The 72,089-nt window shown below is 38.7% G+C and overlaps 3 protein-coding genes and 1 non-coding gene across 4 annotated transcripts; 2 read left to right on the top strand and 2 right to left on the bottom strand.

Annotated features, from left to right (window-relative positions):
* Nucleotides 1-45,992: 45,992 nt before the first annotated feature.
* On the top strand, nucleotides 45,993-54,487 carry LOC107762350 (cystathionine gamma-synthase 1, chloroplastic-like). The gene is made up of 11 exons (XM_016580694.2): nucleotides 45,993-46,613; nucleotides 50,689-50,792; nucleotides 51,035-51,108; nucleotides 51,247-51,415; nucleotides 51,678-51,737; nucleotides 51,834-52,037; nucleotides 52,132-52,218; nucleotides 52,716-52,823; nucleotides 53,257-53,352; nucleotides 53,450-53,568; nucleotides 54,184-54,487. Exons 1-11 carry the CDS (start codon nucleotides 46,175-46,177, stop codon nucleotides 54,305-54,307), a joined length of 1,584 nt encoding a protein of 527 aa, XP_016436180.2. The 5' UTR covers nucleotides 45,993-46,174; the 3' UTR covers nucleotides 54,308-54,487.
* Nucleotides 54,488-57,921: 3,434 nt separating this feature from the next.
* Nucleotides 57,922-59,915, bottom strand: LOC107760179 (uncharacterized). Its single transcript, XM_016578195.2, has 2 exons — nucleotides 58,374-59,915; nucleotides 57,922-58,272 (listed from the first exon to the last, which is right to left on the bottom strand). Exons 1-2 carry the CDS (start codon nucleotides 59,814-59,816, stop codon nucleotides 58,192-58,194), a joined length of 1,524 nt encoding a protein of 507 aa, XP_016433681.2. The 5' UTR covers nucleotides 59,817-59,915; the 3' UTR covers nucleotides 57,922-58,191.
* Nucleotides 59,916-64,167: 4,252 nt separating this feature from the next.
* On the top strand, nucleotides 64,168-67,605 carry LOC107760177 (uncharacterized). The gene is made up of 5 exons (XM_016578192.2): nucleotides 64,168-64,500; nucleotides 64,780-64,866; nucleotides 66,642-66,791; nucleotides 66,887-67,084; nucleotides 67,310-67,605. Exons 1-5 carry the CDS (start codon nucleotides 64,294-64,296, stop codon nucleotides 67,409-67,411), a joined length of 744 nt encoding a protein of 247 aa, XP_016433678.2. The 5' UTR covers nucleotides 64,168-64,293; the 3' UTR covers nucleotides 67,412-67,605.
* An 85-nt stretch (nucleotides 67,606-67,690) lies between these two features.
* Nucleotides 67,691-67,763, bottom strand: TRNAA-UGC (transfer RNA alanine (anticodon UGC)). The gene has a single exon. It is a non-coding gene; the product is annotated as a tRNA-Ala (tRNA).
* Between the last annotated feature and the right edge of the window lie 4,326 nt (nucleotides 67,764-72,089).

Below are 72,089 nucleotides of genomic sequence, written 5' to 3'. Positions count from 1 at the left end.
ACAGCGGCGGCTCAACAGATCTCGGGACATAAGGCGAAATCATATTCGGAGGCCCTTAATCCCTGTATAATCTCACTAGTGGATCTGGGGAGGGTAGTTTGTACGCAGACCTTACTCTTACCCTGGAGTAGAGAAGCTGTTTCCGATAGACCCTCGACTTCCTCCCTCAAAGAACTCTCCACCTTGCTCTTGAGGTGACTCGAACTCACAACCTCTTGGTTGGAAGTGGAGGGTGCTCACCACTAGAGCAACCCACTCTTGTCAAATATACTAATTAATTGAGGAAGAAAATTATCATAATTTATAAATTTATTTTATAAAATAACCTCGATCAGGTAACAAAAAATATACTGTAATATTGTTTTTATTCTGATTATTTATATAAATTATATAATATATAATAGTAACAATAATAATAAGAATTTAAAATAAATTTGGGGGCCTTCAAAATTTGGGGGCCTAAGGCAATGGCCTCACTGCCCAAAGCCTTAGAGCCGCCCCTGGTTGTTAATGACATGTCCCTTTATTTTCAAAAGAGTTGACAAATTCTCTAGTGTAGTGTGTTAACCACTGTTTAAAATAAGTGCAAATTAAGTTGAGGGTTTTATCCATCTTGAGACGGCTACGTTAGCTCTATTGCGCCCCGTAAAATTTTCTTAATTATTAATGCATCTTAATGTTTGAGTAGCTTCATTTGATTATTGTAAGTTGAATGGAATAGTTCTTAATTTATTTCATAAGTGTATTTTCAGAACATGGCCATACATATTTTGACTTTCTCTTTTCTTCCTCCTTGCTCTGCTGGCTATGCGTGTGTGGTTGTTGTTTGAGAATTTCTTGACATAGTAAGGTAACGTCACTAATGAAGTTATTCATTGAAATTTGAAAAGGCAGGCCCGGTTGGCCACCCTTATTTTGAAAATTAGTTCAAGACCTTATGTTTCCAATTCAAACTTGTACCAATTAGAACCAGTTTAAGTATTGAAAAGGCAGGCGAGTTGGTGAGCCAAGAGGGAGAGGTGAGACGGCGAGAGGGAGAGGAGAGGCGAGAAGGTTGGCTGCTGGGTTTAGATGCTAGGGTTTCTAAAGTGTAAATGTTAATAGTTTAATACTGATTATTGGTCTCCGGTGGGGAAGAGACTCAATGGCCAATTAGATACTTCCAAGCAATCACTACAATTCACTTTGCACTTCGTACAATTGTCCAGAGCAGTAATATGGATAAAATAAATTTATATATATATATATATATATATTCTTAGCGGGTTAATAGATTATCCGTTAAGAAAATTGAATAACCCGCCCCCAAACCGATAAGTCGTTAATAAAAAAAATTCAATTTTTTCCCCATCCGTTAAACCGTTAAACCGTTAACCCGATACCAATAAACCATTAAGTTTCGATTTCGATTCGGTTTCGGTTTCGATTTCGATTCGGTTTTGAACACCCTAAGTAATAGACATGTGTGTAAATGGGATAGAGATGAGACTAGGAGATAATTAATAAGAAACCCGACTTATATGAAGGATTAAAGCGAGTAAATAAAATAGTTGTCACTTAACCACCACCAATTACCATCTAATCACCTCCACCACTAGTCACCACCGCACACCCATCACTTCTGTCCACCATCATTAGCCTCCTCTAATAACCACGACCACTCACATCCATTCACTTCTGTCCACCCAGAGGCGGATTCATGATTTAAATCCTATGGGTTCAATTTTAAGATTTTTAACATTGAACCCATTATATTTTTAAAGTTATGGGTTCATATCTACTATTTTGTAATTTTAATGAATTTTTACACACAAATTTTTACTCCGCGTCAAAAATTATGGGTTCAGTTGAACCCGTAGCTTATACGCTACATCCGCCTCTGTGTCCACCATCATTAGCCTCCTCCAATAACCACGACCACTCACATCCATTGTTTCAAGTTTCTATTTATGGGCAAAAAAAAAAATGAAAATTCAGCTTCAGATGAAAACGTCTTAAATATATGTAAAATATTAACTACGTACATTTTAGACACATACGTCTTAAATGCAGTTTTTGTCAAGTTTTTGCATGCATACTCTTAATTGCACTTAAGGTGCACTTAAAACGTATGCGTATGAAGTGCGATCAATTTTTTGTATGTACTTAAGATACTTTTTCTATAAAGTCATCAACTTTAGCCAAAATTTGTAACTTCATATGTAGATTGTGCTACTTCAATCAGGCACATATAAATTTCTTTTTGAGTTTGGGATATATATATATATATATATATATATATATATAACTTAAATTATAATGCTAACGTGATCCGAAATAGGGTATTTACGCTCTGCCCCAGTCAAATGTCTCGACCTATAGATAGAGAGTTTAACGCATGAGCAACTGCACAAATCGTCGATCTTTCTCAAATATCACAAGCCAGTCAAGAAATTTTAGGTCATGGAGTTTTTCGAATAAATCCATTTTAGTAAAAATTAATTTGAGTTAGTTGATTAAGATATGAAAATTTGTTTACCCTTAAAATTGGATAACAATTAAACTTATAATGCGGTTCTAAGGACACATGATTTCACTTAATACCAATTGATAAATATGAAGATTAATAACAGAAATAAACTATAAAGTAAAGCAAACCAGTGTTAGAATGGAACTCAGCCCTCAAGTTTGGATGCCCTCGAACTGGTTGATGTAAGAACAATCAAAATATAACAAACTAATGAACAATAGTATAAACGAGAAAGAGAATTATATAACTTTGATATATGTAAACAATGTGTCCTTACAAATGGTTAATACTCCCCTTTATATAGTAGAGGAATTCTACTTATGGTATAACTCTAATTACAGAAGGATATCCCATGATTAGCTAATTAACCGTTCCTAATTGGATCCGTTCCGAGATTTTCGCCATGATCTTCGACCAGTCACGGATATTTCGCCTTTCCGTTATTATGTTATTTTCGATCGTGCTCGATGCATGTCTTATTCGGTCTCGATCGTTGTTGGTCTCGATCTCAACAGGTACCTCAAATCCCGAACTTGGTACTTTGTCCTCGTACCTTGGTCTGATCCACTACGGGGCTGACCTTCGATGCAGCTCCCTGGTCCCGGTCAGATAGAAAAATTGGGTGGGCTCGATTTTAACCGTATACTGATAGTCCCCTCGTTTTTTGGTGTGTAATGACAAGAAACGAATTGAGCCTTCAATATTTACCTCGACCTGCCATGACGTCACCGTCGTGACGTAAGCGACAGGAGTGACCAAAACGTCCTGTCGGTACAGTTTTCCCAGTCATTAATGAGTGTTAGTTGGTGGTCGGCCACTAGTGCCTTTGAACCGTCGTCGTGAATCCAATAAATAGACCCCTTCCTCATTGATTCAAACTTTACTTTCACTTCCTTCTTATCTCCAAAGCTTTTACATCTCTTAAGTTCTTCCCTTTTACAAATCTTCAGGTTTTGTTGTTAATCCTTTCTCAAACACCAAGTCCTATTATATTCCTCTCCTTTAAACTTACACAAAAATGGCAAAAACATCGAAAACGGTACCACAAAAAGAAGCTGCTTCATCTTCTCAACCGGCCGACGGGAAAACATCGGTGGAACCCCGTCTTGAGGAATGCATTCCTGGGTGGTGCGCGCTAAACTCCGACTTCAAGATCGATAAAGCCTCGTCGATTCCTAGTCGATGTGAGCCAGTGTCGAGGTATATATGCTCGATAACTAAGGGATACCAAGGGCAAAGAGGTGATGATCCCGACCCCCGAAGAAGACATCACCACCCATGTGGAAGGGTTTCTAAGTTTTTACACTTACTCTTTCACACTGGGGCCCCTCGACCCCATCATCGTTGATTTTTACCGTCAATATCGAATAACCCTAGGCCAAATCCATCCTTCCTTTTTGGCAAATTATTATTCTGTTTCGATTCTTCGTGAGCAAAATTGAGGGGTCTCTTTTACCCTCGATCACCTTATCAGATTGTATAGCCCCCGCCTCTATCGAGGCGTGTTAATAAAACTTCAACGTCGGACGACTAAAGTTATGTTCTAGAGCATAGACGAGGACAAGGATCGAGGATATATGGGCCGGTTCGTTCGACTGAGGACTTCCAACCTAATCCCAGCCGAGAAAACGCCATTTCCTGAGAAATGGAACATGAATCGTAAGTACTGTCTCACTGTTAGCTTCCATGTATTATTTGTTCCTTTGTCTTTTCTCATCGATGTCTTTTTCCATGATATAGCAGTCGCTTAGATGCCCCATGAAATTCCCAACCTCGAGAGCTAGGTTCGGAACCTGGCCTCGACCTCTACATACGTCGAGCGCTCATGGCGTGATTTATCAAACGGCCGATGGGAGGCCGAGACTCATGGTAAGCCCAATTTTTGTGTATTTGATGATTCGATTAAGATGCCCTTCTTCTACTTATTCAATTTTCTCGTGTACGGGCTTGGTCAAGGATGCGGTCATGAGGCCCCTGTCTGGTGAGGAGGAGACTTCGATCCTGGCACCGAAACCCGCGAAGGACAAAAAGAGGAAAAAGACGTCAACCTCCAAGGATCCAGAATTTAATAAGAAGGTGGCTCGTAAGCCTAAGAAGAACATCATCCTTCTGACCGAAGACTCTGTTCGGCGTCTAAAGGATGAAGAGGAAGAAGACGACTCCGGGCTAGTGGCCCGAGTGGGAATGAGCACCGAGACCCCAAAGACCACTGAATCGGTGAAGGCTGCAGAGACTCTATCTCGAGATGAGTGGGTCTCGGGAAGAGATTTGGGGGAAGTCCCCGAGTCAACGAGGATTGAAGATGCCTCCCACCGTAATTAGCCAAAGGTGGGTACGGCTGTAGAGGCTGGTCTCAAGGCCCCTCGAGATGGAGAGAACGCCCCAAGTGATCCACTTGGGAAAATAGAAATTGGAGACTCCCCGTTGTTCCCCTCGTTTAGTGAGGAGATGATTCAAGAGACTCGGGCCTTGAAGACCCTCTCTATCGAAGGAGACCACGGAAGGGAGGACCCCTTCCATGATTACTTTACTGGGGTCGAAGATACTACCGGCCTGAGCGACTTGGAGGTCTTGAGGAAGGACTCGGGCGAGGCATCGAGCCTTTTCAACGAAGCGCAGCAAGCTATGAATCGGGTAAGCCTTAACTTCCTTTGTTGGTATTAGCCTTGTGTTCATTTTTCTCTTCATGTCTAACTTCTTTTCTTCTTTCTGCGTAGGCCTCAGCACTTCATCAGGAAGCATTTTCTCGGTCTCGAGCTGAGCTGAGTCGGTACGAGGCCGACATTCAAAGGCTTACCAAGGAGAGGAATGCCCTCAACCTTCTCAGTGGGCAAAAAGAATAAAAGATCAAGGACCTCCGATCCGAGTTGGCCACGACTCTCAAAGATCAAATCGACCAGATCGAGCAGGTAATGAAAATCTTAAAAGCTCATTGTCACGACCCAAATTTGACCTGTCGTGATGGCGCTTATCTCTATTATAGGCAAGCCGATAATATCAATAACTCCCGATTTTCCTTAAGTTTGAAAACATAATATTTAGATACAATACAAAACCCCACAAATACTGATACGAACACTCCCCAAAACCCGGTGTCACTGAGTACATGAGCATCTATTATGAATACAAGTCTGGAAAATACAGTCTATAATTGTCTGAGACCCATTACAGTAAACAAGGAGATAGGGAAGGAGAGACAAGATCTGCGAAACACGGGAGCTATCTCAGAATCTCCGAAAACCCAACTGTGTGAAAGAATCAACACCCGCTATATTTGGGAACACCTGAATATGCACACGGAGTGCAGGGTGTATTATGAGTACAACCAACTCAGCAAGTAACAATAATAAATGAGGAACTGAAGATAGTGACGAGATACACAGTTATAGTTCACTTTCAGTAATTCCAACAAAGAATAGACATGCTTTCAATTCCAGCAGTTTAAGTCAAATCAATTCTATACAGTTCAAGTTCATGTATTTCGGAGATAAAATATTTCAAAAAAATTCACAATAATGAAAAATAGCAACTAAGTGAAACAACAAATGAAAAACAAGTATAGCCTCCCAGGACAACCATCACTCACTGGGCTCCCAGTCCTCAGCACTCACACTCAATGGGTACCCGCGCTCACTATGGGTGTATAGACTCCGAAGGGGCTCCTACAGCCCAAACGCCATATTCTGTACGGACAACTCACGTGTTTCATGGATAACTCATGTGCTATAGTATCCTTACCTCACCGACAGGCCCTCGGCCTTACTCAATCCTCAACCTCTCTTGTCTCTCGGGCTCTCGAAAATCACAAAGATCAACCCAAACAAAGATAACATAGTGTATCAACAAATATCAAGAAATACTGAGGTATGATACGCAAGTAACATCATGACTGAGTACAAGACAACAATTAGCAAATAATTCAACAAGTACGCGACCTATGTGGGTCCCAACAGTACTATCACATAGACTAAGCATGATTTCTAATATGATTTATACTCAAATTTCTTCAACACATAGAGAGCATATAACTAACAACAAGTTATTCAACTTTACAGTTTCACATGACGGACCAAGTTATAATCCCCTCAGTGCACGCCCACATGCCCATCACCTAGCATGTGCACCACTTCCAAAATAATCACATGATACAAATGTGGGGTTTCATACCCTCAGGACCAGATTTATAACTCTTACTTACCTCAAGATTCTTATTCTGAAATGTCTTTTCCTCATGAATTGGCCTCCAAACGCCTCGAATCTAGCCATAAATAATTCGATTCAGTCAATAAAATTTATTGGAATTAATTCCTTAAGAATCCAAAATATAGCTCAAAAATCACATGTGGGGCCCACATCTCAGAACCCGGCAAAAGTTACAAAATATGAATGCTCATTCAACCACGAGTCCAACCATACAAATTTTACTCAAATCCGACATCAACTTGACCCTCAAATCTCCAAATTAAACCAGGAGGGTTTTCACAATTTCCAACTTAATTCACCAATTAAATGTTGAAAACAATCATGGATTCAAGTAATTTAATCAATATAGAGTTAAGAACACTTACCCCGTTGTTTTTCTTGAAAAACTCCCAAAAATCGCTTCTTCCCGAGCTCCAATCCGTCAAAAATGAAAAATGGGATGAAGTCCCATTTTCAGAACTTAAACTCTCTACCCAGTCATTTGCTCTACGCGATCGCGAACATCCCCACGCAATCGCGAAGAACAATTTTCCACTGCTCAGATTTAACCCCAAGTGATCGAAAACAATGCCACGCGATCGCGATGCACAACTTCACAGACCTACGCGATCACAAACACATTCACGCGATCGCGAAGCACAGGCTCCTAGAGCTACGCGATCGCATCCCTATTCACGCGATCGCGTAAAACAAATTCAGCAACCCCCCAGTTAACCTTACGCGATCGCGAATATCCCCACGCGGTCGTATAGAACAAAACTCCACTGCCCAATTAAGCCTACGCGATCGCGTACCAATCTTCACAATCGCGAAGAAGGCTTGAAACACCAGAAATTAGCAGTTACCAGCAGTGCAAAAATGAAGGAAAATAATCTGAATACCATCTGAAACACGCCGGAGCCCCTCGGAACTTCAACCAAATATACCAACAAGTCCTAAAACATCATACGAACTTAGTCGAACCCTCAAATCACCTCAAACAACGCTAAAACCATGAATTATACCCCAATTCAAACCTAATAAACTTTGAAATTTCAAATTTTCACAAACAACGCCGAAACCTATCAAATCACGTTCGATTGACTTCAAATTTTGCACACAAGTCATAAATGACATAATGGACCTATTAAAATTTTCAGAATCAGATTTCGACCCCGATATCAAGAAGTCAACCTCCCGGTCAAACTTTCCAAAATTTCGACTTTCGCCATTTTAAGCCTAATTCCACTACGGACCTCCAAATAATTTTTCTGACACGCTCTTAAATCCAAAATCACCATACAAAGCTATTGAATTATCAAAATTTGAATCAGAGGTCGTTTACACATAAGTCCACATCCGATAAACTTTTCTAACTTAAATTTTCAATTATGAGACTAAATATTTTGTTTCACTCTGAATTCCTTCTGGACCCGAACCAACTAACCCGGTAAGTCATAAAACAACTACAAAGCATATATTGAGCAGTAAATAGGGAAACAGGGTTATAATACTCAAAATGACCGGCCGGGTCGTTACACTCATGGGCTCGATTCGAGAACGGTGGCTAACATTTCAATCTCACAATTGCAGTAGAAGGTTGAGCGGATCGAGAAATTCCGCGAGGAGGTCGACATGATGAAGACAGCGACCTTAGGGTGGAAAGAAATTATAGACCGCTTTCTTGCTAAAAAAAAAGGTTGCTCAAGCCCAATGGTCATCGCTCGAAAGTAAGCTTCGAGGCACGAAGGAGAAGAGCTCACCTCAGGCAAAGAAAATAGAGGAGCTCGAGGCTCGGTTGGCTTCCGAACTTACAAAGGCCAAATTTGAAGCCGAAAAGGCAAAGGCCGAGGCAGCGGCGATCGTGGCCGCCTACCAGACTGATACTGAAGCCTCTCAAGTCCAAGCGATAAAGGCAGCCGAGGCCGCTTAAACTCGAGCACATTGGATTGCTGAACTCGCCAAATGCCAATCTCGGAGGGAAACCTTTGAGGAGATCCACGCTCGAGGTTTTGATCTTACCGACGAGATAATAAAGGCTAGAGAGCATGAAGCTGATGCTAGAGCATTGGCCTTTTCCGATGATGATGATGATGGAAGCAAAAGCGGGTCCGAGAATGGGGAGGACCTCGATGGAGAAGAAGATGCCCTCGTAAGAGGTCCTCAATTGATCATCCTCGACCCTGATCTTTGACTGGTACCGATTCTGTACATCGGCCCACGTTACCGCTGGATATTCAATTAAATTCTGCTTTAGTTGTCGTGATGCCACCGAACTTCATTCGTTCAAACCCTAAGTAAAGGCTTGAACAGCCCAATCGTCTGTGACCGATGGTAGTTCCATGTGTTCCATCTGGAACCGAGATACAAATTCCCTCAACATTTTGTTGTCTTTTTGTTTCACCTTGAAGAGTTCTGACTTCCTAGTTGCAACCTTTATTGCTCCGGCATGTACCTTTATGAAAAGGTCTGCAAGCATGGCGAAGGAATCGATAGAATTTGGCGACAAATTGTGGTACCATATCATTGCTCCTTTCGACAAGGTTTCTCCAAATTTCTTCAGTAAAACAAATTCAATCTCATCGTCTTCCAAGTCATTCCCTTTTATTGCGCATATATAAGAAATGGCATGCTCATTAGGGTCGGTGGTCCCATTATGCTTAGGAATTTTTGGCATTCGAAATTTTTTCGGAATGGGTTTCGGAACCGCACTTGGAGGGAAAGGCTTCTGTATGAATTTCTTTGAATTCATACCCTTTAGAATCGACGGTTTTTTCGATATTTGGTCAACCCAAGAGTTGTATGTCTCTATTTTCTTGTCATTTGCCTCGATTTTCTTTTCTCCCGATTCAATCCGTTTAGTGAGCTCCTCGAGCATTTTCATAATGGCGGGGTCAGTTCCCGATTCGTTGGTGTTCGACCTTTCCGGCACAGGCTCGGTCCTGTGGATGACTTTTGGTTCGATCCTACTCGGTGTTCGGTGCTGATTTTGTAGTTGTGCTATAGCGGCTTGTTGAGCCTGTAACATTTCGAATATCAATTGGAGGCTAACTCCACCATCTTCTTCGCTCGGAGTACCTCGACCACTTGATCGAACTTCCCTGCGTATGCTACCTTTGGGATCAACGCTCAAATTTGCATTTAAGGCAACATGTGAACTGACATCGATAGGATTTGCAATTGGTGCTCCCTCGAGGTCAGCCCGAGGCGCCTCGATCCATGGGGCAACTATATTGTCATTTTCCCCGTGAAATCCGTGGTCGTTGTCACCGTGTGTAGGCGCTGCTTGTGAGTTTGACATATTTATCCTGAAAATAAAGATTCTTACGAAAACAAGTGTAAATAAGTGTGTGTTATCAGAATTAGTATTAAGCAATCACTATTATCCTTAGCCCTATGGTGGGCGCCAAATTGTTTACCCTTAAAATTTAATAACAATTAAACTTATAATGTGGTTCTAAGGACACGTGATTTCACTTAATACCAATTGATAAATATGAAGATTAATAACAGAAATAAATTATAAAGTAAAGCAAACCAGTGTTAGAAGGAACTCAGCCCTCAAGTTTGGATGTCCTCGAACTGGTTGATGTAAGAACAATCAAAATATAACAAACTTATGCACAATAGTATAAACGAGAAAGAGAAATATATAACTTTGATATTTGTGAACAATGTGTCCTTACAAATGGTTAATACTCCCATTTATATAGTAGAAGAATTCTACTTATGGTATAACTCTAATTACAGAAGGAAATCTTATGATTAACTAATTAACCGTTCCTAATTTGATCAGTTCCGAGAATTCCGCTATGATCTTCGACCAGTCACGGATATTTCGCCTCTCTGTTATTATGTTATCTTCGATCTTGCTCGATGCATGTCTTATTCGGTCTCGATCGTTGGTAGCCTCGATCTCGACAGGTACCTCGAATCCCAAACTTGGTACTTTGTCCTCGTACCTTGGTCTGATCCACTACGGGGCCGACCTTCGATGCAGTTCCCTGGTCCCAGTCAGATAGAAAAATTGGGTAGGCTCGATTTTAACCGTATACAGAATTACATATAGATCGGTATATTTTGGAGGTTCTATAAGAGAATTTAGTATTTATTTATGACGGTAATGCAATTGAAAATAAAAACTTACATTCTAAACCTCATGAAAATGGGAGAAAAGAGATCCCAAGCTTTTTCTGCCTCTGCAATACACTTTGTAAAATCTCATTTGACTATGGTCAATATAGTAGCGATTTGTAATTGAAACTTAAACCATGTAGAAGTCGGTAATGAAATTAAAACCCTATATATACATCTCTGTTTTTTTTATTTAAAACTTGTGACCCCACAATTCTGGTACTTCTTGAATCTATTGAGTATTTAATTTACTCCTCTACGCCAATAAAGCTAAATCCCACCCATGACTAAGAACCCTAATTGCACTGTTTATATTAGAAATTTGGATGAGAGAGTAACCGATCGTGTATTATATGGCATTCTAATTCAAGCAGGGCGTGTTGTTGACTTGTACATTCCTCGTGACAAGGAAACTGACAATCCTAAAGGTTTTGCCTTCGTTAAATATGAGACGGAGGAGATTGCAACCTATGTTGTGAAGCTTTTGTCTAGTCTAGTGACACTCTACAGTACAACACTAAAATTTGCGGTTTCTGGGCAACACAAGCCCTCTAATAACTCGCCAATTGCGACACAGCCTACCTTAAATATATATCCCCCCCCCCCAAGACCCCAGACCAAGGCCTCATCCTATACCTTATAACTAGTTTATAAATAAATATTAATCTTATAAAATTATGATCTAATATATCATCATAGTATGCAGAAATATAACAAAATCTATACAATATCAAAGGATACATATCATATAGTAATCAAATAAATTATTTGATCCTTATTTATTCTTTATTAAATTAGCAAGTACTTAGTACTATACATTTACTAATGTGACTTTTTATTAACTTGACAATTTGCTTATTTTCATACTACTTCTCTTTTAATATAACATAGATATATGTTTTCTTACTCTGAAAATATTTTTATTTTTTTAAACTTATGTTATACTATTCAAAATTCTTCAATGGTCTAAATTTATCAATAATCTTTTGAGTGTTATTTGTTTTTATTTTATTTTTTAATTAATTCAAAATATAAATATCATAAAATTATCTATATCCTCCTCTTTTCGTACATTCTTTTCTACTGTAATATTTGATTAGTTTTTTCATTTGTATTTTACTAAAAATTTAAATAATGTAATATTTATTTACTAAACTATAATTTTAAATTCATCAAAAGTATAAAGATATAAGACTTTTTATTATTTTTATAAAAAAACTACCAATATTTTTAATAATTATTAATTTCTGTATATATATACTATGCTTATCTTATGCATAATATCCTAATAGTATCTTTATATTTTGTATTTTTCATTATGTAATTATGAGTTCTATTATTGACTAAAATTTCCTACATGAGAAATTTAATTAGTATATACATTTTTACGCAATCGCTTGAAATTCTTTTTATTTATTTATAATATTCTTCCTTTATAACTATTTTTAGTTATGTGCATATGTAATACTTTTCTCATCATAATTCTAATTATAAGTCTTATATTCTTATATTTTTCGACAAATTAATAGTTTATTTCTTTTTTATTCCTTGCTTATCTAATTGTATTATCCATTACTTAATATTATTAAATAATCATATGAATTTTAATAAATTACTAGTTTAATATAATACAATGAGTATAATTTTGTATTACTTTTGAAATTTAACTTGACTTTATCCTGTATGACTTTCTCATAATTATTTTTATATTTAAATTTATCAATAATATTTTCTAGTATTATTGATTTACTAAATTTTATCAAATAAATTTAAAGTGTGAATAGAATCACATTGTATCTATTCTTTTCTTTATACATTAGTTTTTGTTCTACAACATTTTGATTTTTTCATTTAGTATTTATCTATAATACGAATATAATTATTATAATATTTTTAAATGGATGGTGTTGAATTAGTTCAAAGGTTAAATAGAAAAGTTCTTTTAATATATGTCATAAATCTACTACTTATTATTATTATTATTATTATTATTATTATTATTATTATTATTATTATATATTTTTTAATAAGAAATTAAATTTAATTCTTCTTTCCATTTGTATGTAATATGAAAGTTTAATTTTTTTTATTAAGATTCTACATAAGAAGTAAAATTATATCTTTATATATTTTATTTATTTCTTGAAATTATTGTTTATGTTATTGTCTTTAGTTTTATCTTATCCATGTAGCATATAGCATGACCGTATGAATTATTATTCAAAAACTTTGTCATCTCAAAAAATAAATTAGTCTTATTATTTTATATATCTCTACATTGAAGTTATATATTTATATATATTTTTCTTTTTATAATAGTTTCCTTAAAAATATATAGATATTTAATTGTTTTAAATGCAAATTCAAAAAGAGTAACTAATTATTAACTAACCTAATTAGTTTTGTCCTAAAACTTGACACTTGTTGAATTTTTATTTTGACATTTGATATCATCACATTGATTTGCTTCTCTTATTCTATACGGATACAAACAGAAGATGATAACGGAATTTCACCAAATTTTGTGACATTCTCAACGTCATGCTAGTTTTTAGAGCGCCAAACTCACACACACAAGTTCCAGTTCCCCGACCTAGTGTTTCAGTAAACCGATATAGTGGGTATCGATCGCATTATGATAGCAACAACAATTATGATTACGATCAAGACTATTTGGGGAAGCTTTGGATAGTATAACACGCTCTAGGCGTTATAAAAAAAGTATAACACGCTCTAGGTTGTGTATACGGTTAAAACTGGGGCCATCCGATTTTACTATTTGATCGAGACCGGTAGGTTGCATCGAAGGATGGTCTCGTAATGGACCAGACTAAATCACGAGGATAAGGTACCGAGTTCATAATCGAAGTACATGTCGAGATCGAGGCTAGTAGCGATCGAAGCTAAATGAGACAGACATCGAGCAAGATCGAAGATTGCATAATAACAGAAAGGCGAGATATCCGTGACTGGTCGAGGATCATGGCGTAAATCTCGAAACGGATCAAATCAGGAACGGTTAATTAGCTAATCATGGGATTTCCTTATGTAATTAGAATTATACCATAAGTGGAATTCTTCTACTATTTAAAGAAGGGTTCTAATCATTTGTAAGACATATTGTTCACAGATATAAAAGCAATATAATTCTCTTTCTCATTTATACTATTATTCATCAGCTTGTTATATTTTAATTGTTCTTGCATCAACCAGTTCGAGGGTATCCAAACTCGAGGGCTGAGTTCCATTCTAGAACTGGTTTGCTTTACTTTATAGTTCATTTCTGTTATTAATCTTCATATTTATCAATTGGTATTAAGTGAAATCATATGTCCTTAGAACCTCATTATAAGTTAAATTGTTATCTAATTTTAAGGGTAAACAGTTTGGCGCCTACCGTGGGGCTAAGGATAATAGTGATTGCTTAATACTGATTGTGATAACACACACTGCTTTACACTTGTTCTCGTAAGAATCTTTATTTTTAGGATAAACATGTCAAACTCACAAGTAACGCCTACACATGGTGACAACGGACTCGAATTTCATAGGAAAAATGATAATATAGCCGCCCCAGGAATCGAGATGCCTCAGGCTGACCTCGAGGGAGCACCAATTGCAAATCCCGTTGATGTCAGTTCATATGTCGCCCTAAATGCAAATTTGGACGTTGATCCCGAAGGTAGCGTACGCAGGGAAGTTCGATCAGGTAGTCGAAGTATGCAGGGCAGAGAAGATGGTGGAGTAAGCCTCCAATTGATATTCGAAATATTACACGCTCAACAAGCCGCTATAGCACAACTACAAAATCAGCACCGAACACCGAGTAAGATCGAACCAGAAGTCGTCCACAGGATCGAACCTATGCCGGAAAGGTCAAACGCCAACGAATCGGGGACTGACCCCGCCGTTATGAAAATTCTCGAGAAGCTCACTAAACGGATTGAATCAGTACAAAAGAAAATTGAGGCAAATGACAAGAAAGTGGAGACATACAACTCCCGGGTTGACCAAAACCGGGGGTGCCGCCGATTCTAAAAGGTATGGATTCAAAGAAATTCGTACAGAAGCCTTTCCCTCCAAGTGCGGCTCCGAAACTCATTCCGAAGAAATTCCGAATGCCAGAAATTCCTAAGTATAATGGGACCATCGACCCTAATGAGCATGTCACTTCTTATACATGCGCAATAAAAGGGAATGACTTGGAAGACGATAAGATTGAATCTATTTTACTGAAGAAATTTGGAGAAACCTTGTCGAAAGGAGAAATGATATGGTACCATAATTTGCCGCCTAATTCCATAGATTCCTTCGCTATGCTTGCAGACTACTTCGCAAAGGCACATGCAGGAGCAATAAAGGTTGCAACTAGGAAGTCGGACCTCTTCAAGGTGAAACAAAAAGACAACGAAATGTTGAGAGAATTCATATCTCGGTTCCAGATGGAACGCATGGAACTACCACCGGTAATAGACGATTGGGCTGTTCAAGCCTTTACTCAGGGTTTGAACGAACGAAGTTCGGTGGCATCACGACAGCTAAAGCAGAATTTAATTGAATATCCAATGGTAACCTGGGCCGATGTACATAATCGGTACCAGTCAAAGATCAGGGTCGATTATGATCAATTGGGGACCCCTTCTGGTTCTGTTTATCCAATCAGGCTCGTCGGCAGAACTCAAAGGGATATCGACAGAGAACCCCGGTCGAACAGAGATCGGTATCAACCATACAACGCAGATGGTAGAAACAGCGGCCCAGGATGCAATCCCATCCGAAACAATCGAAGGAACGATCGAGGACAGAGCTCTTGAGGGCTCATGAGCAAAAGTGGCTTCGATAAACATGCTGATCCCACAAAAGCACCACGATTATCAGAATACAACTTCAGCATCGACGCATCAGGTATTGTGTCAGCTATTGGGAGAATCAAAAATACTAGATGGCCTAGACCCCTACAAACTGATCCATCCCAAAGAAACCCCAATCAAATATGCAAATACCATGGTACACATAGTCATAGAACCGAATACTGCAGACAACTAAGGGAGGAGGTGGCCCGTCTATTCAAAGAGGGTCACCTTCGAGAATTCTTGAGAGACCGGGCTAAAAACCATTTTAAAGACAGGGATGCGAACAGGAAAAACGAGCAGGAAGTACCACATCACGTGATTCATATGATCATTGGTGGGGTCGATATTCTACAAGGACCCGTGTTCAAACGCACTAAAGTATCAATCACCAGGGAAAAATGAACTCGATATTATGTGCCAGAAGGCACTTTATCATTCAAAGATGAGGAAGCAGAAGGGATCTCACAACCCCACAATAATGCTTTGGTAATCTCTATCCTTATGAATAAAATTCAGGTTAAACGTGTTTTAATTGATCTAGGAAGCTTGGCCAACATTATTCGATCAAGGGGCATAGAGCAACTCGGCCTACAAGATCAGATCGTACCCGCAGCTCGGATTCTCAATGGTTTCAACATAGCGAGTGAAACAACTAAAAGTGAAATCATCCTACTAGTAAATATAGTCGGAACTATTCAAGAAACAAAGTTCCATGTGATCGAGGGCGATATGAGATACAACGCACAGCTCGGAAAACCATGGATCCACAACATAAGGGCGGTCCCCTCAACCCTTCACCAAATGCTGAAGTTCCTAACACTGGATGGAGTAAAAATGCTGTATGGGGAACAGCATGCTGTCAAATAGATATTCGCGGTCGACGAAGTAATACCGGTATCAGCGCTTTTGTCAACAAAGGTATCGGAGTCTAAAGGAAAATAGGAAGCTAAATAGCAACCACGGCCACCGGCCTCGTCTTAGTCGGAGAAGCAGGGAACGGATGAGGACGATAACTACTGGATCCCTTGATCCTTCATAATCCCAGAGGATTCTGATGCTACCAAATCGACAGTCGAAGAACTGGAGCAAGTCATACTAATCGAGCATCTACCCGATCAAAAGGTGTACCTGGGTATGGGGTTAACCCTAGAGCTCAGGAAAAAACTCATTAAATTTCATATCAATAATATGGATTGTTTTGCTTGGTCCCACCTAGATATGACAGGGATCCCGCCAGAGATCACTACACATCGACTGAGCTTGGACCCAAAGTTTCGCCCAGTAAAACAAAAGAGAAGGCCCCAATCCGAGGTAAAACATGCATTCATCAAGGACGAGATAGCCAAACTTAATAAAATAGGATCCATTCGAGAGGTAAAATATCCTGAATGGTTAGCAAACGTAGTCGTAGTCCCTAAAAAGGGAAATAAACTTAGAATATGCGTAGACTATAAAGATTTAAACAAAGCATGCCCTAAAGACTCTTTTCCTCTGTCAAATATCGATCGCATGATTGATGCCACGGCCGACCACGAGATCCTTAGTTTTCTCGATGCCTACTCCGGGTACAATCAAATACAAATGAATCCGGAGGATCGGGAAAAGACTTCATTCATCACTAAGTACGACACATATTGTTATAATGTAATGTCGTTTGGACTATAAAATGCTGGTGGTACTTATCAATGCTTAGTAAATCGAACGTTCAAAGAATAAATAGGTAAATCAATGGAGATTTATATTGACGATATGCTAGTTAAGTCCCTGCGAGCAGTGCGAGTAAAGGATCATTTGACACATTTGTAGGAGACCTTTCATATACTAAAGAAAAACAACATGAAGCTCATCCCGGAGAAATGTGCATTCGGGGTCGGCTCGGGTAAGTTCCTCGGCTTTATGGTATCTAATAGGGGAATCAAAATCAACCCCGATAAGATCAAGGCAATCGAAGACATCACAGTCATGGACAATGTTAAGGTCGTACAAAGATTAACAGGGCACATAGCTGCCCTAGGTCGATTCATCACGAGGTCTTCAGATAGAAGTCACAGGTTCTTCCCATTGCTCAAAAAGAAGAAAAGTTTTGCATGGACCCAGGAATGCCAACAAGCATTGGAAGAATTAAAGCGGTACCTCTCGAACCTGCCACTGCTTCATACTCCGAAAGCGGATGAGTGACTCTACTTGTACTTAGCAGTCTCAGAAATCGCGGTAAGTGGGGTCCTAATTCGAGAAGAGCAAGGTACGCAATTCCCTGTTTACTATGTTAGTCGAACTTTAGGTAACACCGAGACCCAATACCCAAACTTAGAAAAATTAGCGCTTGCCCTAATAAGCGCCTCTAGAAAATTAAAATCATATTTTCAGTGTCACCCGATCTGTGTGGTGACTACTTATCCCCTTCGCAATATTTTGCATAAGCCTGAACTTTCGGGCCGATTAGCCAAATGGGCCGTCGAGATTAGTGGGTACGATATTGAGTATCGACCCCGAACGGCCATCAAGTCCCAAATCTTAGCAGACATCGTGGCCGACTTTACGCCAGCCCTCGTACCCGAGGTCGAAAAGGAATTATTATTAAAGTCGGGTACATCATCGGGGGTGTGGACCCTCTTCACAAACGACGCTTTGAATGTGAAGAGGTCCGGGCTAGGCATTGTTTTGAAGCCGCCCATGGGTAATACAATTAGACAAGCTATCAAAACTTCTAAGTTAACTAACAATGAGGCCGAGTATGAGGCCATGATTGCAGGTCTAGAGATAGCTAAACGTTTGGGAGCAGAGGTCATCGAGGCCAACTGTGACTCCCTACTTGTGGTAAACCAAGTAAACATAACTTTCGAGGTTCGAGAAGATCGAATGCAGAGGTACTTGGACAAATTACAGGTGACTCTACATCGGTTTAAAGAATGGACCCTACAGCATGTGCCTCGAGAACAAAATAGCGAGGATGATGCACTTGCAAATTTAGGGTCATCAGTCAAAGACGATGAGATTAGCTCAGGGACTATCGTACCACTTTCAAGGTCAGTAATCGAATAAGGCCACGCTGAAATCAAATCCACAAGTCTGACCTGGGATTGGAGGAACAAATATATCGAGTACCTAAAGAACGGGAAGCTTCCATCGGATCCTAAGAAATCGAGGACTCTACGTACAAAGGTTGCATGATTCACATTGGCCGAAAATGGAACACTATATAGAAGGATGTTCCATGGACCATTGGCAATATGTTTGGGACCAGGAGATGCCAACTACGTCCTACGAGAAATCCACGAGGGCACTTGTGGAAATCAATCTGGTGCCGAATCATTGGTTCACAAAGTCATCAGAGCTGGATACTATTGGGCTGATATGGAAAAGGATACAAAAGAGTTTGTTAGAAAGTGCGACAAATGTCAAAGGTATGCGCCGATAATTCACCAACCCGGAGAGCAACTCCACTCAGTCTTATCCCCATGGCCATTCATGAAATGGAGAATGGATATCGTTGGCCCTCTACCATCGACCCCAGGTAAAGCTAAATTTATTTTATTTATGACTAACTATTTCTCTAAGTGGGTTGAAGCACAGGCTTTCGAGAAAATTAGAGAGAAAGAAGTCATAAACTTCATCTGGACCACATTATATGCGATTCGGGATGCCTGCCGAGATTGTATGCGACAATGGAAAGCAATTCATCGGCAATAAAGTGACAAAGTTTCTCGAAGATAAAAAAATAAAAAAGATCTTGTCAACGCCATATCATCCTAGTGGGAACAGACAGGCCGAATCGACAAACAAGACCATCATTCAAAATCTAAAAAAATGATTGAACGACGCTAAGGGAAAATGGAGAGACATATTGCCCGAATTCCTTTGGGCATATCGAACAACATCAAAATCCAGTACGGGGGAAACACCGTTCTCTTAAGTATATGGCGCCGAAGCTCTGATCCCGGTTAAAGTCGGGGAACCCAGCGTCAGGTTTCTATATGAAACGAAAGAGTCAAATCATAAGGATATGAATACAAGCCTCGAATTGCTAGATGAAAAATGGGAAGCCGCCCGCATTCGAATGGTCGCACAGAAACAATGGATCGAAAGGTACTACAATCGAAGAGCCAATCTTCGACACTTTAAAATCAGGGACTTGGTTCTGAGGAAGGTCACCATCAATACTCGAGACCCAAACGAAGGAAAACTTGGCCCGAACTGGGAGGGACCGTATCGGGCCCTCGATATTATCGGAAAGGGATCCTACAAACTTGGCACGAAGAACGATGAATAATTACCAAATAATTGGAACATATCACTCCTCAAACGATATTACTGCTAAGGTACGACCTTCTCCACTTTAGTTTATAATTTATACTAACCATTTTGTAGGTGTTTAATCGAAGACATTAAAGGATTCTTCAAACACAAAGTCCTTAGGTCTAAAAGCACGCATTGCACTCTTTTTCCCTTAGACCGTTTTTTGTCCCAAATAGGTTTTTCCGGCGAGGCTTTTAACGAGGCAACCATTATTCGTGCTAACTTAGAGCAATTCAATAGTATCCGAGGCTCCATTACAATCAACCTCGAATACTGGGGGGCATCACCCCCGGATAGTTACAAAGGAAATACTTTGTGCCGACAGGGTCTCGATAGATAAATTTTGTAAAGGTCAAATGGTCTAACGAACCATGCCTATGTAGATTACTCGAGCCCTAATGACAAACATGTACGCATGTTAATCTATTGAAAAACGTATTATTCCTTGCCAAATATTTCATGCCTTAGAAATTTTTTTACTTTACAATGTCGTGCTTGTGATTTATTGTGGAAACTGGCTTAAGGGCCAGTCACAACTAAAGTTCGAACAATTAACCCCGCACTCGGGGACTGCCATCCAAAAAATTGACATGATCGAATTACTAAAACCTCGAGATCGTAAGACCTTAAAAAGGCAACCCTCAATTTTATAGGTTACGGTCACCCCACTAGGGGACTGATACTTCGAACAAGTGTGAAGTATAATAGGGGAACAAGCCCAAAAGGCGAATCCCAAGCTAAAGGCTACGGCCAAATTAACACGGTTCGGAGACATCCTATTTTCGTTATAAAATATGCCTTCGAATATTTTCATAAATAGGTTAAAAAGGCTACCCTCGGCTGAATTACTAAGGGTCTCGATAATATCGACCCTTGAAAATCCTAATAGGTACAAAGACGTTCGAACTCTCGAACAAATTCTTTATTTTATGCTAAGGCATTACGAAACAAAGGGTCTCGATAATATCGACCCTTGAAAACCCTAATGGGTACGGAATCGTTCTAACTCTTGAGAAAATCCCTTATTTCATGCAAGGTACAACAGATTTTATATGATTAAACAATAAAATTTTCAAGCCGAAAAGGAGGAGAAATCATCCTCACTCAATTAAAACCTAAGGGTCACCCTACTCCAAGTTCGAGCAAGTACTCACTCGATTAAGACTACACTAGTCCGGCTTCGATCAAGTTGCCTAAGCCTCGAACTTATGAGCAAAATTTTCATAAAGTATGAATGAAACAGAAAAAAGATCTTTTATATATACGAAGATATTTACAAGGACCGATCAGGGTCCACACAAAAAATCAAAAAAGAAAAAGCCTAAGATTCCTAATTTTCCTAAGGCGCAGCTTCTTCTTCATCGAGATCCTCTTCATTCTCGAACCCGCTCTTGCTACCATCATCATCGTCATCATCATCATCGAAAGAGGTCAGCGCTCCAGCATCAGCTTCATGCTCTCTAGCCTTTATTATCTCATCGGTAAGACCGAAACCTCGAGCATGGATCTCCTCGAGGGTCTCCCTCCGAGATTGGCATTTGGCGAGTTCAGCAATCCAATGTGTTTGAGTTTGAGCAGTCTCGGCTGCCTCTCTCGCTTGGACTTGAGCGGCTTCAGCATCGGCCCGATAGACGGCCACGATCGCATCTTCCTCGGCCTTTGCCTTTTTGGTTTCAGATTTGACCTTTGCAAATTCGGAAGCCAACCGAGCCTCGAGCTTCTCTATTTTCTTTGCGTGAGCCGAGCTTTCTCCTTCATGTCTCGAAGCTGACTTTTGACCAATGGCAATTGGGCTCGAGTAGTCTCTTTTTCTGTAGCAAAGCGGTCCATACCTTCTTTCCACCCTAGGGTCTCCGCCTTCATCATGTTGACCTCCTCGCAAAACTGCTCTATCCTCTCGACCTTCTGCTGCAGTTGTGAGATTGAAATGTTAGCCACCGTTCCCGAATCGAGTCCATGAGCTTTTAAGATTTTCATTACCTGCTCAATCAGGTCGGTCTGATCTTTGTGAGTCGTGGCCAACTCGGCTCAAAGGTCTTTGGTCTTTTCTTCTTTTTGCCCACCGATAAGGTTGAGGGCATTCCTCTCCTCGGTAAGCCTTTGAATGTCGGCCTCGTACCGACTCAGCTCAGCTCGAGACTGATAAAATGCTTCCCGATGAAGCGCTGAGGCCTACGCAGAAAGAAGAAAAGAAGTTAGACATGAAGAGAAAAATGAACACAAGGGTAATACCAACAAAGGGAGTTAAGGCTTACCCGATTCAGAGCTTGCTGCGCTTCGTTGAAAAGGCTTGATGCCTCGCCCGAGTCCTTCCTCGAGACCTCCAAGTCGCTCAGGCCAGTAGCATCTTCGACCCCAGTAACGTAATCACTGAAAGGGTCCTCCCTTCCGTGGGTTCCTTCGATGGAGGGGGTATTCAAGGCCCGAGCCTCTTAAATCATCTCCTTAGAAAATGTGGGGAGCAGCGGGGAGCCTCCAATTTCTATTGCCCCAAGTGGATCACTTGGGGTGTTCTCTCTATCTCGAGGGGCCTCGATACCAGCCCCTACAGTCGTACCCACCGTTGGCTCATTATGGTGGGAGGCATCTTCAATCCTCGATGACTCGGGGATTTCGCCAAAGTCTCTTCCTAAGACCCCCTCATCTCGAGATGGAGTCTCTGCAGCCTTCACCGATTCAGTGGCCTTTGGGGCCTTGGTGCTTATTCCCACTCGGGCCACCAGCCCAGAGTCGTCTTCTTCGTCTTCCTCCCTTAGACGCCGAACAAAGTCTTCGGTCAGAAGGATGATGTTCTTCTTCGGCTTACGAGCCTTCTTCTTCTTAGGTTCTGGATCCTCGGAGGTTGAGGTCTTTTTCCTCTTTTTGTCCTTCGTTGGTTTTGGTGTCAGGATCGAAGTCTCCTCCTCACCAGATAGGGGCCTCATGAAAGCATCTTTGCCAAGGCCTGTATGAAAGGAAATTAAGTAAGAAATACTTTAACAAAATCATCAAAGACATGGAAAAGGGGCTTACCATGAGTCTTGGCCTCCCATCGGCCCTCTGATAAATCGTGCCATGAGCGCTCGGTGTATGTAGAGGTCAAGGACATGTTTTAAACCCAGCTCGAGGTCGGGAATTGCATGGGACATCCAAGCGACTGCTACATCATGGAAAAAGACATCGATGAGAAAAGACAAAGGAACAAATAATACATGGAAGCTAACAGTGAGACGATACTTACGATTCATGTTCCATTTCTCAGGAAATGGCATCTTCTCGACTGGGATTAGGTCAGAAGTCCTCACTCGAACGAACCAGCCCATACAGCCTTGATCCTTGCTCTCGTCTATCCTCGAGAAAAACACTTTGGTAGTCCGATGTTGGAGTTTTAATAACCCGCCTCGATAGAGGCGGGGGATATACAATCTCATAAGGTGCTCGAGGGTGAAAGGGAGCCTCTAGATTTTGCTCACGAAGAATCGGAGTAAAATAACAATTTGCCAAAAGGAAGGATGGATTTGGCCTAGGTTTATTCGATATTGACGGCAGAAATCAACAATGATTGGGTCGAGGGGGCCCAGTGTGAAAGGGTAAGTGTATACACTTAGAAACCCTTCCACATGGGTGGTGATCTCTTCTTCGAGGGTCAGGATCACCACCTCTTTGCCCTCCCAGTTGCAGTCTTTCTTTACCTGCTTAAGGTATCCCTCAGTTATCGAGCATATATACCTCGACATTGGCTCGCATCAACCAGGAATCGACGAGGCTTTATCGGTCTTGAAATCGGAGTTTAGTGCGCACCCCCAGGAATGCATTCTTCAAGACGGGGTTCCATCGGTGTTTTCCCGCCGGCCAGTTAAGAAGATGAAACACCTTCTTTTGTGGTACCGTTTTCGATATTTTTGCCATTTTTGTGCAAGTTTCAAGGAGAGAAAGATAATAGGACTTGGCGTTTGAGAAAGGATTAACAGCAAAACCTGAATATTTGTAAAAGGGAAGAACTTAAGTGATGTAAAAGCTTTGGAGATTAGAAGGAAGTAAAAGTAAAGTTTAAATCAATGAGGAAGGGGTCTATTTATTGGATTCACGGCGATGGTTCAAACGCACTAGTGGCCGACCACCAACTGATACTCATTAATGACTTGGGAAATTATACCAAAGGGACGTTCGGTCACTCCTGTCGCTTACATCATAAAGATGATGTCATGACAGGTCGAGGTAGAAAATCGAAGGCTCAATTCGTTTCTTGTCATTTTACTCCAAAAAATGAGGGGACTATCTATATACGATTAAAAATGGGGCCACCCAATTTTACTACTTGACCGAGACCGAGAGGTTGCATCTAAGGAAGGCCTCGTAATGGAACAGACTATATCACGAGGATAAGGTACCGAGTTCAGAATCGAGATACTTGTCGAGATCGAGGCCAGTAGAGATCGAAACCATATGAGACAGACATCGAAAAAGAACGAAGATTGCACAATAACAGAAAGGTGAGATATCTGTGACTGGTCGAGGATCATGGCGTAAATCTCAGAACGGATCAAATCAGGAATGGTTAATTAGCTAATCATGGGATTTTCTTCTGTAATTAGAATTATACCATAAGTGGAATTCCTCTACTATTTTAAGGAGGATTCTAATCATTTGTAAGACTTATTGTTCACAGATATAAAAGCAATATAATTCTCTTTCTCGTTTATAATATTGTTCATCAGCTTGTTATATTCTAATTGTTCTTGCATCAACCAGTTCGAGGGTATCCAAACTCGAGGGCTGAATTTCATTCTAACACTGGTTTGCTTTACTTTATAGTTCATTTATGTTATTAATCTTCTTATTTATCAATTGGTATTACGTGAAATCACATGTCCTTAGAATCTCATTATAAGTTTAATTGTTATCCAATTTTAAGGGTAAACAGGTTGGTTGAGCCGATACGATACCCGCAAACCGACGAATTATCCTTCTTATTGATATTTAATGAGCTCTGGGTATTGATAAACATCTAACTTGTCCCATTTCGTTTATGCTTAAACTTAAGGAAATTTTAGTTTTGTTTGGGCAACTAGCCTGTCTAGAGCTTTCAATGGCTTTTGCTTAGTAGGGTTCTTTGTCCTTTTCATTTTTCTTAATTTTTTTTAACAAGTACACTCCATTTGTTTAAGTGTATAAAATGCAGTACGAAGCAAAGGAAGGATGCCAAAGTTAATAATTCAAGTAAGGGACAAGTCTTTATTATTCCGATCAGGATAGACGGGCTTGCCTCGCTCCGGGTGAACACCTTAAGCTTCTTTTTTTTTGTATTTTGGGTTGCTTTTTCTTTATTTACCAAGAGTCACTTCACATATTTGGAACTGCAACGATAAATGATTGATTGACGATCGATGAACGTATATTCAAACATGTATCTTGTATATACATTTTTATCACTTAACCAAAAGGTTAAATAATATATAGACTCATCTCTCATTTTAGAGCGTAACTTTAAAGGTTAAATTATTTTTGGTCTAATTATAAGTGTAAACACTAAAATTTAAGTAAGTATTTTGAGTTATAAATGTTAAATAATGTGAGGGTAGTTTAGTCTTTGTATCTACAGGTTGTTATTAGTCGTTAATAGTTATTAGGGGGTTAGTTAGTTAGTTAGTTAAGACTGCAAAATTAAGAGTAGTGTATAAATATATGTACTTAGCCTCCACTAATTATTAAAAAAATACAGAATTTTAGCTTCTTTTTGTCTTCCTCTCTCTCTCAATGACTATGTCTTCTTCTTCCTAAAATCTTCTCTGTAATCTCTCGGTAAATCACAATATGGTATCATAGCTTAGCTTACTTCTCGATCCAAATTATAGATTCTACTTCTTTATTTGTTCATTTCTGTGTTCTGTCAAAAACTGCAATTACCAGATTCGTGAAATCTTGAATCAACAAAAAAATGGCGATTTTTGATGAAAAATTGGGGCAAACACCAGGAATTCAAATCACTGGTGACCAAGTGAATCAAAATGTTGGAAATCAAGCAATTACCATTGACTATAATCATCCACTCTTCTTATCCCCTACTGATGTAAGTGATATTCAAATCATTTCGTTTCAATTGACTGGAATTGAGAACTATTCCATCTGGTTTAGATCTATGCGAGTGGCCTTGCTATGAAGAAATAAGTTGGGTATGGTTGATGGTACATGCAAGAAGGAGAAATTTCCAGAATCGATGTGGAATCACTGGGAAAGAGTCAATGCAATTGTGTTTTCTTGGATTATGAACTCAGTGGCAAAAAGACTTCTTGGAGGAATTATGTATGCATCGAGTGCTCAGGTGGTTTGGGAAGACCTTTCAGAGAGATTCAACAAGGTTGATGGATTAAAAACCTATAATTTGCATAAGGAAATAGCAACCATATCACAAGGAACAACTTCTGTATTAGTTTACTTCTCAAGGCTGAAGTACTTATGGGAAGAATTTGAGTCATTAGTACTTGCATCTGGGTGAGAATTTGTGGTGTACTTGCAGAAGTTAATGTTATAGCAATTCTTGATGGACTTAAACGATTCATACTCTCAAGATAGAAGCCAGATTTTGATGAGAAGTCATATTCCCACAATAAATCAGGCATATGCATTAATTGTAAGTGATGAGGAGCAAAAATTTATTACTGCAACCTCAGAAATCTTGGGTTCTAATCCTACAAGTAAATGGGAAATTATGAAGTTGCTATGTACTCGAAAGTTAAAGGATCAGAATCAGAACCAAAGGTTCAGAAGAAATTACAATTTGTACTGTGAATTTTGCAAGATGAAGGGGCATATCAAAGAAAACTGTTATAAGATTGTGGGATATCCTGTAGATTTCAAGAACAAAAGAAGAGGAAATGCTGGCACAAATGCATCATACAATGTTAATCTACTGCCAGAAAATGATCACTATACTACTCAAGATCATTAACAACTGCCTATGTTCAATTATGAACAAAATACAAATGTGCAAGATCATGTCAAAACTGGAGGTAGTTCTTAAAGTTCTAATCTGAACATAGAGAACTCAGGCCTTGAGAACTATGTTCTCACAAAAACACAGTATGAACAGATTTTTCAAATGTTGAACAAAACCAATGTGTCGAATTCACTTCAGCTACTAATGTGGCAGGTATTGATATAGCTTTATTAGTTTCTGATTGTCTTGTTCAGTGGATTATAGATACAGGAGCAACAAACCATATGGTGTCTAACAAAAATTTATTGAATAAGAGAACAGTAACTGAAACAAGCAATCCAAAGAAAGTATTATTACCAAATGGTGATATTACAATTGTTACTCATACAAGATCAAGTTCTATATTAGAGAATAACACAATAACAAATGTGTTTTATGTTCCTCAATTCAAGTATAATCTACTGTCAATTTCTAAGCTAACCAAAGAGTTGCAATGCTCAGCAACATTCTTCCCTGATTTTTGTGTGTTTCAGGAGCTCTTCACTGGGAAGGTGAAGGGGATTGGTAAAGAGGATGGTGGCCTATACCTACTATATACTAACACAGCTGAAAGGAACAGAATGGTTGCTTTAACTACAATAGAAAATGATATAATTGAAGTTGACAAATCAGATGTAATTCTCTGGCATATAATATGTGGTCATGTGTCCACACAGATACTTAGAAAATTACTACTTCTAGTAGTAGATATTGAGACTATCAAGAATAGAATAAATAAGTGTACGGTATGTCCTTGTGCCAAACAAGCTAGATTGTCATTTCCTACAAGCAGTATTCAAAGTAGTATGTCTTTTGATCTAATACATGTAGACATGTGAGGGCCTTATAGAATTGCTACATTGGATGGAAACAAGTATGTTGTTACTATTGTAGATGATTTTTCAATAATGACTTGGGTGTTTCTACTAAAGCAAAAGTCTGATGCATGTATCTCAATACAATATTTCTTCAATTATGTGAGAACTCAGTTTGATAAAATAATAAAGGCAATTAGAACTGATAATGGTACATAGTTTGTGAACTTTGTGTGTGAATAATTATTCAAAGAATTGGGAGTCATACATCAAAGTCACAAGGGCTATCAGATTTCAAGCACAAATACCTATTAAGTTTTGGGGTCACTGCATATTAGTTTATGTCTACTTAATAAACAGAATGCCCATCTTAGTTATTGGCGACATATCTCCCTTTGAAAGGTTATATAAAAGAAAGCCTTCTCTAATGAATCTTAGAATATTGGACTGTCTCTGCATTGCTAAAACTATACAAGAGCATGACAAGCTAATGCCAAGAGCAAAAATATTCATACATATGAGATACTGAGAAGTCGAAAATGGGTATATCTTGTATGATCCTTCAAATAAGTCATTTTTCATAAGTAGAGATGTAGTATTTAGAGAAGATATATTTCCCTTTATCAAGAAAGAGTACACCTCTCAACCAATATTTGTTGATACAATACCAGACTCAAGAATGCAACTAGATAATCCTACAATACTAATTGAGAACAAAACAGAATCTACAACCACTAATGAGGGTGACAATAATAAAAGAGGTGAAACAGATAATCAGTACAACACAGAAGAACGTTATACAGACATACATACAACACATACAGAAATGGAATTCTATACATAACCTACACATGACATACCATCTACTACTACTGATCACAATTCACAAGAAATACCATCTACTACTACTAAGATACATAATCAACCACAAACTGAAGCTAGAAAATCCTGCAGAGACAAACATCCTCCACTCTGGATGAGAGATTTTGTATCTCTCAATATTCATCAAAATGTACCTTATGCTCTAAACAAATATATCAGCTATGATCATCTCTCCTCTAAATATTAGTCCTATGTAGCTGCAACCTCATCAGTTACTGAACCAACTAACTACTCTGAAGCAATCCTAGATCCAAGATGGATACAAGCAATGGATGAAGAGATAAGAGTATTTGAGAATAACCATACCTGGGACATTGTAACACTACCAGTAGGCAAGAAACCTATAGGATGCAAGTGAATTTACAAAATTAATTACAAAGCCTCGGGTGAAATTGAAAGGTTCAAAGTTATATTAGTAGCCAAAGGCTACAGCCAAAAAAGGGCATTGATTATCAAGAAATATTTTTACTAGTGGTGAAAATGGTCACAGTAAGAACCATTCTTGCCTTAGCATCTACAAGAAAGTGGCATATATATCAAATCGATGTATATAATGCCTTTATTTAAGGTGGCCTATTTGATGAAATTTACATGGAATTACCATAGGGATTTAAAAGTCAGGGAGATAACACTGTGTGTAGACTTATTAAATCCTTGTATGGGCTCAAACAAGCCCCTAGACAATGGAATGCAAAACTGTGTGAAGCCTTGCTGAGGTTCAACTTCAAACAAAGTCAGTATGACCATTCCCTATTCATCAGAAAAACAACTGAAGGTACTACTATAATTCTAGTATATGTAGATGATATGTTAATCACAGGTGACAGTCTACAATTGATTGAGGAGACTAAAACCTACTGCAGAATGCATTCAAAATGAAAGATCTGGGGGAGCTCAAATACTTCTTAGGGATTGAGTTTGCTAGATCTAATCAAGGAATAACTATGCATCAAAGAAAATATGCTTTGGAACTAATCTCAGAAGTTGGTCTAGCTGCAGCCAAACCAGGAGTAACTCCTATTGATGTTAATATCAAATTAACCTCTAAGCAATATGATGACTGCATTGGTAAGACAAAAGGTTCAGAAGAAGAAGATATATTAGGTAATCAAACTTCCTATCAAATACTAATAGGAAAACTTCTATAATTAACAGTAACCATACCAGACATAGCATTTGGAGTTCAAACTCTTAGCCAATTCCTTCAACAGCCCAAAAGACCACACATGGATAGTAAAATATGTTAAAAGTCAACCAGGGCAAGGGATTTTGCTATCAAGTATACAGAACAATACAATCACTGCGTTCTGTGATGCAGATTGGGCTGCATGCTCTTTGACTAGAAAATCAGTTACAGGGTTCCTAGTTAAAGTTGGTGACTCCTTAGTTTCATGAAAATCTAAGAAACAAACTATTGTATCTCGAAGCTCTGCAGAAGCTGAATACAGAAGCTTAGCAACAACAGTAACTGAACTCATATGGATGTATGATTTACTAACAGAAGTTGATACACAGATTCAGTTACCTATCAATATCTACAGTGACAACAAAGCAGCTATACAAATAGCTGCAAACCCAGTCTACCATGAAAGAACCAAGCACATTGAAATTGATTGTCACTTTGTGAGAGAAAGAATTCAACAGGGACTTGTCATCACCAAATATGTTGCAACTATAGATCAACCTGCTGATATTCTTATAAAGGGATTAACCAAAGTGCAACATGAATATTTAAAATTCAAGCTAGGTGTGATCAATATTTTCCCACCATCTAGCTTGAGGAGAGTGTTAAATAAAGTGAGGGCAGTTTAGTCTTTGTATCTAAAGGTTTATTAGATGTTAATTAGTTAGTTAAGATTACACATTTACGAGTAGTGTATAAATATATTTACTTAGCCTCCACTAATTATAAAAAAAATACATATTCTTTTTGTCTTCCTCTCTCTCAATGACTATGTCCTCTTCTTCCTAAAATCTTCTCTGTAATCTCTCGATAAATCACAACAATAAACTATCCAACATGCCATGTCTCCCTGTGATGTGGACAAGCATGATTTCAAAATGCCTCTGTCTATTGCCTATAGTGGAGTAGTAATTAATATACACTAGATGGCAAAGACAACAATTCTCTGAAACATCGAAAAATTAATGTGGACCAGAGCAGCTGATAAGAGTACAGAATTGACTTTTCGAGTCACTCACGAGCTCCCTCTTGATTTTTCCTTTCTCTTTTGGTTAAACGAAAAATATAAACCATACTATGACTAGTTAGATTGAAGTACGTACTTAAATAACTAAGTAAACCTCTCCTCATTTAATTAAAAATTATTGATCTACAGCTAGAGCAAGAATCTTTGGATCGGTGATGTATGTCAGCAGCTTAACGCGTAGTTATCTCATTTACAATATGGTTATGCTAGTATATATTTTGGAACTCTTCTTTTGCTTAATAGAAGAAAAGAATAGATGATGGCGATGTTGCCTTTGGTTGCAGGTGAGGGGTGTATTCATTTCCTTGGGCTCCAACTACAGTACATATATATAAGTTATTTTTTTTTAAGGAAAATATAGTAATACAAAATTTACAATTATATATTATCATTAAAAGTTATGGCTCAAATGCTTGCTAGTGAGTACTCAACTACTCATTGATTTAAATTTTGACAATGCCACTGATGTCGACGACATCTAGTCGGCTACCCCTAGTTGTTGCCGCATCTATCGTTTATGATTAAGGTGAATCCGTCATTTTCTAGAGCATAATATATATATATATATATATATATCAAATTTTAAATTTATAATTTCAAAAAATATTATAAGTTCAATATTAAAAATTTTAATAATTGAACCCATCAAAATTATATTCTATATCCATCTATGATTTTAGGCCACAACCACGGATAGAATGGTTGGACATCAACTTTGCACGAAAGGTTGGTGTGAAAGATCTCTCAATTTTGACCTCCTTTACTAGCTATGCTATAATTTAAAAGATACATTGTCGAATAAGTACCACTAAAAGGAAACACTCCCTACTTCTTATTGACCCTAAAGTTAAAAGTAAAGGTTTTAACCCTAATAATTTAATTTACTTAAATGATATTATATCATACTATTTTAACAGCTTCATTTGCTAATATAAATGATATCACAATTGCAATTATCGAGCGGTAGTGAATCTTTTTTCATTTACCCATCTATCGGATTGCAAGAACAAACTCTGTCGGCGAAGCAACCATTTAATGTGTTTCTTGACTAGTTCGAGTCTCCTTATTCATAAAACTCCTAATTAAATATGTGTTTACCCGAAAAACGGATAGAATTGAATTTATACGTAGTTCTAAGGATACATGGTATAACTTGGTACAAATTAGAAAAATAAGTAAAGATATATTGAATATTAACTGTAAAAAGAATGAATACAAACCCAAATTGAATAGAGAGTGATTGATAAGAGAGCAGGATGAATCAATACCAAAGCCTAAAAAGGATAATATTTGCTAGATGCTATGTAAATCTCAATAAATCTGAATGAATGAATGAATGAATGAATGAATGAATGAATGAATATCTCCCTCTGTGCCCCTCCTCTTACAAATGATAACTACTCTTAATATAGTGGAGGAATCCTACTTTGGATATAATTAAAAATACATAGTGGGGATCTCATGATAGATTAACTAATTAGATTTTTCTTGATTCAAGCCTTGATTTCCACCGAGATTCTCTTCCCACTTGCGGCTATAATGGCATTTTTGTTTCTTGGCTCGATCTCGATCTTAGCCGATCTCAGTCTTGATTGGTCTCTAGGTCTCGAGCTCGATCTTGGTCGAACTCGTTATCGATCGGTCTCTGGGGTACGAGCTCGATATTGATCGGTCTCTCGGGCCCGAGCTCAATATTGGTCGAACTCGATATCGATTGGTCTCTGGGGCCCGAGCTTGACAACCTAATTTCGTATCATGGCTTCGATATTACAATAATGAACCTCAAACCATTATGTTCCAATCTCGATTTGTCATAAGCAGGGCAGACTCGGTTTTGACTGTATACAGATAGTCCCCTCGTTTCTCGGAAAGAAGATGACGAGAAACGATATGAATTTTCGATCTTCGATTTAGTGGATGATGATGTCAGCGATGAGCCCGATTATGACGTTTGTTACAAACGTCCCGTCGGTCCAGTTATCAAGGCATTAAATTTCTGTCAGTCGTTGGTCGGTCACTACCGGTTCTGAACCGTCATCACCAGGCTATAAATATTCAAACTCTCATCCTCATCCAAACTTTTCACTTAAAAGTTTCTCCTCTATTCTTGCATCTTCTTCAGAAAATCCCTCTGCTTCATATACTTCATCTTCTTCAGAAAATCCCTCTGCTTCATATACTTTATATCGCATACAACCCTAATTTTCTTTTCCTTTATTCATCAATGGCGAAAACCTCTAAAACGGTACCGCAAAAAGAGGCCGCTTATTCATCACGACCTGCCGGCGATGAGGATGCGGCGGAGCCTCGCCCCGAGGAGTTCATTCTGGTAGGATGCTCGACTGTCATTGATTTTAAGGTTGAAAAACCTTCTTCGGTACCAGGCCGATGTGATCCGATCTCGAGGTACCAGTGTTCAATCACCGAGAAAATTCTCGACAAAGTAAAATAGGAATGCAGCTGGGGCGACAAGCACGTGGCAGTACCATCACCTGAGGAATCAATTACCACCCACGAGCAAGGGTTCTTAAGCGTTTATACTTATCCATTCATGTTGGACCCGTTATATCCTATTAACGTCGCCTTTTGCAAAAGGTATGACGTGACCCTAGGCCAGATCCACCTTTCTTTTTGGAGAATAGTGATTCTCCTCCGATTCTTTTCAAGAAAAATTGAGAGGTGTTTATTCACCCTCGATCACCTTATGCGCCTTTATAGTCCCCGACTCTATCGAGGAGGGTTAATCAAGCTCGCTCGATGAGCGACCAAAGCGTCGTTCTCGAGTATAGATGAGACTCGTGATCGAGATTGGATGGGCCGATTTGTTCGAGTCAAAACCTCGGACCTGATCCTTGCCGGTGACATGCTATTTCCTGAAAATGGAATATGAACTGTGAGTACTTATTTTCCTTCGAGCGTTTTAATTTGTGACTGTCTTTCATTTCCTTGGTCCACTTTTTCTTTCCTGTTACAGCCGTGGCTCGGATGCCGGAACCGATTTCGGACCTTAAACAATGGGTTGAAGGTCTGGTGCTACAGAGACCGTACTCCGAGCATGCTTGGGTGGAATTATCAAAGGGTCGATGGGAGGCCCATAGTCATGGTGAGTTTCCTTCTTAGTTTATTTATCGTTCGACCTTCTTCACTTGTTTACCCCCATTTTTCCTTTGTAGGACTTGGGAAGGATGTTGCCATGAGGCCCCCATCTGGTGATGAAGAGGTCCCTGCCCTGAAGCAGGCCAAAGAGAAGAAGAGAAAAGATGCACCGAGTTCCCCCGTCTCGAAAAAGAAAAAACCGGCAAAGAGAACTCGCAAGCCCAATGGGGGCTCCAGTATCATGCCTTCAGACTCGATCCGCCGATTAAGGGATGAGCCAGAAGAAGGAGAAGAGGAATTAGCTTGTGTACGGGTTAATGTTATGATACAACAATCCTCTGAATCGGCGGAGGTAGATAAGGGAGCTTTGGCCATAATTCCTAAACAAGGAAAAGCCGAGACTATCTCGTCTCGAGCTGAGATGGTTGAATGAGAGACTGAGGGCAGGACTTCTCAGGCAGCAGAGGATATTTCGAGAGATGATCTCGGGATAGTCGATATTACGGGATCCCCTCAGTTTTTGGATGTTATAATCCGCGAGGGTCATATGTTAGAAGGTCGATCTTACGAGGGTATTCATGAGTCGACCGATATCAATGGCTTTTTGGATGGGCTCAAGTCCGCTGCTTCGGAGGATAATACCGAATTCGGTGGATTATCAGTACCGAGGAAAACATCATGGTCGGGTGTTGCCGATTCTTCATCGGGCCTATAATTGGTGGACCGGGCCTACAATTGGTGGACCGATTCCTGGCCCCGAGTGTTGATCCCGACCGTAGGCGGAAAATAATACTCTCCATCCCGGAGGATTCCCGAATTTTTTCTCCCCCTGTGGGACCCGCCTGCCTTTTCAATGAGGCCCAACATGCTCTGAATCGGGTAACTTCGATGGCATCTCTACTGTTTCTTATTACACTTAGAGTTGTAGATAATTCTAACATCTTTTCCAATATTTGTAGGCTTCGGTGTTGCATCACGAGGCTTTCCTCCGAATCCAAGAGGAGCATGAGGTCGAGGTTCGGAACCTCATTGAGAAGAGTGACTCCTACAAACTTCTTAGTGAAAAACTTCGAGCAGACTTGGCAGCGACTCGGGATGAGCACCAGGAGATGGCTAAGCAAGTATTCTGAATTCTTCACGATAGTGAATATGAGTTGGAGATAACCACTAACGATCTGATTCTGCAGGTTCGGCAGAGGCTTGAACAGATCAGACAACTCAATTTGCAGGTAGATGAGCTAATAGCCGAAGGGGAAATATTCAAAAAGAATATGGATATCCTCACCTCAAAAAAGAGGTCGTTCAAGCGCAATTGGAGTTGGATAAGGCCTAGCTTCGTGCTTCAAAAGAAACCGCCTCGTTACAGATCGAGAGGATCAAGGAGCTTCAGCATCGGTTAGATTTGGTCACTTCTGATAAGGCAGGCTTGGCTAATGAACTCGAGATGGCCATATCCGAGGTGGCCGTAGCCAGGTCTGAAGCGGCCATAGCTAGATCTTTCTATCCGCTGTTTCTGGGAAGCCAACTGGACTAGGGCCTCGTGCCTCTCATCCAATAGTTCTAGACTCGTGGTCATGGCCTCACCATTTGACTCTTCGATTGCATATTAGATTAAGCCCAAGAGGCAAATCCCGAACTAAAAAGGGATCTTTATAGGCCACGACCACCCCACTCGGGGACTGATACTTCGGGCAAGCTCGAAAGTAAAACGGGAAAATAAGCCCAAGATGCAAATTCCGGACTATAGAGGCTACGACCGAATTAACACGAATCGGAGATGTCCGAATTCTGTAACAAAGCAAGCCTTCAAAAACAATCATAAACCGGTTAGAAAGGCTACCCCCAGCAAAATCATAAAAGGCTTCGATAATATCAAGCCTCGAAAACTCTAATGAGTCTAAAATTATTCGAACTCTCGAAAAATTCCCTATTTCATGCCAAGGCATTACAAGTTTCGCAAATATGAATGATAAGAAACTCTTTCAAGACGGAAAGGGGACAAAGCCATAAACAATCCTTTTTACAAAAAGCCTAAGGGTTACTTTATTTCGAGTTCGAGCAAGCACTGACTCGACCATAAAGCCTAAGGGTTGTCTTCTGCTTTGAGTTTGAGAGACCGTCCTCGCTCAACTAAAAACCTAAGGGTTACTTTACTTCGAGTTCGAACAAGCACTCACTCGACCATAAAACCTAAGGGATGTCTTCTGCTTTGAGTTCGAGAGACCGTCCTCGCTCAACTAAAAAACCTAAGGGTTACTTTACTTCGAGTTCGAACAAGCACTCACTAGACCATAAAGCCTAAGGGTTGTCTTCTGCTTTGAGTTTGAGAGACCGTCCTCACTCAACTAAAAACCTAAGGGTTACTTTACTTCAAGTTTGAGCAAGCACCCACTCGACCATAAAGCCTAAGGGCTGTCTTCTGCTTTGAGTTCAAGAGACCGTCCTCGCTCAAGTAAAATCCTACGGGTTACTTTACTTCGAGTTCGAGCAAGCACTCACTTGATCATAAGTCCTAATGGCTACACTAGTTCGGTTTTGATCAAATTATCTGAACCCCGACCTTAGAATACAACTTCATAAATCTATAAGGCAGAAGGGAGATAAAGGCAAGGTTTGCCCGAACCCTCGAACACAATTTTATGCTAAGGCATTTTCGACCTTTGTAAAGTGCAGAAAAGCAAAGGAAAAGCACAAAAAGCAAAAAGGCAAGAAAAGCCTTATGTTTATATTCAAAGGTTTTTACAAAAGGCCAAACCGGCCCCAGAATAAATACAAAAGAAAAACAAGAAACTTAAATATCCTAAGTGGCTTGGTCTTCATCGGAGGCCTCGTCATCGGGATTTTCCCCGTCTTCAGATTCGCTCGAGCTATCGGAGTCTTTCTCAGGGAAGGCCAGCCTTCGAGCCCTGGTTTCCTCCGTCTTGGCATTTTCAATTTTGGCCTCTACATTGAAGCCCTGAGCACTGACCTCCTTGAGAGCTTCCATCCGAGCTTGCCATTTAGCATGTTCGACCATGCTCTTGGCCTTTTACAACCAAAGAGCCAACCTCCGACACTTCAATGTCGGGGACTTGGTGTTAAGAAAAGTAATATTGAACACCTAGAACCCGAATGAAGGGAACCTGGGACCGAATTGGAAAGGACCATATGGAGTCATCCGTATTACCGGTAAAGGTTCATATAAACTCGAAGCAGGAAACGGTGCACAGCTACCAAACAACTGGAACATTACCCACTTAAAACGATACTACTGCTAAGGTAGGACATCATTCAATTTTTTATAAATATATTACAAATTGGGCTAACACTTGCATGTAACAACCAAAGGAGAATGTAGCTATTAAGTCTGAAAGCACGCGTTGCACTCTTTTTTCCTTGAACTGGTTTTATCCCAAATGGGTTTTCTAACAAGGTTTTTAACGAGGCAATAGTAAATCGTGCTAACTCAAAGTCAAAGACCGGTTTTAAATCGAAGTCAATGGTCGCATCAATAGTATCCGAGCCCTCTTGAAGATTGACCTCGAATATTGGGGCAATCACCCTCGGGTCAAGATTTTTAGCAAGGAAGGAAACTTTATGCGTAAATAGTTTAGGCTCGGTGGTTAGGATTTATTGTAATGGCCAAACGATCAAGTGAACCGTGCCTGTGTAGGCCACCTTAGCCATAATACGAGCTTTTACACGCTTACAATCTTAACCGTTACGCACATAAATGAAAAAAAGTCTACCTTGCTAACAAACATTCTTTGTGCTTCTTAAAAGCATCGAGCCTAAGGGCTATTTCTACCCGGGAACTATCGAGCCCAAGGGCCACTCTTATTCGAGCCCAAGGTCACCCTTATCCGAGCCAAAAGGGCTACCCTCACTCGGGGACTGCCGTCCGGGATAAGTTCGGACGACTCGGGTTATCGAAACCCGGAGGCACAAAACCTATTAGGCAGTGCCTAAACCTAAAAGGTTATGACCACCCTAAAAATGGTTCAGATACGTCCGAAGCCCGTAATTAAAACATAAGGCCTTCAACAAAATTCTAAACCTGTTCAAAGGTTACCCTGGGCAAAGATATAGTCTAAAAATATTTAAACAAGCATCTTGGGAAAATTTCTAGCCATTCCGAACTCCCATAAGTTCAAGCAAAATTTGCATTGAGAACAGGTCTTGTTCGGACCTCCGAGAAATGACTTATTACTACGTTCGATTATGTGCTAAGGCATTAGAAATGTTCACAATTGTAAAAAGATGCTAAAGATAATATACTTGAAAATTGCCAAAAGGGAAAAACTTTATGCATTTCAGAATATCTTTACAATCCAATAAAAACGACCTCAACAAAATATATGTACAAGATACAAAAACAAATAAAAAGTCCTAAGGCATCTCCGTCTGGTCTTCACCGGAACCCGACTCATCACCAGAACCGTCGGGGCCTTCGGATTCTTCAGAGCCCTTAGAGCCTTCTTCACCTCGGGGTTCAGCTAGCCTCTTGGCCTCGACCTTAAGCATTTTTCCCTCTTTGATCTCAGAAGATAGGTCGAAACCTCAGGCATGTATTTCTTCGAGAGTCTCCCTTCGGGAAAACCGCCTCACATACTCAGAAGTAGTCTTCAGGCAAGCCTCAGCTACTTTTACATCAGCCTACCACCATCTCATCAACATCAGCCGAGGTTGCTTCTAACCTGGACCTTGTTGTTTAGGGCTCCTTGCCAAGGGCATCTCGTTCAATGATGGCCGAGCTCAGTCGTGCTTGAAGGTCCTCATTTTGTAGAACCCACTTATCAGCCTTCTCTTTCGCCACCTGAAGCTGAACTTCCACCGAAGACAGCTTGGCCTGGGTAGTCTCCTTCTCAGAGGCCAGCAGGTCCATCTTCTTTTTCCACCCATCGGCCATCACTTGGATCTCATCCATCTCCTTTTTGAGTTGGTCGATCTTCTGCTGGACCTGCAAAGTATTATTGTTAGCCCCTGCGACTGAAACTTTTGTTTCTAACTTTGAAAATCTTTACCTTTTCCACCAAGTCAGCATGCTCCTGCCTTAAGGCTGATGCCTCTTTCTAAGCTACAACCAACTCAGCTTGGAGGTTCTTGGCGACCCCATCTTGATGCTCGCTAAGAAACTTGTACATGTCCCTTTTTTGGGCAAGCTCCTTGATCTCGAGCTCTAGTTGGTTGACCTCAACCCGGTATCGAAGGAAGCTCTCATGGTGAAGTACCGAGGCCTACAAAAGGGCAAAGAAAATGTGAGTAACGACAAACACAGATATCGAAAGATAGATGAAAGGAAACGATGCCTTACCCAGTTCAGCGCATGTTGCGCCTCATTGAAAAAGGCATGGCATGTTCACCACATTCATTTTTGCTTGGTCCTTCTCGGTCACTAGGCATCAGAGGTAGCTAGCTACCCCCACATGAGCGGACAAAACTCGGTCATCCTCCGGGACAGTCAGTATAATCGACCTCTTGTTTCCATGGTACACGCTCGGGGCAGGGAACTGATTGACCAATTTTGGGCTAGAGCTCGGCCCGCCGGCTTCTGAGGAAGCGTCCTTCTTCGAAACTTCCAGGTCGCCTAGCCTGGAGAAGTCTTCTAAAGCGGACGAGTCCAATCCATCGAAAAAGGAGTGAAGGGGATCTTCTGTACCCTGACCCCCCTCGTTGGATTTGTCTTTTCTCGTTTGGGCCTCCTCGAGCATAGACTCAGTATAAGAGGACATCCTCGAGATCTCAATTATGTTGGGAGCTTCTTTTAGAGCAGAACCGACATCCTGGGAAGTTTCACCCCGGGTATTCACGTCGGTCTTTTGAGTTTTAGGGGGGTCGATCTCACGAGTCTCCTCCTCGGATGCATCCCAGTCCCCGGGATAGGTTGTCCCGTGGTTACAAAAATAGGTTCATCCTCCGGCTCGTCCCTAAGCTGGAGGAGGGAGTCGGAGTTTGGTACCCAGGAACTGGAGCCCACCATGGGTTTGTGGAGCATCCCCTTCTTCGGTTTCTTCACCTCGGAGCTCGGGGAGCCCACGGGTTTTCTCTTCCTCTTCTATTTTCCCTCAGTGGTAGCAACAGAGGGATCAACGGGCGAGGGCACATCTTCATCCCCTTCCGAAGGCCTAAGTTCGGTGTTCTTAGGCAAACCTGCAATAACAAAGAAGGAAGAGGAGTTAGTATAATAAAAGGTGAAGACATAGTGTTGGCTACACGAAAAGAGACCTTACCATGAGAACGAGCCTCCCATCGACCCGTCAAGAGTCCGCTCCATGTGCATTCAATGTACAACATCCGAGTACAGATGCCCTCGATCCACTCCTTTAACCGGGGGATTGCATCCGGAACCCGGGCGGCAGCTGCACAACCACAAACATGAATGAGAAGATAGAAATGGAAAAAGAAGAATATTTGATGTTGAAAGAGGGAGCTGCACTTACGAGATGCATTCCACATATCAGGGAATGGCATGTATTCCGGGGGGATCAAATCCTCGGTCTTCACTTGGACAAAGCATCCTTGACAGCCACGATCTCGGTCTTCATCGATACTGGAGAAAGGGGCCTTGCTGGCCCGGAGAGTAAGCTTGATCAGTCCCCCTCAGAACATCCGGGGACTGTATAATCGAAGCAGGTGGTCGATCGTGAACCGACGAGATTCGATCTTGTTCACGAAGTTACGGAGGAGAGTCACGATCCTCCACAACGATGGGTGGATCTGCCTGAGGCACACTCGTACCTCTTGCAAAAGTCTAGAACTGTAAGGCCCCGTAAAAATTTCACCTAAAACCCGGGGGTTTGTGGTGCCCAGGTAGAGTAATGTATTTCAGGGTACGGACTTTTTGGGTTGAACAGAGCGTCGGGGATTTGAAGAAAAATTATTGTAGAACAGGGCGTTTCTGCAGTCCATTATGCGACCGAAGAACTGATATGCGGACCGCAAATCCACCGCAAAGTGAGACAGAGAAATGGGCCAATTTTGGAGGTTGTTTTACGGTCGATTATGCGACCGCATAATCATTTTGCGGGCCGCACATCCGTCACAGAACCAGCATGAAGATTTTCGGAGGGAGATTCTGCGGCCGCACAATTGATATACGGGCTGCAGACCTGGCCGCAGACTGGACCAGACTAGCCCAGCTTTTGGGACCATTTCTGCGGTCTATTTTGCGGGCTGTAGACCTGATCTGCGGTGCGGTCCACTCTGCGACCGCAGAGCTGTGTTCATAGGGTCCATTTTTTTGTTTTTATAACCTGGCCCTATTTCGATATATAGACGTTAAGGACCATTTGTAAGGTAAAAATCTAATATTTTAGAATGAGGAAATGCTCTAGAGTGAGAGGGGAGTTCCTAAGCTTATTGATCATCAATCCTTGCTCAAAGGTTGGAGAATCCACAAGGAAAACTCACAAGTTCTTCATCCAAGAGGTAAGGTTCCATATCCTAGTTTCAATTTCGAATTTGGGATAGAAGATGGTTAATGGGGAGTGTGATTCTTAGGTGTGAGAGTGTTATTTATGCATGCATGTACTATCAAGGTTTGTGGGAAGGTTGTTGAGCTCAAATGGGTAGACTTTGGGTTGTGGGATGAACGAATCCACCATAGGAGGGCCTTGAAATCATAATGCCCACCTAGTGTTTGATAAAATGCTCAAATGAGCTGAAACCACAAATACCCTCCTAATTTGTGTTCAATTTTGTTATGTTTCTAAATAGATCGAAGTTGCTAAGATTTCGGAAATATTGTAGTAATTTAAAGAATCTCAAAGCGAGGTATGTTGGCTAAACTCCTCTTGTAGAATCGACTTCCATGATGTCCTAGTAAGTTGCGATCATGATTGGCTCAATTTATTATGTCTCATGTTCCGAGCCCTTCCTAATATAGTTGATTATTTTAAAATTGAGTGTTATGTTGAAAGATGTATGTACCCAAAATGTGATCTAAATATTCCTATCATAGCATGATTGCCTCCGAGAACGTAATCTAGTAGGATCAATGTATAAAAGTGTTGTGATTTAAAAACCATGTTTCAATTGCAAGCTATCATGCCTAATCGTGGTAGAAAAACTCAATGTGCTTAAGACTCTTGTTTGCCCATATGTGTACTTAAAGTCTTGATTTAAAAATTCTCTTATTGATGATAATCCATGATAATGCTTGAAAGTTATAGGGGTTAGTATGAAATATGAAATACGACCGACGTACCAAGAATGATATTACAATTGTGGCCACTAGTGCTAATGAAATGGAAAGACGTGTGAAAGATTATGAAATAAGTTGTAAAACCTTTAAATAATAAATTCTTTGGGAGTATCGTTTAGTCACCGAGGAAGGGCAGGTCGAAATAACCTAACCCCAAAACTACACGTGCCAGTGCAGGAGTGATTGAGGGGTAAATCCCCGTATTGATGTGATGAGACCGTTTTCCCTTATATGGGATGAGATTGATGTGTTGAGATGTTTCCCCTAAAATGGGATAAGATTACTGCTAGCAAGATGTGATGTGATATCGACCCACACGGCATTGTGGTGAGACGGCTTAGCCGATCAGGCTGAGATCGGACGATATACCGCGCACATGGTGGTGTTATGAGTGGATGTCTCGGGGTGAGATGACTTAGCTGATCGGGCTGAGAACGGACTCCGTGCCTAAAAGTACGGTAGTATATCGGTACTAAAGATCTCCCAACTTAAAAATATTAAAACTTACTTGAAATTTACTTTTCTCCTAACTTGACCCCCCTTGATACTATTTGAGACTCTTATTGATTTCATATTTTCTTCTCTTTTTACTGTTACTCGTTCTATTAAGAGGGTGTTTAGTTTTACATACTAGTACTATTCCATATGTACTAACGTCTCTTTTTTCGGGGGCGCTGCATCTTTAATTGATGCAGGTGGTTCCATAGCAGGTGGTATTGATCAGTGATAGCAGCACAACCTCTCCGCAACTGACTTGATGAGCCACATTTCATTTTGGGGTCTTGTATCTCTTGTCCTTTGTGTATATTATTTTGAGGTATAGCCGTAGTCTTGTTGACGACACCAGCATGCTACTCTTTTGTATCTATTAGAGGCTCCGTAGACATAGCGTGGGTGGTACCTTCATTTTGGGAAGTCAATTTAGAAATGTTGTATTTGTATCATATGTTTTCACATCTAAACTATGAACGTGTAATGTAATATTTTGGGGAAATCTTGAATGAAGTTCTAATTGTAATGAAATTTGGATTGTTCATGTAACCTTCTCATTATCTAATTAATGAAATATACCTTCTCTTTATTCATGGGTGAGTCTAGGTGGAAGACATTTGTACATGCTTGCTTAGCCGGGTTATCTCGGTTGAGCGTCGGTCGCGCTCCCCGAGGTCGGGGCGTGACAAAAACGATCGGGTCTATCGGGCCCAGTGTGAAGGGATAAGTGTAAACACTTAAGTACCCCTCCACGTGGGTGGTGACGACGTCCTTGGGCCCGGGGACTACTACGTTCTTTCCTTCCCAGTTACAGTCCTTACGAACTTTGGGAAGAACATCTTCAGTCACAGAACATATGTACCTCGAGACTCCTTCACCCCGATCCTATTTGCGCGAGGGCTTCTCGACTTTAAAGTCATTTGTAATTGAGCAGCCCCCGGTAATGAACGCTGACAAAGGAGGCTCGACGACCGGTTCGTTAGTGGCCACAACGGGGGAAGCCGTTTCGAGGGCAACCACCTCAGGGACAATCGCTTCAGTACCAGCGGCGGGTTGAGAAGATGAAGAGGCAACTTGTTGAGGCACGATTTTCGATGTTTTGGCCACTATCATCTGAGGAAGTATTTGAAAGTTTGAGAAAAGAACGCAAAGTTTTGAAAAAACGGGTTTTGAAGATGAAGAACAGAGTATGAAGATTTGAAGAAAAATCTGGACATAAATATGGAGATTGTTATGGAAATTGAAGAACAAGGATGAAGATATGAAGGTTTGATGGTGGTTGGAAAGCTCGAAGGTAGTGATTTGGTTAAAAAGTAGAAAAAGGACAAAATGAGGAAGCTTTTATAGGGAAACAGCCGACGCTTAACATTCGGAGGCGACCTGCCGGTGAGCGACATGTGTCCGAAGTCAGAACGACGCAATTGATGAGACGTTTCAGCTCCCTCGTCGTAACATACGAAGGAAGGAATCAGAGTCATCTGTCGTTTCCCATCGTGTCGGCAAGACTACTCTTTTAGAAACGAGGAGACTATATGTATACGGATAAAATCGGGCTCACTGAACACCTCGATTTCCCGGTAAGACAAACAGAGCAAGAACGTGACCGTAATGAATCAAAGTCAAAGCAAGGAGCCCCTCGTACCGGGGCTCGGGCAAAACACCTGCCCTCGGGGGTATCGGGGCCGTGTCCTCCGGGTTCGGTTCAAGGGTCAAGACTCCGGAGAGCATTACCCAACAGCTGCACACGACTAACAAAGGGTCGTGATGTCCGTGACCAACCGGATATTACGGCCTGAATCTCGGCCTGTATCAGCAGAAAATCGGTAATTAGCGAAACAAATTTTTTTTACCTTTCTTAGAATTGTACTTAAGGTAAAACTTCCCTACTATATAAAGGGGGAAGCTTATTATTCATGACACACATTGTAATACGCATATCAAGGCAATGTATTGCAATTCTCTTTGTTGTTTACAATTCTTATTCTTGTTCTTGTGTTCTTTATAAGTACAAGCTTGGAATCCAGGGCAAGTTTTTCGTCAAGCCATAAACCGAGCCCGGAATCGCCCCTATCATCGGTATGGTCATTTATTACATCTTTCATTTGCTTAATCTAATGTCATTAATCACTTGTTATTGAATTAATCAACATATCCTTAAAATCACATATAAATTCAATTGTTATCCGTTTTTTAGGGTAAACAAATACAAAGATTTAAACTAAATTATCTAGTTTGGACGAACCCATTGCTAATCTTCTAACTTCAACGCTGATAGCGAGTGAAGCGCCCTTTTCTAACGTCAAGTGTAGCTACAGAGAACAAAAATTGAGAAGATTCAATTTTCTTTGGCCTATGCTAGTACATTCAACTACCCTATCATCTTTCACATGCCACCCTCTTTCCAACTATCCATTTTTTTCTCCTACTAAAAGATACGTAGTTATTTAAAATTTTGGTTGAGAAGACAAAGTTTAGGCATGAATTAACAATGTAAAGATTATTTCTGCATAAATTTGTGATAACTAATAAAAGAATTATTATGCTATAATTAACATCGAGACCTTTATTAAATGTGGAGATTCCTTGGTGGTTGAGGTCACTTTTCACCTTGTTAATCTAAACTAGGGGTGTTCGTCGGTTGGTACGGTACGGTATTTAGATATTTCGGTTTGGTATTTTCAGTATTTGATTTCTTAAAATGCTATACAAATACCGTACCTAATTAAATTCGGTATGGTTCGGTTTTTCTCCTTTCGGTTTCGATTTCGGTTTATTCGGTTCGGTAACTTCGATTTATTCGGTTAGAATACTAACTGGTATGTAGAGTCAGAGACTGTAATATTCTTAATTAAAGTACTCAAAAGTACAAATCTAAAAATGTTTGTTGACAAAAAAATTGTCCAAACCTACAAATATCAACCCAAAGAGAGAAAACTATACATAAAAGAATAAATTTGATCATTAAAAATGTCTTGTTACTTGCTTAGAGTTAATCGATGAACTTAGACAATAAAGGAAAGCAAAATTTTAAATTTTTTTATATTTATGTAATAATTAATAATATGTGTATTATGTAATATAATATATATTTCGGTACGATATCGGTATTTTATTTTAAAATACCAAATATTATACCTAATATTAATTTTAAAAAAAATTAAACTAAATACCATATCGAATACCAAAATATAGAATATCAAATACCAAAATTTTCAATTTTAATATAGTAATTCAATATTTACTAAATTATTCACATTCCTCGCCTTAACTACTTGGACCAACTAAAATTTAAGAACGGTCACATTTCCTCTCAACTATCATAATAGTATTGTACTATTGTGTTTTGCCCATTATTTAATTTTTTCCTTTTACAAGACGACAAATGTCAACTGCGCATATTCTCTTCTTCTCATAGTACAGTACCTTTTGTGATAAGTATTTAAACTTATGTGGAACGCAACCCTGAACGAACTTTCATCTCTTTTTCATTTTTTTATATTTTCATTTTTCATAGAGAAAGGCAGGCCTCTTAGCCGTCGGAGAATTACATTTTAACCCCCTAGAACCAATGGCTGTCTCCAGCTTTGCTAGGGTAATTCCGTCATTCGAATGCCGTTCGGACCCCGATTTCTCCGGCTGTCTTCCGCCCCCGAAAGCCGGCGTTCGATTCCCCGGCAAGGCTAGCTCGGTGAGTCACCCATCTCAAGTACACGGCCTGTCTTCTCTGATATTCCGGTTTCCGCCGAACTTCGTGAGGCAGCTAAGCATTAAGGCTCGGAGGAACTGCAGCAACATCGGCGTGGCTCAAGTTGTGGCGGCGTCGTGGTCCAACAACCATGCCGGTCCTGACTTCACTCCGGCGGCTAATGCCGTCGATTCCTCCGCCGTTGCTCCGCTGGTGGAAAATGCGGCTTTTAATGATGAAACTGTACAGATTGAGGGTTTTACAGGTGTTAATAAATACGCTTCGTTTTTGAATTCCGATGGAAGCGTCGCTATTCATGCCGGTATGGTTCTATGGCCTCTCTCTTTGACGTCTTTGTTCTCGGTTTCCCCTGTTATGTTATGCCTTGGTTCGTGGATTATATTCTGAAAACTTTGCCGTCTGTCACTGTTTATGTAACAATCTAATCTTGGAAAATCAACTGTTATCACATGTTATAACCAGAAATTTCAAAATTTATTTTTTTAAACTCCGTGCTTTCAACTTTTCCACGTGATGTGGAATGCCGGGACTATAAAATTGGACGGTCCATCATCCATGCAAGAGGTTTTAGGCCTACAAGGCCCTTTACAATGTTGAATTTAAGAAAATGTCTTTTTTAGATCTCTAACGTGTAAAAGAAAGATCTCCTGCGTGCAAAAGTAAATCTCCCATGTGTAAAAAAAGAGGTAGGGTCATAAAACTAAAAACAAGTTTGTAAAAGGTCAAAAAACCAATTGACTCTCCATGCAATGGTGTGTAATGAATATATTTTTATCTTATAATGGTAACAGATATAGAGATTTTATAAAGCATCTAAGATTGAGGTGTAGTTGATTGATTAATTGAATGGTTTAAACCCAATGTTTACTTGACAATCTTGGAAGAGATGTGTCACGACCCAATTCCTCCTATAGGCCGTAATTGCGCCCAACGTCGGCCCTAGGCAAGCCAACGGTGAACTGACCATGTGATTACTCTTTTAATAAGCAAGTAATTAAATTCCATTTATTAAGAAATTAAAGAGCAGAAATTTTTTAAATAAATAAGACGAAGGCATAGGAGTGAGCAAATGCAGTGAAATAAAACCCCAAAACCATAAAGTCTACTAGTAGGTGTTCCAAGACCTGGTATCACAAGTATATGACTCTAACTGCTGTCTGAAATAAAGTCGACAGAAAAATAGATATAAAAAGAGACTCTAGGTGCTGCAGAACGGTTCAAGAAGCAGCTCACCACTAGGCCTCAGAATAACGGGGGTGCGCACCGATATGACCGCAATTGTAGCGTGAGTACATAAACAACATGTACCCAGTAATTATCTAGTTTAACCTCGAAGAAATAGTGACGAGGGGTCGATTTCGATACTTACTATGGGCTTACAATAAAATGCAGAAATTCTACATAAGCATGAGTTATATAAACAATAATAAATACTCAATAACAAGCAGTAAATACATAGTTCTTTCACAAATCGTAAATTTCAGGTCAAATTCTGTCATTAATAATTACAACCTCTCAGGCCATAAAACAATATCAAGTATAATTAGGTTTCGTGCATTAACACGTACGATTTATGCCGAGGTCGTACGACCCGATCCAGAATAATGTGTACACTGCCGAGGGTCGAGCGACACGAACCATAAATGCATCTATTCTATTGCTGAGGCGTTCAGCCCGCTCCACAAGAAGAGAGGATACTTTATGAACATCCGATTCAAAAATTATTACAAGACTAATACACAAAGGAGCACAATTTTCATTAACGGTCTTTTTCAATTCCTCTATCAAGTTCCAATATAATTTAGGCACTTTTAATTAACAAGTAGTGTGCAAACATTATAAATATTTTATGATTTGGGTCCTAAACTAGATTTGGGTCCTAAACTACCCGTACATAAGCATAATTAGTAGCTACGCACCGAATCTCGTCATCTCGTGCGTACGTAGCCCCGACAATTAGAAGCAAATAGTAATTTAAATCACCTATGGGATAAATTCCCTCTTACAAGGTTAGGTAAGAGACTTACCTTGTCTCAAAGCTCGCTTTCCGGCCTCAAATTCACTCTAAAGCTTCAACTCAGTGCCGAACAATCCGAAACTAGTCAAATGTTGTGTAAATTAATCAATACATGTTCAAAAGTTCATAATCTAACTATTAGAGTGATTACCCAATCTCAATTGGAAGATTCCTAAAATTTATCCCCGGGCTCACGTGCTCGGATTTCGGAAATTTTCGAAGATAATTATTACCCATAATCTCACGAACTCAAATATATAATTTTCACCCAATTCCATAACCATTTTCATGGTTAAATCCGATTTCTATCAAAACCTAGGTTTTTCATCTAAACCCAAAATTTTCACAATTTTTCATGTTAAAATCTATCCATAATATATGTATTTAACTTACATTGGATAGAAATTACTTATCTCCAATATAGCCAGGTGAAAGCCTCTCTTTAAGAGCTCAAAAATCGCCTAAAGAATGCAATAAGAGCTCCAAAATCGTCCAAAGAATGCAATAAATGAACCCAAAATGGCCTAAGTCCCATATTAAAAGGACCTCACTACCTCCAACATTTCCACTTCTGCGGACTTGGGGCCGCATCTGTGGCGCCGCACCTGCGGAAAAGTCATCGTAGGTGCGGTCCTAGCCCAGGCTGGCTGACTCCGCTTCTGCGGAGGATGGAGCGCATCTGCGGTCTTCTCATCACAGAAGCGAGGCCGCTTCTGTGCATGTTCCTCCGCTTCTGCGGACCACTGGCCAAATGGCCAAAACCGCTTCTGTGGCCAAGAGCTCACACCTGCGGCCAAAAGCTCGCCACAAGTGCGGGCACACCAGAACTGGTGCACCAGCAGCCCCTTTTGAGCTCTAACTCGATCCGTGCAACGTCCGAGTAGCATCCGAGGCCTCGTCCAAACATACCAACAAGTTTGTAAACATGAGATGGACTCACTCGAACCCTCGGAACACGGAAAACAACACCAAAACTAAGAATCGCACCCCAAACCAACGAATCAACTTATGAACTTCGAGTTCTTCCAACTTGCTCTGAACGCGCCGAATCATACTTAAACTAATCGGAATGATACCAAAATTTGCGTGCAAGTCTTAAATCACCATACGGAACTATTCCCGGGCTCGGAATCCCAAACGGACCTCGATAACACCAAAACCTACTCCAAATCAAATTTAAATAACTTTAAAACCTTCAATAAACCAACTTTCAACTTTAGGCGCCGAAACACTCCCGGGTCACCCAAAACCCGATCCGAACGCACGCCCAAGTCCAAAATCATCATACGAACCTATTGGGACCGTCAAATCCCGGTTTCGAGGTCGTTCACTAGAAATGTTGACCCCAGTCGAACTTGGCCCCTTTAAAGCCAATAACAAGGAACTAAGTGTTCCGATTTCAACCCGAACCCTTCCAAATCCGAACTAACCATCCCCGCAAGTCATAAAGTAGTAAAAGCACATACGGGGAGTCTTATTTAGGGGAACGGGGATCTAGAAAGCAAAACGACCGATTGGGTCGTTACAAGATGCATGAAATGAAATTTGTTTGGGGCCTTAATCAGTTTCCATTGATGTTTAGACTGAAGATGACGAATCACAGTGAAGGCTCTCAAATTGAGGATAAAAGTATGTAGCATTTCAAATTAAAATTGGATTGATTTTTTGGATATAAGGGTTTGAAATTTGAAAAGCGTTCAACTTTATTTATCGGTATGTTTGAATTAGCTCATAATGCTCAGTAGAATTGAGGTTCTACCAATCCAAAAAAAGAAAAAGAAAAAGAATTAAGGTTCTCTTTATATTTGCTCAATGCTCATTCTTGCTGTATGTGTTTATGTGGGAAGGAAGAGAAGGAGGAGGAAATGAGGGTTTCCTGTGTATTCCCTCCGAACTTTTTCTTTTACCCTAACTCTTTATTGGAATCCAAACCCAATAAATAATGGTGGGTTGGAGTGGAAAATGAAAGAAGCGGTTCTTTCATTTTCCATTCCAACCCACCATTTCTAACTTGGATTTTGATTTCAACACTGTTAATTTTGTCCTTCTTTTCCTCTTCTGGCAAACCACAACAAAATGATAGAAAGAAAAAGGAATGTTGTTCCTTGAATATTGTTGCCCAAATGCATGAGGGTTGTTGGATTGCCTCCTATGACAAAAAAAGTTTCTTTCGTCAAATAACATATACGCACTTTTATGTATATTCTCTTGTTTGAATGAAGAATATTTCAAGAATTACCTTTGTATAGTGCAACTGGCAACAACAAGGTTTTGAGAGGATAAGAGTAATTATGTGCTTTCATATCAGCTGTGTGAATGGAGATAAAAACATACTTTGTTTGTTCTTGTTCTTCTGCAGGTGAAAGGTTGGGACGCGGTATTGTTACTGATGCCATAACTACCCCAGTGGTTAACACGTCTGCTTACTTCTTCAATAAAACTTCTGACCTTATTGATTTCAAGGTATTTACTGTTGTTGTATTGGATTCTTGAGTTGAGTTAAAAAGATATTCACTCTCTAGTTCCAATGAAGAGTTCCTGGCTTGAAAGGGGAAATCATAGCACAGCCCTAGCCACTTGCTGTCAGCTTTTGTTAAATAGTATAATGATGTACCATCATATTGGTAAAAGAGAATTTTAAGCACATCTTTTCAGCAAGCTGAATTTGTCTTTGTGATTAATTTCACTTTATGATATTTTGGCAGGAGAAAAGACGTGCAAGTTTTGAATATGGGCGCTATGGTAACCCCACTACTGTTGTTCTAGAGGAGAAAATAAGGTTAGCTTTATCTTTGATTGACTAGTTTTTCATTTGTTTATTTTTGTCTGTCCTTTTTTACTTTCTCTAGTTTGTCTTATGGGATTGGTACTAAGTGGCAATGTATTCTAGTAAATGAGGTGCTTGTATCTCTAACAGTGCACTCGAGGGTGCTGAATCAACCTTGGTAATGGCATCTGGAATGTGTGCCAGTACTGTAATGCTGTTGGCCTTGGTTCCTGCTGGTGGCCATATTGTAACAACCACAGATTGCTACCGGAAGACCCGTATTTTTATTGAGACGATACTGCCTAAAATGGGAATTACGGTACTTCCGCTAATCCAAATGCTTAAGATATCGGTCATTCTAGCTTTAAGTGTAGAGATATTACAAGATTTTTTGACAAGAGAAAAAAATGTTATTCAGAATTGAGTTGTTGTCTTTATTTTGGTAATGAAAATGAATGTCATAAATTCATTCTAGGCAACACTCTCCAAAAGCTGCTGGCGAATAATATAATCCTACCATAATGTTTCTCTTCTGTTAATTAATCTAAGGGGGAAAATGCTTAAGTGTTCCATTCCTGCAGGCCACAGTCATTGATCCAGCGGATATTGGAGCTTTGGAGTTAGCACTAAATCAGAAGAAAGTCAGTATGCAGACACACTGTTGCTTATCACTCAACATTTCCGAACTTAAATAGATAGAAAAGTGAAGATGGTTTCCAATGTGTGGTACCTTGCAGGTGAATCTTTTCTTTACCGAGTCTCCAACAAATCCATTCCTGAGATGTGTTGACATTGAGCTGGTTTCAAAGCTTTGTCATGAAAATGGAGCCTTGGTTTGCATAGACGGGACGTTTGCGACTCCTCTTAACCAAAAGGCCCTTGCTCTAGGGGCTGACCTTGTTCTGCACTCTGCTACAAAATTCCTTGGTGGGCACAATGATGTACGTGACATCAGCTGGTGTTTTGACAATTAAACAACTATACCGCCAGTAGCAATATCAAACTGACTGCTTTGATGTGGTATACTTCATACAGGTTCTTGCAGGTTGCATTAGTGGTCCTTTAGAATTAGTTTCAGTAGTTCGAAACTTGCATCATATCCTCGGTGGTGCTATCAATCCAGTGAGTTTCCTTAATTGAAGTCTTGCTCGACTTAATTCCCTGGCGTACCATGCTGATATGTGTAAGTTAAATTTGGTGAAGGAAAAATTGCTCCATAAAATGGACTTTAGCACTAGTACGGTATTTGGTTTGGTTAAAAATGCATGAAGTGTATGCCCATAAAATAAATAAATAAATAAAATGTATGAAGTCTTGGGATTAAGGCCTAGTCATGTTGATCAACTTACTTTAGGTCCAATATTCACTAGGCGTCTTTTATTCTTGTTAGAGGTTTCTATGCCAGTAGAAAATGCAGAGAAATTTTAATGTTTGAGAACCTACAGTTTTGAATATTGGATCGAGTCAGGTCTAAATGGAGTGACATGGATAGAGAGGATTCATAAAGCTGGGTCTAACTAGCTTGGGATTGCGGCATAGTGGTTGTTGTTGTATGAAGTGTAGTTTGCATTTTAAGCTTGTATTGTATTGCAGTCTGATTCAATTTTCCCATCTACCAGAATGCTGCATATCTTATCATCCGAGGCATGAAGACGCTGCATCTTCGTGTACAGCAACAAAACTCAACTGCATTGAGGATGGCCGAGATTTTAGAGGCTCATCCCAAGGTATCTAGGCTTCAATAACTCTTATCAGTCATGATTTGAAATTCAAACTTGGAACAGAGCACAATTACCTAATTGATATGCATGAGAAAAGTAAGAATTTTCAACTTGATATTGATTAAAGCAAACGCCAATCTTAGGAGCCTAACATTGGCATCACGATCTGTATTCTCTTACCTCTGTAAAATCCTACATCTTACCTGCTTGAATTAAGCTGTGGAGCTTCTATTTTCTTATACTCCTGTATAATCCACCTTAAGTCATATAGCTACTCAATCCTAATGCATGATTGCCTGATTAATGAACATAAAAGTTGCTGTCATCCCACACTTTTAGCTTTTCTTTGTGCAGTTCAGTTAGAGTTTAGAGGTCTTGTTTTACTAGGATCTGTGTGGGTCTTGCAAGTGCTATCATATCTGAAAAAAATGAGTTGCAGGTGAAACATGTCTATTATCCAGGGTTGCAGAGTCATCCAGAATATCATATTGCAAAGAAACAAATGACTGGCTTTGGTGGTGTGGTCAGTTTTGAGGTTTGTATTTTATGATGAATCTGTGATTGTTGGTTAACCAAATATTCCTTTCATTTCCTCTACTTGCAGTAAATCATAAGGCTATAATTTTTATTAGGTTGACGGAGACCTCCTAACTACTGCAAAATTTGTGGATGCTCTGAGAATTCCCTATATTGCTCCATCATTTGGAGGTTGTGAGAGCATTGTGGACCAACCAGCAATAATGTCTTACTGGTATGTCAATATTCTATTCCATGGTTACAAAATATATATTCTATTCTTAGGCTGGCGGTGTCTCTGTTCCCCCCTTTAACTTTCTCCGGGCATGTTTGGGGAAACTTGAGGAAACTCAAAAAAATTTGATATCAAGGATTAACATCTTGAGAGGTGCGACAATAAAAATTAAAATAAATCAATAGAATGTAGAAAATCATTGAATGTTTGCTCCGATACAAGAGATCGGCCCCGAATCAAGATGTTCACACCTGATCCACTGTCCGCACTACATGCGGAAATTGAAATAGGAATTATAACCTCCCGCTGTACTGTAGTCTCCGGAAGTTTTGAGGTCATGAAAATATTGGAAATCATATTGCTAGAATAAAAAATACTTGTCTTCAAAATTTATTTTTTTGGTGTAAGAAATGTTTAGTTGAAAGTCTAGATCAATATATGGAGTTTTTGGATGTGTTAAGCAACTTGTAACTGGAAGTATGCTGTTATAGGTGTTGTCTGATTTTGGTGTAATTTTATGTACCATTTTGTTGCTTTTATCAATAAAATCTTTACCTTATCAAAAAAAAATTATTGGAAACTTGTAAATAATATTGTTGTACATTTCGAAAACAGGGATCTTTCCCAGTCAGATAGAGCCAAGTATGGGATCATGGACAACTTGGTTCGGTTCAGCTTCGGAGTGGAAGACTTTGAAGACGTGAAAGCTGATGTTCTTCAGGCTTTGGAGTCCATATAGGCTATTTCACCTGCAACAATTTTCCTTTTCTTTTTTCCTTTTTTTTTTTTTGCGGTTTCGTCATTGATTTGAACTTCTATTATTGTTGACTTTCTCACTTGACCAATGGTTGGAATGTAATGAAAGGATCGTCAAGTAGATGATCCAATCCATTAGATTATCTGGATAGTTTAAGAAAAATTTTACTTGGCGAATGTGTCAGTATTTTTCTTAGCACGTTTCAAGAATGCCGTGTAAAAAATATATATTATACAATCAAAGCTTTTCGTAACATAAATAAAAGATTTTAATTTCTTTTAGGTTTGGTTTAGGTTATTCAAATGAATAAATTAAGGGTGTGTTTGGTATGTAGGAAAATATTTTTCAATTTTCCCATGTTTGGTTGGCTTAAATATTTGGAAAAATATTTTTCTCGTAAACTCATTTTCCTCCAATTGGAAGAAAATATTTTCCCATTGATTGAAAAGGTAGGCCCAGTCGGCCCTCTCCTCCCTAACCGCCTATCTACTTGTGTTCATAGCTCGATCGGAGGTCAAGACTATGGTTCGGCGGAAAAATATAAGTTGTCCGTATTAAGTGATATGTGAATTGCTCAGTAGTGCTTCGCCACTACCCTAGCTGACGGAAATAACTCTTTTTTTTTTTTTAAAGTTCCACTGAGAAAGTCTTTCCTACTTTGCCGATCTGAACCACTTCGAGTCTAATCAACAACGGTTACAACATATTAAGAGGGCCCAAGGCCTGTATAGGAAATCCCAATAGTAAAATTTGGCGTGAGATCAAAGGTTTGATTGAGAGCAGTCAACCATAAAGAAAGGCTTGCCTATACGTCTTTCTAGCGTACGCGCGGTTCCTTTCGATTGGAGCCTGTCGCTACCTGGATCAATCAGCCTATTCTAGTTCGCCTTGTGTCATCCGATTTTAGGGAATTCATTGGATCGTGAAGTTGCTTCACACCTGGCCATATCGAGGGAATGAAAATGAACTTGTCCCTAAAAAAAGAGAAAAGAACTGGAATGGGAGAGGATGGTCATTGAGAAAGATGCCTTAACAGGTTGGTCATCTGTCAGGACGCGAGTCTTTCTCTGCCGTCAACTCGATGTCGTCGTCACCAGCAAGATAAGGCCAAAAACTTGACTTTACTAAACAAGCGAGAAAGGCCCTTTCTATAGAGTTTTTTTTTTTCGTTCCAACAAATGAGTATTTTGTTTTTGTTATGAAATATAGCTCAAAGTAACAATATAGAACAAGAAAAAACAAGCTAAAAGATATAGAGAGAGAAAGAGAGGAGAGATTCTTATTTCTTTTTCAATTGTGTGTATTTTCCTATCTATTACAAGGCCTTTATATAGGTATGAAAAGTGAAGAAAAATATGTCATTGAATATGTCATTAAGCATAGAAATATGTCATTGAATATGTCATAATTTAATTTTTTTTATATGTCATTAGAGGAAGAGTAGATATCCACCATAATTTGATTTTTCTTATAATAGTTTTCACGATATAAAAAAGTTTTTTTCTTTCATTTTAACAAAAAAAAAAGTACTTTCTTTTTATGATGTAGAAAAAATATTTTCCTTCATTTCAACATGATGTAAAAAAAATATTTTCTTTCATTTCGATAAAATGAATACTTTATTTTCATGTTGTAGAAATAGTACTTTCTTTTTTAACAAAAAAAAGAGTAATATTTTTGTTATGGAGCACAAATTTCAGCGTTGTTTTTGTGTAAAAAAATAAAGCAACACATTAGTTCCTTTGGGTTGTGTGAATTTTTAGAAGAATAATTAAATTTTTGAAGAAAATAGAGTCATGAAAATGTTGGGTATTTGGGGGAGGGGGAGCACAGGTAATATAGGGACTTGGGGGAAGGAGGTGAGGAGAATAGTATAAAAAAGGAAAGGAAAAAAACTAGGAAGAGCTTAAGAGCAGTGATGAAAAGAGTATGGTCGTTGGTGGCAGGGGCAGATCCATAGTATCGGGTGTGGGTTCTCGGAAATCCAGTAACTTTTACCCGAGCATTGTATTTATATTGATAAATTTATTAAATGTATAAGTATTTTTAGTTTGGAACCCATAAGTAAAATCAGGTGTTGGTCTAGTGGCAAACGAAGGAACCAGCTTAAGCTATGTTCCTGAATATTTGGAACATTAAAAAACTTTTTCACTTGCTTAAAGTATCACTTTTGTCCAAATACTGAAAACACATAAGGTTCAAATTCTAAATCCGCATCTGTTTGGTTGATGGTTCAAGTTATTCACATGATATATAACCTGAATGTTCACGCACTCCACATATAGAAGCTATTAGTTGGGTGATAGGCGCTTCCAGAGCTGGAGGATATAAAGGCATCTTAATTAATTCCACCTGCGCCAAGAATTCGATAGAAGCCACCAGTAAACCAGTTTGAGTGGAAATCTTGGGCAGCAGCCAAAGAGAATGGGTTAAATTAAAGTTTGCCAACAAAGGCCAGATAGAAGTAAGCATTTTAATTATTGTATTCTCTTACTTCCACATCTGGGAAATTTTTTTCTATTGTTGCTTCCTAGTTCCTAGCTAGGGGAGAAGACAAGAGAGCGGATTCGCAGCTATCCTAAGTGGCAATCCTATTTTTGTTGCTTTAGCATGCGTCTTCTTCTGCTGCATCTTTTTCGGAAGATGAAGTAGGTAGGTAATTCACTTATATAATTACTACATGTTAATTATAGTAATTGATATTCTACAAATTTAAAATTTTCAAAAATTTATTATCAAGTTAAAGAAAAGTATCACAATGGGACTCTTAACAATTTATTTTGTCATTATCTTTCTGTTAAATTAGTTTTTATCTCGTTAAACCTTATTGTTTACCCATAAAACGGTACAGTTGAATTTATACGTTGTTTCTAGACAAGTGAATTAATTTGATCCTTAAATAATGAAATAATTAAAGAAATACACAATACTTTGCCTTAAAATTATGATAAAATCACGAAGAACAATGATTTGGGAGTAGAGTTTTCGGGCACAACAGTGATAAAACCAAGAAACAAGAAAGTAAAATTGTATAAAGCTTTTTATTGATTATTGCGTAAGTTTGCTAGGAAAATCGTGTCCTCCACAATGATTACAAAGATCACTATTTATAGTTGCACCTAGAGAACAAAGTTCTAAGATCATGTCTTATTTAATGTCAATTATGAGGGCCACTAAAAAAGGTGTAACGGTGATCATAAATTCTTTGTAACGGGCAGCGCACTAAATGTTGTGGAATATTTTCCATTAAATGCTACTGGACGGAAGGTATTTATTGCAACTTTTATGAGTGTTGTTCTTTCTGATGACACAGACAAGACAATTACCTCCGATTTTAGCTATCCCATGTTAGATTCCACCTATCCCTCTTTGGATCTTATACACTTATCATCATTACAAGTGTACTTTATGTCAACTGTTGTTTCAATAAAGTGGACGAAACAGAGTACTCTACGCACTTTTCCCTTCTATAGCATTGGGTACATACTGTTCTTTCAGCTAAATTTGAACATGTCACAACTTACGCTTTTGAATATTGATCCTGAGACAATGACACAGCAAAAGAGAATTTTTTATGGCATAGTATCACCTGAAAAGTCTGGAATTTTATTATAGTAGAGAGAAGAGAAGCATAATACCTAATACAGATAACTACCAACATTTCCTTGTCTCAACATACAAAACACTGAATACATAGATAATTTTTATTGACTAATAACTAGTAAAATGGCATGAATCTTGAAAAGCACTCTACTTAATCATCAGTGTTTGCAATGGAACAAACAGTACGATCGAAGAGATGCCAACTTATTTACTATAACTTGTAATAAGGGATGAATATGGAGCAGGTGACAGAAGCAGTCTACTCAATCATCGGAGTTTTTGCGATGGTGGCGCTGCTTATTGCGATGTTTCTTCTCCTCGTCATCCTCATCGTTATCATCACCCTGCCAATTTATCAGATCAAATCAATGGAAGAATAAAAATCTAAGTCGCATGTTACTGAACAAAGATAAGTACATTCTGTTTGTAATCAAGTATTACTTACATATTTCTTGCGACCATAATCTTCATCATCATCGTCACGCCTCCCATAACTAGGCTTCTTGTAGTCCTCTTCCTCGGACCTTCCATAACTAGGCCTCTCAATTGTTGACCTCCCGTACCCTTCGCTCTCTGTCGTATCGTAGCTTGAACGGCCATAACTCTTTGATTTCCCTCCATAACCATACCCACTCTCCTCTTCTTCCTCCCCGTGGTTTTTCTTCTTCCCGTATCCACCAGATCCATATTCATCAGAGTCGGTCTTTCGCCCATAAGCCGACCCGTATTCTGAGTTTTTCTCCTCCTCATCATCACTTTTTCTTCTATACCCGGATCCAGGTTTACTCCTATATCCACCAGATTCATTTTCATCAGAATCGGTCTTTCGTCCGTAACCAGCTGACCCGTATTCCGAACTCTTCTCCTCGTATTCACTTTTCCTTCCATATCCGGATGCAGGTTTACTCCCATATCCGGTAGACACATACTCATCAGAGTCCGTCTTTCGTTCATAACCAGATCCATATTCCGAGCTTTTCTCCTCGTACTCACTTTTTTTTCCATATCCTGATCCGTACTCATCAGAATCAGTTTTTCGTCCATAACCAGAGCCATATTCTGAACTTTTCTCTTCATACTCACTTTTCCTTGTATATCCTGATCCATATTCATCAGAGTCAGTCTTTCGTCCATAACCAGACTCGTATTCTGAGCTTTTCTCCTCGTACTCGCTTTTCTTTCCGTGCCTCCCTCCATAGCCAGACCCGTATTCAGAACTTTTCTCCTCATACTCGCTTTTCTTTCCATAACCTGATCCATACTCAGATGTGGGTTCTTCATCATATTTACTCTTCCTCCCATTCCCAGCAGATCCGTAATCGGAACTTGGCTTCTCGTATTCACTCTTCCGCCCATAACCTGATCCATATTCTGAATCGGGCTCACTCTTTCGACCGTATCCAGATCCATATTCGGATTTGATCTCCTCATCCTCGTCGCTCTTCCGTCCATATCCCTTTTTGGGTTTCTCGTACTCAGTCCGGCTTCCATATCCGGTTTCATCAGATTCAATTCCACTCCCACCATCGCTAGGATGATTCATCCCGGGCTTGCGCTGAGGCTTCTCATCTTCATCATCCTCTTCCTTAGATGGGCGTGAACGCGAGGGACGAGGCTTGGTCTTGGGCTTGGAATAGCTTTGGTACTCATTATCAAGAGCTTCATCAGCATAGGCAGATGGCTCTGCAGAGGAAGAGTAATGGGGACGATCGTAGTCGAAGTCGGCGGAGGCGGAAGACGTCGGAGGATAGCAAGTCTCCTCTGAAGGCGGAATTGGGCGGCCGTATGTCAAGGAAATATCGTATCCGCCACCATAGGGAGTGTGATCATACTCATCGAATTCAGGGACATCGTCATTGTCGCGGTGGCCTTTTGGGTAGTAAGACATGGTTTGTGGTAATTAATTTCTAGATTCTTCTTCTGTAGCTTAATTTCTTCTTTGATTTCACAAGAAAAATGAGCAGTTAGTTGAAACATAAAAGGAGGGAAAGACAGTTAGGAGTCGTTGGACTCGGAAACGAGGTTGTTACTCCTATTTGTTTAGAGGAGTTGTTATCCAGTACACGTGTGCCTTCTGAAATCACTCAAATTAACGGTCCAGATTATTTTAGTGATAGATGGTTTCATAATAAACGGCAATCATTATTTGAGTTATTATAAAATCCCACAAGTACTTATAGAGAGTAAATTTCATGGGTGGTTGTGTCAATTACTCAAAAGTCATATTTTTTTTGTTAGTTAAAAGTCATTTAACTTTGTATACATTATCCAAAAGTCATTTTTCTTTCTTTTGTTACACAAATAATATTTTACTTTGCTTTAGTTACCACAATAGCTACCTTCATCAGATTTTATAATACTTTTACCTGAAAATTATGCCATTGACATTATAAATTCTCTTGTTTATGTAATATCTTCTATATAATATATTTTACATAGGTATATTATTTATAATTGAAATAAATTTATATTATTTTATTTATTATTTTTATAATATATCCATACATTTAATTTTTTCATTACACTAAATTTGTTTAATCATATTCAAACATGAACATATTTTAAAATATAAATATGACAAAACATATTTATTTTTTAATATTTATTTGAAATAATAAAAATAGATTTTTAACAAATGAATTTTTTATAGTCAGTAAAACTTTAAAAAATCAAAGATATTTTGTGCTTAATATTAGGTTTTAAAGCTTTATTTGTTAATATTATTTATTTAAAAGTACTAATTTGATGTGCCAGTGTTCTAAATATGGATATTTTATTCATTAGATTAACAAATATGGCTTGGCTGATAAATCTATGAGCTTTGATTTTATAATTTTCATTAGGCATGGTTAAGAACATTAACTTGAGATTTATTCACAATAATGTTACTAACAAATTTAATAATGCTACCTATATATCTTGAAAATTAACGTTAAGGAAAAATCATATGTACAAATATTATAAAATTAATAAATAAAATAATATAAAGTTTATCTCCTTGTAAATATCCTGGCATTGACTATATGGAGACATATTTCCCTATGGCATATGAAATCACTTTCGGGTTTTAGTTTGGTAGTACATGAAATACTTGATATGATTATAATAAAAATTCCTAGAGGATTTTAATTGTTCTGAAACACATAAAGATTCCTAAAAAAATTGTTAAATTAAGCTTCTGCAATAACATATTTGATTTGTCTAATGTCTTAGTGCAGTTGATGCACTTATATTTTTTTTCTAAAACTATGAGTATAATAATATGCTGGCAAGATTTAAATTTACTCCTATTTGAAGATACAGAAATGCGATCAATATTATATTGCAAAAGGGAATCATTGATACAGATTTGTTTATCCTAATAAATGTTGTCAAATTTTGTTGGTTATGCAAATGCAGGCATTTTCTGAAGTCCGTTCTTCAAATAATCTATTTGCATATGAAGGAGATGTATGACTTTTCTTTAAAAAGAAAATGGCACCTGCTTATCTCAATTGAAAGAATGATATATTGAAGGAGAAAGAATAAAGCATATTTCAGCAAAGTTCTTTATGAGACACAATCTTCAATAGAATGATGAATAGACATTCAATAAATTCGTTTGCCATATATTTTGGTGGATATGTTAAACTTACCAACCTCAACGTTTGAGGAGTTGAGATACAAAACTGGAACGCATTGTCTTCGATAAATAAAGTAATATTTTTATTAGGGAGAGACAAATACGCGTTATACTCTTTTTTCCTAAGCTAAGATTTTATCCCACTTGGTTTTACTGACAAGGTTTTTAATGAAGCAACAAGTAATACGTATTACAAGATGTGTGATATTTGTTCTTCACTAGGATTTTTTTTTCACATGTAAAGTTTTAACGAGGCATATTTTTTTTGGACATCCAAGGGGGGTGTTATGAAATATATTATTTATATGGATGTCCACTACACAAATATAAATCTCACTACTCTTCTCCATTATGTAAATAACCTCACCATTATTCTTCACCATTATATATGGTTGTAACTCTCACACCTCCATAACCTCTTCTATGATCTTCCCTAATGATCTCAATAGTTAATATCGTATTTCTGATATCCTTGTATTGCTTTAATATCATGTTATAAATAGAAAATTCGGGCATCACGTTATACACACTTGGAAATAGTTGTACATTTGATGAAATACGAAAACTCTTTTTATCTGTTTGCTACTATTTCAGTACTAGTTTGTTAACATAAGCGAATTACTCTTAATTTCGTCAATTGATTCATGTGTCTAGTTTTGGAAAGGAAAAAGCCCAAAACTTGTTGTGAAATCCTATAAATTATTTTTTTAACTTTTAATATAGCAAAACCTACCAAATCAAACACAAACACCCTAGTCATATTACTATGGTTGAAGGGTACATACTTACTCCCAACAGACAACAACAACGAGCTAGTATATTTTTATAAGTAGGATTTGGGGAGGGTAGGATGTATGTAGCCTTACCCATACACTGGATGGGTAAAAAGATTGTTTCCGATAGACCCTCAGCTAAAGAAAAGATGAAAGAAGCATTGATAGTAAGTAATAACAATACAAGATATTTAGAAAACTAAGACTAAGATAACAAAATAAAAGATGAAAGAAGTACTTATAACAAGTAATATAGTACAAGATATGTAGTAATAGCCATCTAAGGATAAAATAATACCATACTAACACTAATACTATTCAACTAAGGAAGACAAAGGGAAACACTCAATTACCTACTAACCTTCTACCCTAATTCTCAACCTTCATACCCTCTTATAAAGTGTCATGTCCTCGGTTAGTTCAAGTTGCGTCATGTCCCGCCTGATCACCTCTCCGCAAGACTTTTTTGGCCTACATCTACCCTTCCTCTGACCCCCCAAGGACAACCTCTCACACCTCCTGACTGGGGCATCTGTGTTTCTCCTTTTAACATGTCCGAACCATCGAAGCCTCGCCTCTCTCATCTTATCCTCCACAGGGGCCACTCTCACCTTGTCCCTAATAAATTCGTTCCTAATTTTATCTAACCTAGTATGCCCACACATCTATCTCAATATCATAATTTCAGCAACTTTCATCTTCTTGACATGAGAGTTCTTGACTAGCCAACACGCTGCCCCATATAACATAGTCGGTCTAACCACTACTATGTACAACTTACCTTTAAGTCTCAATGGCACATTCTAGGTTAATGAACACCATATGCAAGTCATTTTTCATCGCATGTACTGCTCCACCAATCTCCTCACAAGGTGAATGGCTTCCATAGTCGACCGTCCCAGCATGAAACCAAACTGGTTCTGGGAAATAGACACACTCCTCCTCATCCTCTCTTCTATCACCCTCTCCCAAACTTTCATCGTATGACTTAACAACTTAATACCCCTATAGTTATTGCAGTTTTGGATATCCCAAGTTGTATTTATGTCAAATCAAATAATAACTAAAAGAGTTACAAATAAAATAATAAATAATAGGGGAAAAGATCCAAATTTGTTCTTGTACTTTACGAAAAGGGCTAACTTAACCATTCGTTAAAAGTTTGGCTCATCTATGGTAGGTAAAAATATGTTTGAGAAAATCTATTTCTCCTTTTCTGTCCAAAAAGAAAGACGTATTTTTAATTTATAAATTTTTTATTTTGTCCTTAATGATAAAGTTTTATAGCCGCACATAAATATTATGATATATTGAAGTGCAAAAGTTTTAAAAGTCTTATAACAACACAAATATTACGATATATTTAAAATCACAAATTTCAAAAAAATTTCTTTAATTTCGTGTGCAGTCAAACTATGCTATACAAATAGAAATGAGAGAAGATACATTAATACTCTTCTTCCGTTTTAATTTATATGAGATAACTTGACTTGATATTAAGTTTAAGAAAAGAAAGAAAAAAAAATTTGAAATGTGTGGTCCTAAAAGCTTAACGAGTAAAAATCTTTGTGGAGACATGCTATTTGTATAGCCATAAAAGCTTCTCGATAAGGGTAAGATAGAAATTTTAAAGTTATAAAAATATATTAAAGTATTATTTTGTTCGGAACAAATTAATAAAAAAGATTATATCATGTAAATTGAAAGGGAAAGAGCAGTGAGATTGACAAATTAGAAAGCGTTTTGATGAAATGCAGTTGTGGACCCATATTCATCTTTCATACCACTGACAGATTGCCAAATCAGACCAAAAAAGCCGCATGTAGATATGGTTCTCTGTCCCTATCTTGTTTCTCTTTCCTTTTCCAACAGTCCATTTCCTTCCACAATTTCAATGGAGTCCTTGTCAAAACCATCAAAAACTAGAGCAATCAATTAACTAATCAAAGAGAAAAAACAAAAATTAAAGAATGGGAAAGATTACAGCTGCTCACACATCATGTTCATACTGCCACAACAGTTTTTTCGTGCCCAAAGGAGGATTCTTGTTCTCGCAGGCAAAGCAAAAGAGCAAGAAATGGAAGTTACAGCCATTAACTGGAAAATCCCAGATGATAAATGCTTCAACTTACTCTTCCAGAATTAGCACTGATATTCCTCTCTATGAAATCCCTGGGGTACTATTTTTCTGCTACTACGTTTTCTATTTCTCTTCTATATGCAATTTTGTATATCTATCAATTAACAATCAATTAACTATATCTTAAACTCAATTAAGTGTGTCAGCTGTATGAATCATTTAATTTGTATTATAGTTTGATTATCCTTACTTGTATGTCAACCTAACCTTCCTTCTTTATAAATCTACTTCATGTATTGACATAAAATCGTGCTTTACTGTGCGCATTCAGTGATTCAGAATTTTAATAGTGCAAGTTTAAAATTTGAATTTTCAGGCTTCCTTTGATCGATATCTGGAGAATAAGCCTCGAGTGTTCAAGGCCATTTTTCCTGACAAAAGAAGGAGCCAGCAACTCAATGAGGTATTCATCACTTACTTCCGAACTGTTAAGTCATCACTAACTCCTGAACTGTTAAGCGACCCACATTGGTTGAGGGAATGGACTGATGTCTCCTTATATTGTTTTGTGCAATCCTCAACTCAAGAGCTAATTTTTGGAGTTGAGTAGCCCACGGTTCATGTTCTTGGAAAATTCTCAGGAAAACCCATAGCCGCTACCCTTCCGGTGTGCACTGAGTAACTTGCTCATTGTGCAATAGCTCACAAACCACATAGGAGATGTAAATCGTACTAGATAAGCCTGGTTCGACGAGCTCTGACTGAGGAGGTTGCTAGTCAGGGGAATCGATCCCGGGTCTCCCATGTGGGAAATCACTCACCAACCAACTCATCCAACCCTAGCGGGCACGGTTCGTTTTCTTAATATGGTACCAGACCCATCCATATTCTTGGTTTACAGAATGTTGGACCCGCCATGTTATATTGTCCAAGCACCAGATGTTCAATTCTAGGTGTTCGAGCGAGTGTTAATTATCCCACGTTGGTTGAGGTATTGGTTCCCTGCATGGTCTCAGATAATCCTCGCATCATGAGTTATTTTTTAGAGTTTAGTTAGGTTTGAAGGTCCATGTACATAACATGAATTGCCAATTCATCTTTTTAATCCCCTTTGCATTTTTGTTTCTTTGTGTACTATGCAATGCTAATTGAGCACCAACGCATCACTTGTCTGAATTTCTGCTCTTCAGTTTTCAGGCCTTAAACATGAAGATACGCATTCATTATATTTTTTCATAAGACCATTATCCCATGAAAGTCACCTTGTTTACCTCTTGGCCTCTGATAGTATGTCAATGAACATTAGACTTGTCTTGTATATGCTTCCTAACCTCAGTAGTTCAAGTGAAAACTTGAATTTCTTGTTGACGAACATAATATCTGGCCGTAAACAAAGTTAAGAATGTACTTCAGCAAACAAAACTATAGGGGTAACAGGTAGGTCTCATGCTAGTTCTACTTCCATAGTGATTTGTGCAATTCATCTATTGAGGTTGTCCTGTTTCCTTGCATCTTTAAGGAAATCAATTTTTTCAGATGCTCGTTCTCTGACTATACTATTTTAGGTATTACTACTCCGTACCATTACAACCTTTCAATAATGTTTGCTATCCAGGTGTTAGCTCAACACTTTCTTTTTTCCCTGCACAAATTCATTTCAAACTCTTTGTTGCCTAGTTAGGGCATGGGTTTGAATGTCCTCAGATCTTGTGATTGTTATTACTAACAAAATGCATCAGGTGGTTAAGTTTATATTCTATTGAAACCTTCACCATCATATGCATTTAGAAATAGGCTCATGCTTACTCCTTTGTTGGCTAACTGTGACCTTTTTGTCATGTGTTATCTTCTTAAAAAAATTGAATCTCTGAAATACTTAAAGCTTCTCCAGTTTTATGCTACATTCAAACCTTTCTAATAGACAGTCTGATAACGAACGGTCTGTTCAAGCATGGAATTTAAATGATCTTATAGCTGGGGAGCTATCTGGTTAGACAGTTGGTGATGAATGCCTTAATTTGAAGTTTGAACTGAATGTACACTCTATTTTGTAAACAAGAAGAGCGGAAATGAATAAGCGTAAATGTCTTAGTTTGACATCAAAACCAAAAATAAAGTTTCTTTTTCCTCTTTTAAAATGTCAAGAGAATGAATGGCTGATGTTCTCTGTTCAATCTGTTGCTGCTATTCAGCAGTTCAGCATGCATTGTTATATGCTTGACTACTAGTTCCATGCAGGAAGAGTGGAGAATTCACATGCTACCCATAGAGTTCCTATTTATCACCGTGTGGCCAGTTATCGATATGAGATTGAGATGTAAATCCGAAGGAGTCGAGTACCCACCTGGGATTCCCCATGATGTTTCTAAGGTTCTTGAACTTGACATAGTAAGTATCAAGCCAAATCTCAAGCGCATTCTTTTAATTATTCATTCATTTTGTTTGTAATGGAATGACATGGAGCCGAAGACATGGTTATGCAGATAAGATGGGAGCTTCAGGGGCTAGACGATGCGCTGAAGCCATCTCAGTTCTCCCTTGGTGTAAAAGGGTCTCTTTACCCCGACAGGAATGGACCACGAAGTAGGTTGAGAGGTCAACTACAGATGAGCATTAGCTTTCTTCTTCCACCAATGCTAGCTTTGGTCCCGGAAGATGTTCGCAGAGATGTTGCTGAGACGGTTAGATGCTAAACCTGACCTCTAGTTTAACTTCTATACACTGATCATAAACATAAGATCACATAAAAGATAATTAGAGGAAATTGACCGTAATAAGTGGAGCTAGTTACCTATAAAATAAAGTAGGCAATTTTGCGCGGTCAGTATACATTGGAGTTTGAAAGAAGGTTCGGCACAAAGGAAGCTCTTTGACAATTAACAATTCTATGCCTTTTTTTTGAACAGGTACTAAGAGGACTATTGCAGAACATGAAGAATAAAGTAAATGGTAGCCTGCTTTCGGATTATGGTGAATTCAAGAGGGAAAAACAGAAGGAATTAGTCTGAACAGTTTAACTGGATGGAAATATTTTCAGATGCCACACATACAATTATAGGTGGATGTAATTGACACTAGTATTCACTAGGGTTGGTATCCAAACTTGAGGAACTTCTGTAATTTTATTCACGGGGATTGTAAAAAGATACAAGAAAAATATTCCCAAAATTTTGAAAGTTAAATTCTTTTCTGAGATGCAAAAGCGACAAGGGGTGTTTTCATTAGAATTTGAGACCTGTGTTTTTTGCGTTTGAAATATTTCTTTAGATGAGTTATAAAAAGGAAGATGGAGATGCGGGGGATCGAACCCCGTGCCTCTCGCATGCAAAGCGAGCGCTCTACCATTTGAGCTACATCCCCTTGTGATATCGGTGTGGGAGATTAACCGTTATAACTTGTAGGTAGTGCATAAGAACCGTACCGGTTCCCATCTAATATTCCAGCACCAAGTCAAAAGGGTGTAAATAACTTCACTCCCTTATAAGCGGAAATGATCTTTCTTTCAACTATTCTAACTTTTAATTTCATATAACTTTTTCCAATTGATATTTAGACATTACTTGAATTATTATTAATCTTTACGAATATTATTATTAATTTTTAATATATATTCTTCCAAACCAATCAAATACCAAAAAAAAAAAAAAAAAGATTCATGAAAATGACTTTCGTCACACCAATATACTTGATTTGATGTATCAAAGCTATTGACAATTTTGTGTGCACATTGCGTAGACTAAACCCACTTGTCTCTTTTTAAAAAAAAAAATTCCCACATGATGTTTGTTACTCGCTTTTGGGCTCGACTAATCCGAATTCGCTGCAGAAAATTTCATCGCTCAGAAGTAAATCCCTACCATATACACACTATTTTCATGGCTCGAAACCGATACCTCTCATTAAGGATGGAATGATACTTATACTTCACCACAACTTTCGGTGGTACTAAATACACTTATCCATGCACAAGAATTCCAAAAACGTGATCATTGTGTATTCATTCGTTCCCTTTTTCCTTCCCCTAATGCACAAAACACTTTCAGAAAAAGCACACAGAAGTGTGGAATTGGAGGAGGAAACAAGTAATAGCATAAAAACATTCAGAGAACAACCGGAAAGTATTGATATCGAGTAATATATTATGATCAGTTATTATGTAATTATTTTACATTGACCATATAACTAAATCCAATTATTAAGGTACCAGTAGTTAGTGAGTGAATGATAGGTTAAAGTTGTAAACAAGTTTTCCCTTGGATTCATCATTTTTCCAAAGAAACAAGTTTGAACATTATCAACTTGTATTTTTCTCAAGTAGTCACTTTTTCAACTTGTATTTTCCTCAAAGACTTACTAAATCCATTTCTACATTTTGAATTTAATATACAGTTGTAAACTGATGAAAAGAGGAATATATGATTCTTACATCGATTTTTTCTTTTTAGTTGAAGATACACGAAACAGTTAAAAAAAATCCATTCCAAGTAAAAATGAGGGTCCATCATTTCTTTGACTAAAAATAGTCAACATTTCAAGAAAGATTACGAGTGCATTTTTATAATCTGATGGAAGATAACATTGCTCCACTCTTGGCCAAATGATCAATGTTTAATCCTACTTCTACGTAGACTGGAATAGTCTTTTATTCTGCTTCGCATATATTGTGTTTAATGCAGGAGTGTACAAACCGAATCGGAAAACTGCACCAAATCGAAAAATCAAATCAGACCGATTAAAAAATCCGACTAGGTTTGATTTGGTTTGGTATTAAGTAAAAAAATCTGAATCAAACCGACATATAAATATATAATTTTTGTATATACTTTTAAGATTTTATATAGAATTTTCTTTAAAAAATGTCTAGAAATATTTGAGATTCTCTTGTGGGATATAATATTTAATAGTATATGAAGTGCTCCATATTTATTAACTTTAGATAATTGGTTGTATGATCACTTTCTCGTCAAGTGTTACTGAAATGCGTCAATCTCTTTGTTCTTCCATATTCATATCATATGTTAAGATCGATTAAATTCTTATATCTTTTTCGAATGTGAAGTGATTATTATTATTTAGGTATCATATTGATTTTTATATTTAATTACTAAATTTGGTTAACCTTGAAAATGTACATCAACAAAACATTATTGTCAGACGACTAAAAAAATAACTATTATGTGTTACCAAGAAAATTCTCCTGTAAAAATATTTTAAAATAATATTTAAGTAATAAAAAATCCAAAAAACCCTACAAAACCGAACAAATCCAAACCGATATAGTTGGTTTGGTTTGGTTTTGATAAAAATTGAACCAACCCGGTCCATGTAAACCCCTAGTTTCATGTATATGAATTTACCAGCCATCTATTGAAATTGTCAAAAGTCCCACATCGGTGGATGACAATTTTGAATGGGAATTTCACCCTATAAAAGGAGGCCTAATGTTTAGGATTCAAGCACACCTCTCATTTGCCTTTTTTATCTTCTTAAGGCATTTGTATCTTCTCTCTTTAGTATTATTTCACTTGTAATTTTGGAGTGGAATAAAATATTGATTGTGTCTGAGGAAGTAGGCAAAATTGGCCGAACCTCATAAATTCTGGTGTTCTTTTATTGTTGTTTTATTGTCTTGTTTATTATTTAGTGGTTGTCATAATTTTTGGTATAGTAGTTGTGACTCATTCACACTATATACATTTGACTTCCGCAATAATTGGTATTAGAGCCAAGGTACTGTCTAAGTATGCTATGTGATTGCAGCATAGTCTGATCTTCCACATCAGAAAAGATCTATCTTGGTAACTAAGTCAAGGTTCTGTCTGAGTATGCTCTGTGGTTGCAGCTTAGTCTGATCTTCCACACCAGAAAGGAAATAATCTTGATTTGTGTCGTCAGCTACTAAATAATATTTGTGTCAAAATGGGAGATAATAAACAAGAAGAATCTACATCAAGTGTCAATAATACGTCATCGTTGACATCTTCGCTTATAACAAGAATTGTGTCAAATGCGAAATTTGCGGTAAAAGTTTTTGACGGGTCAGGATATTTTGGGATGTGGCAAGGCGAGGTTCTAGATGTTATTTTTCAACAAGGGCTAGATCTTGCCATTGAAGAAAAGAAGCCAGATGTTATTGGAGAAGAAGATTGAAAAATTATCAATCGTGTTGCTTGCGGTACCATTTGATCCTACCTTGCTAGAGAGCAGAAATATCCATACACAAAGGAAACTTCTGCAAGTAAATTATGGAAAGCACTGGAGGATAAATTTTTTGAAGAAAAACAGTCAAAATAAATTGTACATGAAGAAGAGACTGTTTCGCTTCACCTATGTTCCTGATACCACAATGAATGAACATATCACCAGTTTCAATAAGTTGGTCACAGATTTGCAAAATATGGATGCAACTTTTGATGATGGTGACTTGGCCTTGATGTTGTTGGGGTCACTTCCTAATGAGTACGAGCACCTTGAAACTACTCTACTCCATGGAAATGACGAAATTTCTCTCAGAGAAGTTTGTTCGGCTTTGTACAGCTATGAACAAAGAAAGGGAGAAAAACAGAAGGGCGGAGAAGGAGAAGCACTAATTGTGAGGGGTCGTCCTCAAAATCAAACGAAGACTAAGAAGGGAAGATCCAAGTCGAGATCTAGACCCATCAAAGATGAATGTGCCTTTTGTCGAGAAAAGGGGCACTCGAAGAAAGACTGTCTGAAGTTGAAGAATAAGGCCAGACATAACAATGGAAAGGCCATTATGGATTCAAATGTAGCTGATTGTGATGATTCAGTTATCAACATCATCAGACATATGGTTGATGGACTCGGCTTGTAGCTATCATATGTGTCCCAACAAGGATTGGTTCGTGAATTTTCAAGAAGGAGAATATGGAGTCATCCACACAGCGGATAACAACCCTCTTACCTCATATGCCATTGGTTCAATAAGATTAAGGAGCCATGATGGAATGATCAGAACATTAATACATGTTCGATATGTACCGGGTTTGAAGAAGAATCTCATCTCTATGGGAGCCCTAGAATCAAAAGGGTTCAAAATCATTGCAGAAAATAGAGTGATGAGAATATGCTCCGGTGCACTAGTGGTAATGAAGGCCAATCGGAAGAACAATAACATGTACCGCTATCGTGGTAGTACAGTTATTGGGACAGCAACAGTGACATCCAGTGATGACAAAGAGGTAGAAGCAACCAGGCTATGGCACATGCGCTTGGGACATGCTGGAGAGAAATCCTTGAAAGCTCTATCTAATCAAGGATTGTTAAAAGGCGTAAAGACTTGCAACTTGGAGTTTTGCGAGCATTGTGTCAAAGGGAAACAGACAAGGGTTAAATTTGGTACATCGATCCATAATACTAAAGCCATTTTGGATTATGTACACTCTGATGTTTGGGGTTCTTCCAAAACACCTTCATTGGGTAGAAAGCACTATTTTGTAACCTTTGTTGATGATTTTTCTCGAAGAGTGTGGGTGTATACAATGAAGAGGAAAGATGAAATGTTGGAAATTTTTCTCAAATGGAAGACGATGGTGGAGAATCAAACAGGCAGGAGGATCAAGTGTATTCGCACAGACAATCGAGGTGAATACAAAAATGATCATTTCAATAAGGTCTGTGAAAATGATGGCATCGTCTGAGACTTCACTGTCAGACATACACCAC

Source organism: Nicotiana tabacum, chromosome 17 (genome assembly GCF_000715075.1).
Source record: "Nicotiana tabacum cultivar K326 chromosome 17, ASM71507v2, whole genome shotgun sequence".
Taxonomy (NCBI): domain Eukaryota; kingdom Viridiplantae; phylum Streptophyta; class Magnoliopsida; order Solanales; family Solanaceae; genus Nicotiana; species Nicotiana tabacum.
Note: the sequence above shows the minus strand (reverse complement) of the source record. Positions and strands in the feature narration are given on the sequence as shown.

Coding starts and splice junctions, on each gene's coding strand:
- LOC107762350 (XM_016580694.2), top strand. CDS start 46,175: ATGGCTGTCTCCAGCTTTGCTAGGGTAATTCCGTCATTCGAATGCCGT. Junction 46,614..50,688: donor AAGCGTCGCTATTCATGCCG/GTATGGTTCTAT, acceptor GTTCTTCTGCAG/GTGAAAGGTTGGGACGCGGT. Junction 53,353..53,449: donor GTGGTGTGGTCAGTTTTGAG/GTTTGTATTTTA, acceptor AATTTTTATTAG/GTTGACGGAGACCTCCTAAC.
- LOC107760179 (XM_016578195.2), bottom strand. CDS start 59,816: ATGTCTTACTACCCAAAAGGCCACCGCGACAATGACGATGTCCCTGAA. Junction 58,273..58,373: donor ATTATGGTCGCAAGAAATAT/GTAAGTAATACT, acceptor ATAAATTGGCAG/GGTGATGATAACGATGAGGA.
- LOC107760177 (XM_016578192.2), top strand. CDS start 64,294: ATGGGAAAGATTACAGCTGCTCACACATCATGTTCATACTGCCACAAC. Junction 64,867..66,641: donor GGAGCCAGCAACTCAATGAG/GTATTCATCACT, acceptor AGTTCCATGCAG/GAAGAGTGGAGAATTCACAT. Junction 67,085..67,309: donor GCAGAGATGTTGCTGAGACG/GTTAGATGCTAA, acceptor TTTTTTGAACAG/GTACTAAGAGGACTATTGCA.